The sequence below is a fragment of the Equus caballus genome, chromosome 30 (assembly GCF_041296265.1).
Source record: "Equus caballus isolate H_3958 breed thoroughbred chromosome 30, TB-T2T, whole genome shotgun sequence".
Classification (NCBI taxonomy): Eukaryota; Metazoa; Chordata; class Mammalia; order Perissodactyla; family Equidae; genus Equus; species Equus caballus.
This window is the reverse complement of record NC_091713.1, coordinates 36,576,172-36,644,604: the sequence shown is the minus strand read 5'-3', so window position 1 is coordinate 36,644,604 and position 68,433 is coordinate 36,576,172. Positions and strand designations below refer to the sequence as shown.

Genomic DNA, 68,433 nt, shown 5'->3' with positions numbered 1-68,433 from the left:
CCGTCACGCGTGCGGCCCGTTGTTGACGGGAACATCGCCATGCAGCATGTGACCGGATGTGGGAACCCTGTGTACCTTCCCCTCTGTTATGCCAGGAGCTAAAACTGCTGTAAAAAAATCATCCTTAAAAAAACAAAAGAAACAAACACAGAATAAACAGAATGGGTATTATCATCTGTTTGTACAGAGGAGCGAACGGAGACTCAGAGAGGTAAAGTGATTTCCAGAAGCCCCGGGTTCAGACCCAGTCTCGTGGCCAGGCCTTCCAGACTTTCTCAGCTACTGCTCAGGCGGCCGCAGGGCAAACACAGGGGCTGCCTTCTGCCTGGGGTCTGGGGATAGCCCTCCCCTTGGTCCCGCCTCCGACGGTCTGGAAACTTCCAGGAGAGGCAGCTGATCCTGTCCGTCAGTCTGGGAAGGCTTCCTGGAAGAAGAGGGTTCTCAGCGTGGCCTGAGTGCTGTTTGGCTGGTTTCCCGGCCTGGGCGGACGGACCGCTTTGATCTCTGACCTAGCCTCTCTTCCTCGCGGCAGGTCCTCGGGCCAGGTGACCTCTGGTGACGCCTGTGCCGCCACGTCCACCCGCGCCATCGCCAGTGCACAGGGAGAGCACCAGATCAACCAGATTGCCCTCAGCCCTTCGGGCACCATGCTGTACGCGGCCTCCGGCAACGCCGTCCGCATCTGGGAGCTCAGCAGGTCGGGGGGCTGCCTGGGTCAGGGCCGGGGGTCTCGGCATGGCTGAAGGAGGGCATGCGAGTCTCAGCTTGGGGTGACCCTCCCGGGGCTGGAGGGACCCCGGCTGCTTCTCTGCTCCCACATCCTCCGAAAGCCCTGGGATGCGGGCAGCTCACCGTCTAGGTTCTTGTTCTTGCTCAAGGGGAGGGCAGTACCCCACCAGGCATGTTCGTTCCAGGGCAGATCCCCTGCCCCAACCCTCTGACCCACCTGCCCCTGGCTGCACCTCTCCCGGCCACAGGTTCCAGCCCGTCGGCAAGCTGACTGGCCACATCGGCCCCGTGATGTGCCTGACCGTCACCCAGACCGCCAGCCAGCACGATCTGGTGGTGACCGGCTCCAAGGACCACTACGTTAAGGTACCGGGGGAGCCGCGGCCCGAGGCCCCCGGGGGGCACCATTCCTGGGGCTTCTCCCGCCCTCCCACCTCCTGCTCTGTCACCTTGGGGACACGCATGGAAATAATGAGACTTCTGGGCATTTCTGCTGAAGAAATCCCTCCACAGAGGCAAGAGGGTGTGTGCAGACAGTAAAGATGGCAGAGCGAGCTTGTAAGTGATGAAAATTAGAAAGAACCTAAATGTCTAGAGTAGAATAACGGTCAATAAATTAGGGAAGCCGCCGAACGGGATGCAGTGCGACTGTTAGTAGGCAAATTAGGAAAACAAAACACAAAGGGACAAACAACACTGATCCTGGTTCCTCCTGAGGGACAACAACAGCTGCACGTCCGCGGCCGGAAACGGGAACGCAGGGTGTAAAAGGGGAATAGAGGACATCGGGTTCTGATGAATGTTTTTATTTAACGTACAAAAATGTTATATTTATTTACTGGAAAGCGTAAAAGAGTTTTGAAGGGAGGGTTACACCACAAACCCACCTTTCTCTGTAACCACCCCATGCTGAGCTGTGGGGTCCCCTGGCATTAACTGAAGTCGGGCCCCCCACACCCGCAGCCCTGTCCCCACAGGGAGGTCGAGACGTGAGCCTTCAGCGTCCTCAGGCCCTGGGAGCAGCGCGCCCCTCCACCCAGGCGGTGCTGTATCCAGGGCAGTGGTCGGCCCCGGGCCCCCCCCCCCCCCAACCAGCCCTGTCTCCCCGGACCCTCCCTCCCGCAGATGTTCGAGCTGGGGGAGTGCGTGGCGGGCACCATCGGCCCCACCCACAACTTCGAGCCCCCGCACTATGACGGCATCGAATGCCTCGCCATCCAGGGAGACATCCTGTTCAGCGGCTCCCGGGATAACGGCATCAAGAAGTGGGACCTGGAACAGCAGGAGCTCATCCAGGTGTGCTGGGAGGGAGGGGAGGGTGGGTAGGGCGGCGTGGCTCCCCCAGCCCAAGTGGGGCCCGGGGGGACCGAAACCCACCTGTTCCGCACCCTGTTCCCCATCTCTGTCCACCCCCCGTCCCCTGCAGCCTCTCCCCATTCCACCTCACCCCCCAATGCACCTGCTCTCAGGAGAGCATCTGCTCGCAGCCCCTGGGTTTGATGCAAAGCTCTCCCCATGTTCCCTTTCCCGGAGCATTTGTGTTTTCCTCTGACCCCTCCGAGTGCTGCAGAGTTCCCCACCAGTGCCAGTTTGAGCCTAGAACCCCTCTCTGGGCCCGTGCCCTCCCCAGCTGGCTCCTGGCAGCCGTGATGCTGCCTGTCTGCCCGGGGACTCCAGAGGCAGAGGGGAGCCCGCTCCGTGTGTGCAGGGTCCTCTCCCTGCTGCTCCCTCCTCGGTCCTCACTGGCCCCGCTCCTCCCGCAGCAAATCCCCAACGCACACAAGGACTGGGTGTGCGCCCTGGCCTTCGTGCCGGGCCGCCCCATGCTGCTGAGCGCCTGCCGGGCAGGCGTCATCAAGGTCTGGAACGTGGACAATTTCACGCCCATCGGGGAGATCAAGGGCCATGACAGCCCCATCAACGCCATCTGCACCAACGCCAAGCACATCTTCACCGCCTCCAGGTGGGTGCCGCACGGAGGTCTGCTTCTGGGGCCCACCCTTCCCCGTGGCGTGGGCGGGGCAGGCCTCTGGGCCCCTGCATAGCGCCCGCCAGCCTGTGTAACCCTCACGGAGTGCCCGCCACGGGCAGGGGAGCAGGAAGGTGCTGGGCCCCAGGCCAGGACTCGCCCCGCCTCCTGCCCCTCACACAGCTGTCCCTTATCCAGGTTACTCAGACCACAGAGCAGCCCTGTCCCCCCCAGACCCCCTCCCTCCACCCCAGCTCTGGCCCCATCCAGGGGCTGTGCAGGCCGTCTGTCCCCCGGGAGCTACTCAGAGGGGTCTCTTCTTTTTCCTTCCTGTTCCGACCGTCTCCCTTCTCTCCCCTCTGCCCTTCCCGTCTCCTCCTGCCTCTCCTCTCTGCCCCTCCGCCTCTCTCCCCCCACAGTGACTGCCGGGTAAAGTTGTGGAATTACGTCCCTGGACTCACCCCCTGCCTTCCTCGCCGAGTCCTGGCCATAAAGGGCCGCGCCACCACCTTGCCCTGACCCTCCCCGCCCCACCCCTCTCTCATTCTCCTCTCTCTCCTTCTTCCTCTCTCTCCACTTCGATCTGAGCTGCTTCTTAACGGTAGGAGACGATTTTACTCCTCTCTGCTCTCCCTTCCTATCCTCCTGGCCCGGTGAGACTGCCCTGCCCGCCTCACCCTCCCCTCCCGAGCATGAGCAGTGGGACAGGCCCCCAGGAGAGGGGAGCCAGGGAGCAGAAAGCAGAGGGGACGAAACAAAGCATCAACAACCAAGAAAAGCCACCACGAGAATCCTGGCAGTCCTTTGGGACTGTGGGGCTCCCCCTCTGCCTGGCACGCCTCCCGCCTGTCTCCCCCTTCGTCCTGAACAAGCCTCGCCCCTCGGCCCCAGCTGCCTTTGGGCCATCATTTGGCCCATCCTTTCCTCTTGGGGGGTAGCCGGCTGACCTCAGGAGCTGACCAGCCCCTCTCTGTCCTCCACCCCAGCGACCTGACAGTGAAGTTCTGGAGTATACGGCGCTTACCCGGTGGCCCACCCTAGGCGTGAGGTCAGAGGATGGCCCCCGGACCCTCGGCCCCCCGCAGCCTGGACAGCACGGAAGGGGAGCCGTGGCCCGAGGAGGCCAGCTGCCCTGGGGACAGAGGGTGTGGGCGACGGGTGTGGCCCCTCTTCTGCTCTCCTGCCTCCCCCTTAACCTTCCCACGGGATACTCTCCTCAGTCCCTCCCCGGCCACGTGGAGAGAGAATTTGGGGAGGAAATTAAGCTGTGAAGCCAAAGGGCATTTCCCCCTCTTTTCTCTCCCTGCGGCCCCTTGGCCTCCCTCCCTGATGGCCACCTTTCTCCTGCTGAGCCGGCCCTGCCCTTCCTTGAGCCTTTGGCCTGGGGGCGGGGCCCTGTGGGGCCGGTGACGCAGCCCCAGACCTGCCTCTGAGCCCAAAAAGATAGTCCTCAGGTAACCACGGAGACCAGGTGGAGGCAGCTGGGCCCCCGCCGTGACCCTCGGCCCCTTGGCCCCCGACAGCCATTCCCAGGTGACCCCAGCAATCCCTGGGGGTCCCTTTCCAATGGGGCCACGGCAGAGCCGCTGGGAAGACTCCTTCGGAGAGGTGGTCAGAAATACTTCAGTTATTTAATTTATTTTTTATTTTTATTTTTTGCTGTTGCCTCCTGGAAACTGACTTGAAGTTTCTTCCCACGTGTTCTTTCCCTCAGCTCTTGCGGGGAGGGGAGCCCCAAAGGGGACCCGCCTTGCCAGCCCTCCAGGGCCGTTCCTGGTCTGCTCTGCGGGGTGGGGACGTGCCCCTTCCCCTTTGCAGCCAGGCCTCCCTACATCGTCCGGGGGACCGTTCTAGCGCACCCCTGACCTCCGGGCCACCGATGCTCAGTGCCTTCCTCCCCGGGGCCTGGCCCCCGTGCTGGGCAGCCTTACATCAGCCATGCCCACGGCGCCACTTGTGTCTTCACTCATGGGGTCTCGTGCCCGCTGCCCCCACGGCCCAGCCCAGGGGCCCCAGAGTCCCGGTGGGCTGGGTAGGAAGCAGCTCGGAGGACTGTGTCCACGAGGATGCAGCTTGGATGGGGGGCTGGCCCCCTCCCCAGCCAGCCTGCTGGATTTTCACCCCGAGTAGCTGGGTGTCCCTCTAATTTCTTTGTCTCGGGCTATTCTGGAGACACGTTCTCAAGCCTTAGAGGTGGCACGGGCCGGGGCCCCACCTGTTAGGAGGTCGGCCGTGAGGATGGAATTCACTGAGTGTCTCTTTTCCCGCAACCCCGCGGGCTATGGACTCAGCTCCAGGGATGTCCTTGTGCCGGCTCCCCCAGTTGGGACAACTCTGAATTACAGGCTGGGGCCTTAGCGGGGTCGCACCCCGTCCCTCCACCCCAACCCCAGCCGTCCACACTGATTTTCGGTTGCTTAACTGGTCTTGGGCTCCCTGGCCTCCGGCTGGCCCCGGGCGCCTCTCCCCATGTGTGCCTGGCACACACAGAGGGGCCGTCTTAGCTGTGAAAGGGGGGAGACGCCTGCAGAGGCCCAGGCTGGCCAGTCCCCCTGCCGGGAGCCGCCCCGATGCTATGTCCTGCTGTGGGAGCCCCGCTGGACCCTCGCCCTGGTGAGGGCTGGGCGAGCTGACGGGCAGGGAGGATGTGCCCTCGCAGGCTGGTCTCCTGGGGCCCGGCCAGTCTGTCTGCGAGATGGCAAGTCCCCTTTCTCCGGCCGTCCCAGGGTGCCGGCCGCTCCTTCCACCCCTCAGAAGAGAGCACAGGTCTCTCCCCTCCCCACCCCTCTCCCACCCCGAGAGAAAGCTTCAAGCTTGCAACCTGTAGGAAGAATCCGTCTGCATGACCGTTTACAAGTGTAGAAACACACAGACTGTGCTCCCCCGGCCCGCCGGCTGTCCCGGGGCTGCCAGGCCTGTTCCCGCACAAGCTGTGCCCCGCGGCCTGCGAGAGGGGCTCGGCATCAGCGCCCGTCCCCTGCTGCTTCGGACGGGCCAGCTACCTCCCAGTGGGGCCAGCTCTGCTGTCCTGGCCAGTGTCGTTGGCTCTAAACTTGAAGTGCCCCGGAAGCCCTGAGCCATTCCCAGCTGTGCTCCGGGGGCGTTGAAGACTGCCCACTCCTTCAGGGATGTCCCAGGCACATAGTTAGGGGGCAGGCCCCTGTCTCCTCGTTGCACAAGCGTCGTAAGTGTTTCAAGCACAAAATGGTTGTGATGTGAGCACAGTGGCAGGGCTTGTGGCAGGTGGCTTCTCCCAGCTCGGCTCTGTCCAGAGTTCGACGAGGATGTGCACATCTCGGGGGGGCCTGCTCTCGCTCGGACCAGGGCTTGGCCTGCGACTCAGCCCAGTTCTGGGACTCGTCATCCTATTTATTTTTCCGTGCCCATCCGAAGACGTGGGGCTGAGCCGCACTGCAGCCAGGCCCTATCGGGATGCCGTGGGCCCTGGGAACAGCGCCCTCTCTTGACCTCACACCCCACATCTTCAGATGCCTGAGCCCAGGCTGGAGCCTAACCAGCGAGACCCACCTGCCCTGTCTGCTGGGCCGAGCCCCGTGCATGCTTGGGAAGCTGACTGGCGAGCTCCCTGGATGGAGCCTGTCTTCCATCCCCACGGCCCAGGGGCCTCCTCGGCACAGCCCTGTGCCAGGCTCTGTTCCCAGTATTACCCAGTTCAGTGTTTGCTTCCGTCTGAGAGACTGACTCCTCCACGGCAGCCACAATTCCCCAAGGGACCACCTGGCGTGGCCTCTGGAGGCTGCCAGGAGGGAGGCGAGGCTACGAGGCAGAGGCGGGCACATCTAAGCCTTTGAGGTGGGCAGGGTGCCGCCTCCAGCCCCTCGGGGAGGGACGTCTGTGGGTCTGGGAGTGCTCTCCCTGCCCGCCCACCCCCGCCACAGCCTCCACGTAGGGACCTTTCACCCTGCTGTCCGCCTGGGGCGGTGTGGCTTGGGCAGAGGGCGGTTTAAAGCACAAAACTACCGCAAGGAGTTGCTGGAACTTTCTCACGCCACCCAGTGTGGTGGAGACACAGGCAGGCGGCCGCTGTGAAATCAGAGATGCACCGCTCTCCTCCGTCACAGAGCATCTCGGCTCACGGGGTGTCCTCTGATGCAGTCCGGGCAGGGTGCAGGCACTCCCCGCGGCTTGTTCCGCCACCGCCTATGCCCGCCATGTTCGCTGTCGTGTTTGTGTGGGCGGGCCTGCCCTGCGAGAGCGGAGAGTTCTTCCCACCCAGCGGCCCACACCTGTGGCTTCTGTCCCTTTGCCATCCCAAACAGGAAAGCGCTCGCCGCTCTCTTGGCTTGGCACAGCCTCCTGGTCCAGGCTCAGGAGCCAGGGCTTGGCCGATGCCCCCCACAGGCCTCCCTGGGCCTGGCCCTCCTCTCCTGGCTCCCAGATCCTTCACTGCCCTCCTATGTGCAAGGACAGACTCTACAGGGAAAATTGTTTCTTCCATGGCATCTTTGTTCTATCCCCCAGCCCCTGCCCATCTCCAGCACTCAAATGAGCCCCTGGCCCCCCACCACACCCCAGTCCAATCCTTTGAACCCATGTCCCGAGGGCCTTGCAGGGAAGCGGAACTGCTCCATGAAGAGCCGAGGGTCAGAGAGGACCCCTGAAGTGAATCAGGGCCCTGCCCTGCCCTGCCCACCAGCTCTCTTCTGGCGATCGCCTCCTGCCCAAGCTGCAGGGTCCTCTGGCCCGTGCTCTCCTCTGTGTGGCTAGCACAAGTGTATATATGTTTTGTACCTCTGCCGATGACTGTACATAGTGTATGAAAGTTATTTAAGCCCCATGCTGTACATTTCTGTTCCTAGACTGGATGTGTGTGTGTGTTCTAAGAAGTTGTCATAAATAAAACCTGAATGACCATTGTCTCAGGCTGACTTGTGGCTGGTGGCCCTTCCTGGGTGGGAGGTTGGTGGTGATGGGTGGGTAGGAGGTCAGCAGTGGTGGATGGGGTGAGAGTTTGGTGGGGGGGGGTGAGTGGGTGGGACATCGGTGGGGGGAAAGTTTGGGAGTTGGGAGTTGGAGGTCGATGGTAGTGGATGGGGTAGGAGGTCAGTGGTGGTGGATGAAGTGGGATGTCGGTGGTAGTGGATGGAGTGGGAGGTCCGTGGTGGGCGTGTGGGGTGAGAGGTTGGTGGTGGTGGATAGAGTGGGAGGTTGATGGTGGACGTGTTGGGTAGGAGGTCGGTGGTGGTGGGTGGGGTGGCCTCCGGGGCCCGGCTCAGCCTGATGAGTGTTTCCTGGGCTGGGAGTGTGGGGCTCATCAGCTAGGAAGCGGTGTTGAGAGCTTTGTCTCTCTCCAGGCCATCTCCTGCCTCCGGGATGGGCATGCTCACTGGAGGACGGGGCACTGGCGTTTATTGGGCACCTGCTTTCTCCAGGCCAGCTGTGGCGTTTTTCGCCGGATCTTCACTGTCCTGTGTGAGGGGTGGTGATCTCATCTTCTGAAATGACAGAGGTCTCTGAGAGGAAGTGGCAGAACAGACCTGTGCCTTACAGGCCACTTACAAAGAGGAGACAGAAATATAAAACGTTCACAGAAGAAAACAGCTCCACCATGTCTTGATTTTTGTTTCTAGATCCACTGCCCTAAAAATCCCGTGCGCTCTCCCTTGTCCTCCCAATATTTGTAGCATAAACACAGCTTCACGTCTATGAGACGCCGAACAGACCTACAGCATGCTGTCACCTGGAAGACACAATCATCGCTCTAACGCTGAGCCGCTCTTGTGCTTGTCACTCGATGGACTTTGTCTCCTGTCACCGTGTTCAGGAATTGGTGACTCTCGTGTCTTTTAATCGTGCTTCAGAATTCACTGCATTCCTGGCGCCCTCGCAGGACCAGGGCCCTCCACCGGCTCTGTGTGTCATGATCTGGTTTGTTGGGTTTAGCTCTCAAGAACACATTTTTTATGATAGCAGTTTTATTGAGGTATAATTCCCATACCATGAAATTCACCGTCTTTTCTTTAGGCTCATGATTTTATTTCGTTTATTTCTGTATTTGCTTTCCGGCCTCGTGGCAGCAGATGCTGAAGCGGCATCGAGTGAGCAACTGCGCGAGTGGGTGAAGGGAAGAAAGAACGGGCCGTTGGGGGGTTGGGTTGTGAAGCGTCACTAACCATCCAAACCTGGCTTTTCTTCTGCAACAGTCCTAGTTCCCTTTGATAATAACCACAACCCACTCCCCCAACCCTGGAGATTCTGGCCCCTCATCCCCTCGGGGACAGAGGCCTCAGGGGACAATCTGTGTCATCATCACCAGCCAAGCCCGTCTTGAAAACTTTACTTTCTGATTTTTGTGTTATGAAAACAGGGAGGTCTCTCTTTGCTTTGCTTTCCAAGTACGAAACCAAGTTGCCTCATCCAACACCGCAGTCCCGGCCGCTTATCTAGACCCGTGGCTGTGGACACACGATCCAGCCGGTCAGCTCCCTGAGTCTGCGGTTGGAGGAGAAAGGCTTCCCGAGGGAGGTTCCGCCCAAGAGGCTGGTGGTCCTCAAGCACAAGGGCCTTTTGAAGGGCCAGGGGACCCTGAGCCCCTGAGGGAGTTGCAGCCCTGGGCAGGCACAGGAACTCCCCCAGCCCTAAGAAGCAGGGGTGGCTTCTGAAGATGGTTGCTGTTGGCTGGCTGACCGGGCCCCACCCGTGTCATTCTTGCCACCCAACCCTTGCTCCCCACAGGCCCATCTTCTACAGGGCCCTGCCCTACGGGATGGAGCCCAGTGTTGACTATGGGAGGTGATAGATAGGCGTGGCTGGCCACAGGCCAAGGAGAGTGTGGGAGTGAAAGCGGAAGACAGAGCCCAGGAGCTGCCCCACTTGTCAGGAGGGGGCCCTGGAGCCCCTCCAGTCCCCTGCTTCCCCCTTGCCACTGTGTGCCCCTCCCTCGCCCTCCAGAGGGTTTGCCACAGAAGGTGGGTTTCCCAAAGTCAGCTCACCCTGTGTCTTGAAGATGCCAAGGGACTTAGGGGTGGTGAGGCAGGAACGCCAGGTCAAGTGACAGTGTCTTTTATCCTCTTAATATGAGATATTGGGGGGGGGGGGCGGTTTCCAGATTATAAGGGTAATATCTGCTTATTATGGAAAATTTGTAAAATGAATGACTGTGAAGACGAGAAATCTGTTTAGGACATAAGTTACGAGGCAGCTTCCCAGACCCGAGGAAATGGAACTTCTCAGAATTTGACAGGAGCCATTCGTTGTCAGGGCCTGGTGGCATCTTAAAAGATCGTTTTTTACAACCCTCTCAATTTACAGATGAGGAGAATTGAGGCCCAGAGAAGCCGACAGAGTCGGCCAAGGTCACACGGGGACAGAGATGGCCCTGGAATCCATTACCTCCCTGTCTGATCTCTTCCCCTCCTGCCCGTTCACCTGGCTTGACCAAGGAGAGGAGGTAACTGGCGGGGACATCAGGACAGTCTCTAAGTGGGTCCTGTACCAGTGCACTTGACCTGCTAACAGGTTTTTAATAAGATCTATCTTCCGTAATGCCCGTGGCAGAGCCAGATTGCGATTTGGACAAGGGCACGTGCGTGTAACAGTCAAGTCCTGTGACATCCCGTTCACCTCCGTCTATAACAGGGCAGCTGATAAGGCCCCTGGTGACAGCCGGGGCCACAGCTGTGGGACCCAGAGGCCAGGCCAAGGGGAGGGGGTGAGAAGGGCCTGTGGCCACAGCGCAGACATGTGAGCTTTCCTGCTGGCTCTGTTTGCAAGCACAACCGAGTGACTCCAGCTCTGTGCCCAGGCCGAGAGAATGTTGCGAGGAGCATGGCCCCCACTTGGAAGGATGAGTAGGGGCAGGGAGGGCGAGCACAGGGGGAGGGGGGCTCCCCATGTTCCTGGGGGCTTGGGTGCAGGTGAGGGGCTGGGCGCTGCAGGGCGAGGGCTGGAACCAACCCGGGGGTCGGCCTCGTCGTAGCCAGAGCCCCTTCCGAGTCAGAGCAAGTTTGGCGGCGGGGGAGCCTACTTTTTAGGACATTGGGTTATTGTCCCTGGGCTCAGAGCTTTGCCAAGGGCCCGGGTGATGGAAGGTCAGGGGTAACAGGTGACACCCTGGCTTGGAGTGGGAGGGTTGGTGGCAAATGACCCTGCAGAAACCCTGAGACCCTCCAGGGACTGTCAGATGGACCTGGGCAAGACGGATGCCAGCAGGAGCCACGGAGCTCGCAGGCGCTTGCCCAGCCCACCCTGCGGCGTGGGAGGAGGAATCCTCTGGCTCTTCAGAGGAACGGCGGCTGAGCTTCTGGTTTCCAGGGCCAAGTGTTGCCCCAAAGGGCAGACACAGTGGTGTCTTTATAGAGCAGCCCGTCCCCGGCGGGTGTATCCACACTCTGTGATCTCCCGGAATGTGTTATGAGTCACTAAGTCCTCTAAGAAATTCTCTCCTGCTTAAACTAGCCAGAGCGGACTCTGTGCCCTCCACCAGAACTCCTCCTGGTACAACTGGACTCCTGAGTGCCTCGTGGGTCCCAACAGCAACTTCCTCCCACCTGTAGTTCCAGCCGATGCTCAAAAGGACCTCTGCACTCCAGCCTCAGAGCACCATGCGGGGTGGGAGAAGGACCACGGGCAGAGCTGGGAGGGGCTGGCCGGGACCCAGATGTTCTCTGCAGAGAAGGCAGCCCCCCACAAATAGCTCTACCCGTACAGCCGAGAAGTGACTCAAAAGACAAGGAAACGCCCCCTCCGCAGAAGTCCATGCTTCCTCCTTTTATTGGAAAGATTCTGCAGGGACCAAGGCCACTTCCAGTGCAGGGCCCAGGAGCCTGTCCCCACTGTCACAGCTGTCACAGCCTCGTTTGTCCTGGCCGGGACCCAAGGATGCAGGCTCAGAACCAGCTCTTTCGTGACCTCCTGCTGCAGAAGCAGGAGGTGGGGGTGTCGACCAGCTGCTTCTCCTTGGCTTCCAGAACGTATAAGGTCTGCCTGGCGAGGCAGCTGACCATGGGGTCGCCGTCTTCCTGCATGTGCCTCAGGGCTGTGACACAAAATCGGGTGGCTTTGAACAGAGTAACGCTGTCGGGCTGGGCAGGAGGGCCGGGCCCTGCCAGGAGGGTAACCCGGCCATGGCGGGGTGGGGACTGGTAGTTTTTAAAATACGAGCAAGAATTCCTCCTGGAGTTCACGCTGCTCAGTCACAAGCAAGACGCCACCCCTGCCAGGGGCCCCGGGACGCCCCGTCTCCACTTTCGCCTCCCTGCTCTGCCCTCCTTGCCCAGAGAACAGCTGTGAGCGAAGTCCTCTGGCTCAGAGCTGCAATGGGACTCAGCGAGCCCGTGGGAACCCAGCGGGGCAGGGACGTGGGCTTGAGAGGGCAGGACAGAGGACAAGGAGGGGAGTGTGGGGGACGTGTCCAGGGGGCGGATGGAGAATGGGAGGACGACAACACGAGCAGTTCCGGGGGCTCCTGAAGGGAGGGCTTGGGAACCCCCATGTCCCCTCCAGTGAGGAAACTTTGGGTGTCCCTCCTATAAAGAGTCAAAGGAACTGTGCTGGCTGACAAAGGGGCTGGAGGCCACTGGGAGTGAGTGAACGTGGTGGGGCAGGAGGGCTCCAACCAACACCCCAAACCCAAATGCCCTGGACATGAGCCTGCCTCGTCACTCCTCAGGATTGTCATTTCTGTGAGCCCATCTGCCCACTTCTCATTCCTCAGCCTCCCAGCCAACATCAGTACCTCCACAATGCGCAGGGGGAGGGCGGCCCGGCGCCACTCACCTGAGTATGCCTCCTCAATTTCGTTGGTGTCTTCCGTGCCTAGGGTCTGGATGATCTGGCCTACGGGGCACCCAGAGCACCCCAGTGGGCCCACATGGGACCCCAGCCGCACCTGCTCTTGTGCCTCTGCCCCAAACACCCCGCACCCCGTTCCCTCCCTCTGTGGTTCCCTCCCACCACGGGCCTTGGCCACCAGCCTCACGTCTAGACCTTGCCCACGAAGTTGACATATTTCCCCCTGCTTCTCTGAAGGGTCATAAGCAAGTTGGGCTGGGGGAGGAGGGGGGACCCCTCGCTCCAGAGGTGTTTTCCCTGGGCTGACAGGAGGCAGTCCCCGCCAGTCTCAGAGCTCCCCGCCCTTCGGGAGCTTTGCGGGCTGGCCTCCCCGGGCTCAGCCCATTCTGCACTGGGAAGGCCATCCAACCCAACCAGGAGCTTCCTGCAGGGGAGTGGAGCCGGTGCAAAGAGTCTTCCTCCCGTTTTCCAACACAATTTCCATGGGCCCTGTGTGCCCTTGGGCCCCGGGTCCCCGGGCTGCTTGAAGGACCCAGGACAGTCACACGGGGGCTCCAACAAGAGGGAAAAGCCGTACCTGCAAACCACACTGCCGCCTGGCGGATGCGCGCCTGCGGGCTGTTGAAGAGGGCCTCGCACTGCTTCAGGAACCAGAGGGCCTTGTTTGCCTTCTGCTCCAGCTGGAAGAGGAGGAGCGGGTTCCGGCAGGGTGCCCCCGCCAGCTCTCCTGCCCTCAGACAGTCTGCACACTAAACAGGAGTGGACCACGCCGTGCAGAAAGCTGTCAGAACTCCCCACATCTCCACCCTCCCCCAGCTCCTGGAGCCCTGTTTCCTCTCTGAAGCCTTCCTGGATTGATTAAGCTGTGGGGGTCACTTTCCCTCTGGGAGGCATGAAGCTCTGAGTTACCCTAGTCTTTGGCTCACACGTTTTTCCCCTACCGCCAAGAGTAGAGGAGTGAATCCCATTGTTTAAATATTGTTTGTTACCCGATCAAAGAATGGGCAGAGATATGAAGAGACATTTTTTCCAAAGAAGATATACGGATGGCCAACAGGCACATGAAAAGACGTTCAACATCAGTCATCATCAGGGAAATGCAAATCAAAACTACTCTAAGATATCACCTTACGCCCATTGAAATGGTTATAATCACCAAGACAAAAAATAACAAATGTTGGAGAGGGTGTGGAGAGAAGGGAACCCTCATGCACTGCTGGTGGGAATGCAAACTGGTGCAGCCACTATGGAAAACAGTATGGAGATTCCTCAAAAAATTAAAAATCAAAATACCATAGACCCAGCCATCCCACTACTGGGCATTTACCCAAAAAACTTGAAATCAACAATTCAAAGAGACTCATGCACCCCTAAGTTCATTGCAGCATTATTCACAATAGCCAAGATGTGGAAGCAACCCAAGAGCCTATCAACTGATGAATGGATAAAGAAGATGTGGTGTACACAATGCAATACTACTCAGCCATAAAAAAGACAAAATCGTGCCATTTGCAACAACATGGATGGACCTTGAGGGTATGATATTAAGCAAAATAAACCAGACTGAGAAAGACCAACACCACATGACTTCACTCATACGTGGAATACAAACACATGGACAAAGAGAACAGATTAGTGGTGACCAGAGCGGAAGGGGGTTGGGGGATGGGCCAAAGGGGTAAAGGGCCACATATATATGGTGACTGACAAATAATAACGTACAACTGAGATTTCACAAGATTATAAACTATGACATCAATGAAAAAAATATATTTTTTGTTTATATCTTGGCTCAAAATCTCCCATCTCATGGTCATCTGCTTTAGGCTGCAAGAGAACCGATCACGTCTACTCCATTCTGTTTAAACGGGGCCTCGAAGTGAGTGCCACGTGTCATGCGTGTCCCCTGGGAGTGACCCTCTCCTGCAGACCCTCTTTGCGGGCTCAGTGGATGACGCGTCCTGCCTTCCACAGAGCCCGCCAACCCTCCCCCGTCTGCTGCCTTTCCTGCTAACCTCCCACTCTCCCTCCTCGCTCTGCATCTAAGTTCTCAAACTGAGAGGCTAGATCCTTGGTGTGTTTTTTCAAACTTTGCCGGCAGCAGAATCTTTCCTTCAAATAAAATCCTAATGGAAACCCAGCATCCCCAGTGAGCAGCCGTGGGTCCACTCTTGTGATGGCCGTGGGAGGCCAAGCCCGGTCCCCTGGTCGTCTCCCCCATCTTTTGAAGTTGCCCTGGGAAACCGTGGGTTCTCGGACCCTGGTCTCCTCTTCCCACCAGCCCACTGATCCTGCTCCATGTGGATCAGGCCACCAGTGTCTCCCATGGTCCAAGTCCAACAGGCACATCTTGTCTTGACCTTCCTACAGCCGTGCGACAGTCACCGTACGCTGTGGGCCGCTCACTGCTTCCTCCCTTGGCGACCGTGACCCCCATCTCTTCTTGTTCCTCTTCTGCTTCTTGGCCCGACTGTCTTTCTGAGTCTCCTCCGTGGGAGCTCACGTTCCCTGGGATCCCCGTGCTGACTCGCACGCTTCTCCTGCCATGTGGCTTTCCTTCCAGTCACCATCCCACTGGGCGCTCAGTGTTGGCGCATCTGTCTCTCTAGCACGACCCTGCTCTCCAGCTTCGGTGATGTCATCCAGCCTCCAATGGGATAGACCCACAAACTGGACGAACCCCACCCGGACAACACAGAGCCTCTATCATCTCCTCCACCCCTGTGTCCCCGACCTCAGTCCACGACGCCGGCATTTACCCCCATCAGAAACCTGAGACTCGACCTTAACTTCACACCCCACATCAAATGAGTCTCCGAGTCTGGCTAATCCCCCCGTGTCTTCGTCTTCATGACCTTATCATCTTTCTCCGGCCCCTCTCGAGCACAGGCCCCAGTCCTGTCCCTTGTCAACTTGTCCGCTTATCCGTGGCCAGATGACCTGTCCAAAATGCACAGCTATGTAACCTTGTTTCGCTTGTGCTTAGAACACTTCTGTGACTCCCCGTGGCCTACAGCCTCACGTCCTTACTGAGCTCCTTACTGAGCCCAAACCTCTGCCACACAGCGGCGACCCCTGCCTCCCGCTTCCTGCTTTGCCCTCCAATTCCCACACTGCACGCTGGCGGTCCGCAAGCCGAAACCAGCCTGCGGATTTTTTCGTTTGTTTCACACAACGTTTTAAACATTGTAAATTATTTGCCAGTATCAGTGTGGGAAGTTTCAGCAAAAATCAGGATTTCCCGCTTCTCTTAATAAAGTGGAAGATCCAGCAATGCTGAGCCCACTTTCTCTCAGAGAATCAATCGCGTGGTTCCCCGCCTTCTGCACCGGAGGCCGGACTGTCTCCAGGGGGAATGACGGAACTGGGCAGCGTTCTTGTCAAAGTGATGAGGTGGGTACACCAATTTCTAACATCCCGCTGCCTATTTGTATCCAAGAAAGACCTGTTTCTCGCCATCCATGCCCAGAACTTGACCTGCTCTTTTGTAGAAACACACACAGGGTTTTCTCCCAGTTCACACACGCACTGGGTTTTCTAGGAAGGCATCTGCGATATAAAGCAAAGACCGTATTTCCTTTTGTTTTGAGCTTCACCAAAAGCCGTCCATCACTTAGGCAGTCACATCCGCAACGACAACACTTCCTGGGATCTGCGTCCCCAGCACGGCAGTCCTGTACCGTTCTGCTCTTGTCGCGGGGCCCTTCACAGAGATTCCACGTAGAGGGCCAAGGAGCCAGCTACTTCATCGAGTCCCCTAGAGGGGCGGGCCCCGGCGCGGACGTCTATGACTTACGTCGTACAATGTTATGTTACGTTATGCATGTCACGTCATGATCTAATGTTATACTCAGGTTTACATATATTACTAAAAATCACCTAGTTCTCCTTTGGGCATTATATTTATTTCGCAACCTGGAGTGGTAGGCCATATCGGCCACGCATTTCGTCTAAGGGTGGTGAGGGGGTGTTCGTAAACGTGAGCTCTAACAGGATGCGCTGTGTCCGACAGCGCTGAGAAGCACGGCCTTAGACGGCCCCCGGGGGTCCCGTTCTCCCGGGGCCGCCCAGTCTGCTTCTCTGCTGAACGTGCCCTGCGTGGGCTCGTAGGCACTGAGTTTTCTGCCCTGGCCCTAATGGTTCCAAGCCACTCAGAGCTCCCACATGCCAGGCTCTTCCGCCCTTATTTCCCAGGATCAAATTATACGAGATGATGGGTGGAAAGTCCCTGGAACAGAGGAAGGGCTTTGCTCCATACCCCTGGGTATGGCGGCGCCTCAGCTGCCCTCCTGATGCCCTCTCTTTGCCTAAGTGATGCCCTGCCTTCCATTCCCCCTCCCCCAAGACGACACCTCCTCCAGGAAGCCTTCCTTCAATCCGCAGACTGGGCTGAGTGCCCCTCCTTTGTACTCCAAAGTATATTCCTCTCCGTTAGCCCTTCCCAAAGCATTCCGAAATTATCTCCTGGCTCCCACCTTAGACAGGAAGCCGTGGGAGGGCAGGAACCATGTCTGGGAGCTGGACACAAGCAGATGCTCAGTGAGCACCCCACTATTAAATGGCTGCCGCTGCTGCAAACCCCAGAAGCTGCGGGAGAGCCACCCGGACTGCTGGGTGCACCGCCCTCCCCAGCAGAGCGGGGCGCTGAGCAAGCTGCTGGCTTACCAGGGCTCTGAGGATGGTCCATGTGTCCCTCTTGGCAAATATGGCCTTGAGCTTCCACCAGCCCAGTATGGTGGCCACGCGGCGCAGGATGGGCCGGCAGATCTGGAAAGACAGGAAGGCTCGGCATGGGGAGGTATGGGAGCAGGGCCGGGAAGGGACCCAGAGGGGCACAAAGAGGGGAGACGGACGGCAGTGAGCCCAGCCTGGTGGGATGGAAGATGCCAGCATGCAGAGGGACCCGGGGGTCAGGAGACAGGCAGGGCTCTCCCAGGCATTGTGGCTACCCTGATGCCCCTGTTCCCCATTAACGAGTTTAAAACTACGGCTGTAATGACTCTCCCAGTGGCTGTGGTACAACCCAGGACCCAGAGCAAGGAAATTGCTCACCTCCTCGTCTCATCCATCCACCCCATGTCTTCACACCCCCAAAGAGAGTCCCTCTGAAAACAGATTTCCTTAAAGTCTGGCTCCTCCAAGTGGGATTCTCACTCCCCTGCCTCAGGGTTGGTTCTCCAGGAATATCACCGCTGAGGTCCCTGGGAGGGACCCCTCCCCGCGAAGATAATACCCCATTCAACCGCCCGTTAGCAGCATCCTCCAGGAGGCCTCCGCAGGGCAAAGGACCCAATCTGCGGACGCCCAGCGTCCTATTACAAACCGAGGCAGCCCTTTTTCAGTTGCAACATCCCTCAGCCACAGTTCAGTCCCTGGGCTCCCGGACCCAGAGCCGGCCCATGCATCCCAGAACGTGGGCCAGCTCCAGCCCCTCTCTGCTCTGCCCACTGCACTGCCCCCAGAGGGAGCCCCTCACCTGAGCCACATCGATGTTCACATCCTCCATGTGCAGCACAAGGGGGACCACCAAGTTGAGCACCTGGTGCTTCAAGGGGAAGACGAGGACTTTCCTCCTGACCTTGGCCAAGAGACTCCTATAGATCTCGAAGGCTGCCAAGCGCAGATGCTCTGACTTCTGGGTGAGAAGACACACACACACACACACGCACATGTGGGGAACACATGTTCTACCTCAGTCCACGCAGTCCCAGAGGGACAGGTGGTCCCCAAGCTCCGCCCCACCCACCGCACGCTCCCCATGCACACTCCCTCCCGCCACGTGATCTGCTCTGCGTCCACGGCCTCACGAGTGCCCCCGGCTGTGGCCGTTCTCTCTGGCTCCATTTTACCCCCTTTACAAGCCTTGGGAAGAGGCCGGGAGCAATCAGCCCCTGAGAATGGCATCCTAGTCGAGCTAGAAGGGCCCTTGAGAGAGTTCCGTCCACCTCCCTTCCTGTACCGATGTCCAGAGAAGGAAAATGTCCCCTTAGGGGGCTTTACCTCCTCAAAGAAGGGCGCCAGCGTGAAAGCGAGCTGCACCAGGAACGAGGAGGAGTCCTGCCAGGTGAGGTTCTCGACCAGACACCTGAGCACCAGGAGCGTCTCCATCACGATGTCGCTGTCCGCGGAGTGGCAGCAGTTCAGCACGTAGGGCTCGAGGATGCGGAGCTGTGGCACCTGTGGGGCCAGAGCTGCTCAGGCCAGGGGACTCCGGCTGCATCGGGGCCTCTCCTCTCACCTCGATCTGATCCCACGGATGAGAGCAGTGGCCACACACTCTCCCCCCACGTCCCCATCCCGGAACTGGGACTGGACCGCTAAGTGGGTGGCCGTCCGAGGGAGCTGCTCCAAAGGGCATCCGGGCAGGTGCCTTCTGTCCTCGTGGGTAAAGAGAGGACAGCGGAGATGACAGCTCCTTCCACTATCCCCATAAATTCCCCCCCTCTATGGCCTTTATCGTCCCTGCCGATGCCCCCCATCTCCAGGAGACCTGGCCGGTCTGGGATCCTGGAATCGGCTTGGCCAGTTCTGTGAAGTGGCCCCCTCTTCCCTTTCCTGGGAGGGAGAAAGCATTAATGGCTGCAGCCCCTTACCCCTGGCTTCGTGAGGATTTCTAATTCCAAGAGTGTGTCCCGCCCTGTCTATAACTGGACACCCGGGCCTCCAGATCTCTCTATTCCTTCCCCGGGGGGACGACACCTCTCGAGAGCATGCCCATGGCCCCCCGCCCCATTTCACCATGTTCCTGTGCTTTGCAAAGATCTCCACCGCTCGCAGCAACAGCTTCACTGTGGCCGGCTCCTCATACTGGAACCAGTCTGCCAGGATGTGAACAGTGACTTCATCCACTGTGGCTGCCACGTCCGGGCACTGGAGTAGCTGGAGAAAGGAGACGGAGAAAGGCTGAAACGGTGGGCGAGGAGAAAAACATCTTGATGACTTCGAATCTGCCTTCCTCCTCCTGAGGGAAGAGAGGTCCTTAAGGATTTGGAAGAACTGATAAAGAGGCCAAAGCTAAATGGAAGGGTCACACCCTATCCTTCCAGAAGTCAGTCATTCTGCAAGTTTTCCTGAGGCAACTTTGACACGAGGAGTTATGGGGGATAAAAGTAAGAAATGCACCCAGACATATAGATATAGATACAGAAACAGCTATAGATATAGACATGTACCTGTGTATGATTATTTGAGCATAGAGAAAATGTGGAAGCATACATATTTTGATGCTGGTTTATGAGATACCCGGGAGATGAAGGGGTGGAGAATAAGCCTGATTTAATAGGAGGGAGAAGGCAAAAGGGGAAAGAAAAAAAAAAAGGCTATCATAGGAAAAGAATAGCATGCACGACTTCATTTGTAAATTTATGTAAAATTATGCGTATATATGTCATATAAAAAGACAAGAGCTAATCAGACACATTTAAATGAGGGGAACTTGCTTTTGTGTGTACACACGTATGCACGCACAAATGGATGTGTATCTGTGTTTAGACGTGAGGCCCTAACAGGAAGGAAGTTTCCATGGACCGCCCCCAGGCAGTTTCTCCCTGCCTTTGATTGGCAGCCAGGCAGACCCATTTCATTGACTGACCACCCGAGCGAGCTCCTTAAATTTTCTGAGCCTCAGTTTCCTCCTCTACGAAACAGAGGTAACCAGACCTTTTTCTCAGAGTTGCCATAAGAATTCAAATAACTGAACCCCCTGTTCCTGGAGGACCCTAAAGAAAAGCACACAGCCTCGTCTGTTTTAAACGTTTATTTCTACTTGTGATCTGGAAATGGATGAGGACGGTGAAATCACAGAGATGCTGCACAGGGCTGGCGGGCAGCAGAGCGCTTCCACGGCCGCAGCCTCCTGTTTGTAGATCTTGACCCACTTCACGTTCTCATCAGGCCCCTAAAACCCTGCTGGTTCTCCAGTTTACAATCGACTGGGTCTCCCTTTAGTGGCTGGGGCTAAGGGTCACCCATCTTCCTACGTATGCAGTGTGGGTCCCAGCCTTCTCCAAGCACGCCGACCCCTCCCTCTGCCCTTTTAGACGGAAAATCCAATCCGAACGGCAGGTGAACGAACGCCTATGCACATGTCCACGTGTCTCCGTTGGGTATTGTGCATTTGCAGGGGCTCCTAGAGTGGTTCTCAATGTTCTCAGCATTTCTGGAATACTACAGCTTTAAACTCGGGAACTTCTCCAACAGACCAATGCCTGGACTCCATCCCAGACCCACTCAGTGGACTCTAGGCGGGGAGTGGGGAGACGGAGTGAGGCGTGGGCTGGCTTTAGCATTTGTAAAACAACCCCAGAGGATCCCAGCATGCAGCCAGCGTTCAGAACCACTGCCCTAAGAAGAGTGACATCCATCTCACGGTGTCCCCCGCCTGCCCAGGCTGGTGCCTGTCCTGTTTCTCAAAGCGAGGTCCAGGGACCACCCGTACTACGACAACCAGGAGAGTATTGATAGAAAATGAAGACATCTGGGCCTGGCCCCAGAGCCACTGAATCCAAGCATCTGGGTTCAGGGCCCAGGAATCTGCATTGAAGCCACTTCCCCCACAATATGAGATCCACCAGGGCTGGATGCCCACTGAGCTGGGGCATCCTCTCCACTCCAGGCTCTGCATTCTGCGTGTCCACATTCCCACATCCTTAGCACAGGTCCTGCCAGCACGACACACATCCTCGAATGCATGGACCAGCGCCCGCGTGCCAGCGTGCACATATTAGCTCATGGCAGTGGGCCCCTTCCAACCAGACAGCGGTGTCCTGTCACCTACACAAGGACACACCACGACACACCAGGATAACATCTGTCTACAGTTTAGCATTAGCACTGCGTTCTCTCCCGTCTCTGTTATGTTCAAAAGCAATCCAGCTTTGGTAAAAAAAATTTTTAAAAATCAAGTGCCTTGAATTTTGAAAGGAGCCCATTCAAAGCTGTGGTGAATCAGAAACCACAAAACTCTCCTAAACACGGCGGGTAGAAGTATAAACTGGGACAATTTTACTGGAAAGCAATTTGATATTAGTACCAAAAGTCATGGAAGACATTCATATTTTCTGAACTAATGCTTCCACTTATATTCAATATTTAAGAAAATAATCTGGAATATGGGCAAAGTCTGTGGCACAAAGATGTTCATTACAGTGTTATTTATCGTAGCGTAAAATTAGAAAAAAAAATGGTCCAAGAAATGATAGGACATCTTTGCCATGAAATATTACATTGCCACTAAAATTTATGTTTACAAAAAAGCATGTAATGACATAAGAAGATGCTTGAAGAGAGCAGGATACAGAAAATTAGTAGAGAATGATTTTAGCTACGATAAACACACACACACACACACACACACAGCTCCAGTCAGGCCAAAAGCTAAAAGTGGTTTCCTCTGGGTATCACAATTATTAATGGTTTTATAATTTTAAAAATTATTTTCTGTGTTTTCTACATCTTTTTTCTGGCAGGTGGCTAAGATATATCGAGTCAATCAGTGATGCTAAGCAAAGATTTCTTTTATTTATTTATTTATTTATTTTGAGGAAGATTAGCCCTGAGCTAACATTGCCGCCAATCCTCCTCTTTTTTGCTGAGGACGACTGGCCCTGAGCTAACGTCCGTGCCCATCTTCTTCTACCTTATATGTGGGATGCCTGCCACTGTATGGCCTGATGAACAGTGCGTAGGTCCACACCCGGGATCCGAACTGGAAAACCCCCGGCCGCCAAAGTGGAACACGCAAACTTAACCGCTGCGCCACAAAGCCGGCCCCCAAAGATTAATTTTACAAGGCTGCTGAAGGCTCAGGCGGATGAAAGAAAGAGCTGAGTTTTCCCATAAAGTCAGGGCAGAGTCGAACTGCCTTGAAATTCAAGGGGGAGTCACCTCAGGTAAATTCAAAGCCTGTGACTCCAGGAAACAGAATCAACTGTCATCAGCAACGTCCCCCAACCCTTCTGTGAGGCAGCAAGTGACAGTCCATCGGGCCGCCCCTCCCCAGCGGTCTTCCCTGGAGGCGTCCGTGGGGTACGGCTGCCTTCCAGAAGGACCGGCCGCACCTGCCCTGCTCCCACCAAGAGCCGCTCACCTCCGTCACGAACACCAGGGCTGTTAAGTGATTCGCGTGGTCCAGCTCCTGGAGAATCCTGACGGTGAGGCTGAAGATGGGGCGACTGTGCCAACAGCTCTTGAGGACCATGGCTCTGCCGAGGAGAGCACGGCTCAGGGGCAGGCCCGGGCGGCAGGAGAGGACCACCAGGAGGGGAGGGCCTCCGCCCGAGACGGGGCACCGACTCACCTGGCCAGCACAGCGACTCCTTTGTAGTGCATCTCAGGACTGGTAAGCGTCTCCCAGCCCCCGAGCTTCTGAACATAAGACACGTGGTCCCCATAGCCAGCACTTCGCATCAAGGTCTTCAGGGCCTCCACGGTGGAGCTGGGAAAAGGCAGAGAGCGGACAGGAAGTCATCCCCACCATCGGTGCTTCCCCCCATCACCTTCGACCTACGTGTCTACGCAAACCTCAGAGTCATGAACCGCTGGTGGTGGGACGGCCCGTAGAGACCAGGCTCACACCTGACAAATGCAGCCAAGACAGAAGCGGCAGCCCCAAGGGGATGCAGGAAGCCAGCAGAAGGGGAGGGGATGGGGTCCAGGTGAGTACTGGGGGGCATCGTTTATCTACTGTATTGGTTTCACTTTGGCACAGAATCTTGCACCAGCCTGGGAAGCCAGAATCGCAGAAAGAGTCTTTTCTAAGAAGTCCAGGGAGGCTTGTTGAAAGGATGTGCGGGCGACACACTCAGTGCCCCGGCAGGAGGTGGTCAGAACCTGCAGGCTGGGACCAGGTCCGGCAGGTGGCAGGGAACAACCAGACATGGGTACTGAGCCGACGGGCCCTGGACGCAATCCTCCCCCGGAGGCCAAAGGTACCTTACAGGGTCCACCCATTCGGTCACATGCTGCTGATCCTGGATGATCTCCGCGGCCCCTTCAAGCACGAGAAAGGAGATCTGGAGCAGCAAGGCCATAAACAGGGAAGAGAAGAGCACCTGCACCTCCATCCGCCGACTCGGTTCCAGCAGGAGCTCGTGGATGGCCCTGGTGGCCTGGGGATGGAGAGGACAGCGGGGGCATTACCATCGTCATCTTCAACTCTTGGGTCCTGTCACCAGGAGGTCTGCCCACAGCCAATCACCATGACGGGCTGGCCCAGACCAACCCGCGCTGCTAGGGCAAGCGAGGACTAAATTAGGGGTGAGCCAGGAGAATAAAGGGCAATTTCTAGAATGTTATGATTTGAAAGTGATCTTATAATCGTGGTGGCTGTTTTATTCTCTCACATCCTAGAGCGTTAAGGAGGGGCTGGGGGTGTTTGTCGGACCTGAGCTCACCCAGGGAGAACCAGAAGTTGGTTCTGTCTCCTCTCCAAGGCAGGGTCAACTGGGACACCCCCCCTCAACCCCACCGCAAGACCCCGCCATGAGATTGTTCAACCAAACGCTGATGTGTAAAAACAGAGGCCCCAAGACCTCAGGATGGCCCAGGACAGGTGCTGGGGTTCCCCCGCCCAGCCCCGGCCCCCTCCACGGGCCCCTGCATACAATCAACGGAGAGATCTCTGTCCTGTGGCTGGCCCCCTGGCCCCGTGACTTCTGGTATGGAGTCAGTCTGTGCAGCAGGTTTTCCATGATCACCTCATAGCCTTTGGGGAACGAGGCCAGGATTTCCCAGGGCTTGCGGGCCCCCCTGTGGAGGAAGAAGCCCCCCAACATGGTTACCCTCCGCGGGCTCCCCAAAGCTTCCAGGGGAAGGGGCTCTAGGCTCCTCTGCCCACAGTGAAGGCTCCCTCTCCTCTTGCCTTTCCTTGCCTCTCTCTTTCTCTCCTCTGATCCCTTGACGGTTCCATCACCTCCAGACCTCTGTGTTCTCTGTCACCTCACACATAAGTGAATCAGAAAATGCTCCCTTGGACTATGAACCTGATATGAGAAAGCATCTGGGGCCTGGGGCTGGCCTGGTGGCATAGTGGTGGAGTTCGCGTGCTCTGCTTCAGCGACCCAGGGTTTGCTGGTTTGGATCCTGGGCACAGACCTACACGCCACTCATCAAGCCATGCTGTGGCAGGTGTCCCACATATAAAGTAGAGGAAGATGGGCATGGATGTTAGCTCAGGGCCAGTCTTCCTCAGCAAAAAAGAGGAGGATTGGCGGTGAATGTTAGCTCAAAAAAAGAGACAAGAAATTCTCTAAGGTCAAAGGTTTTTGGCCAGACTTCAATGTTTCAGGTCAGTCAGAAGAGCCCCTGTGGTAGCCTCTCTGTGGTCCGGTCCAAGCTCTCGCTTCCTTCCAGCCCCCGACCTCTGCTTGGTCTCCCAGACGGCCCACCCCAGCCCTGATGCACAGGGCGAGCACATCGCTCTGCAGCCCGGGCCTGACGACTCCCTCCGAATGTCTTCCAGCCTCGCCCCAATGCACTGGCTGTTTCTCCTCTCTCCTTTCACTAACGACTTTCCCTTTGCCTGGAATGTCCACCCTCCTCATCTTGATCTGATAAAACCACACTCAGAAAAAAAACTATACATCTGAAAGTTATTTTCTACAAGTAACAGAATACAAATTTAGGAAAAGCTGCTTAGGGTCCTCAAAAATCACGGCCTTTTTGAAACAGAAGCGAGAACAATGGGGGAACGTAGGAGAGATAAAAGGTGTGGATGAAGAGATGGTCCCCGATGGCAACACGGCGCCCGGGTCCTCCAGGGACGAGCACAAAGAGAAGCATTTAAAAGAATCTGAAGAGGGAAAAAAATTGAACAAAAGAAGGGCGATTAGTGACGGCCAACTTCTCAACAGCAACGGTGGGCAGCAGAAGATAGCAGGATAAACTCTACGAAGGTCGAACAAACGTAAGTGTCAACCTACGAGTTTCCCAGCAAACCCATATTTTAGGAGAGATTTGCTTTATTTACAGATAAATAAAAAGAGAGGGTTTGATCAACAGATTCTCACCCAAGGATAAACTCCTAAAGAATGTACTTTAAGAAAAAAGAAAAATAACTTCACAAAGAAAGTTTGAGATGCAAGAAGGGATGGTGACGAAATAAGATGGTAAATATGCCCGTAAATCTAAACACAACGTTAGCCTCAGACTGCTCATAGCATTCCTCATAGCAGCAAACGCTGGAAACCGCAAATAGCATTTGATAGAGGATGGGAAAACCACACAATGGAATATTATAAAACAGTGAAAGTGGTTGATTTCCAGCGACAATTATGAGATGGATGAAATTTAGCAACATAATATGGAGAATTTGACAGATTAAATAGATGGAAAATAAATTCAGCTACGGAGGACTTACCAACACAATTAACAAGCCTGATTTAACAGATAATGTTGCAAGTAACAGAGAATACAAATTTATTTCAAATATCCCTTAAAAACACAGTAAAATTGATAAGCATAATCTTCCTAGGCCGCACATACTCACACATACACAAATCTCAATGCAATCTAGAAAGAAGACTTTTAGATCATGTTCTCCAGTTACCACTCAATGAAACTGGAAAAAGATGGGGGCTGGTCGGGTGGTGCAGTGGTTAGGTTCACACGTTCCGCTTCTCAGCGGTCCGGGGTTCGCCAGTTTGGATCCCAGGTGCAGACATGGTACTGCTTGTCAAGCCACACTGTGGTAGGCATCCCACATATAAAGTAGAGGAAGATGGGCACAGATGTTAGCTCAGGGCCAGTCTTCCTCAGCAACAAAGAGGAGGATTGGCAGTAGATGTTAACTCAGGGCTAATCTTCTTTAAAAAAAAATTAATAAATAATAAAAAAAATAAAAATTAGAAAAAGATACCAAAACTATCCAGCCACTTGGAAATTAAAAGGTCATAGAAGGAAAACTGTATAAATCTGTATAAATAAATCACTGGAAGCTGTAAAGGCATTTGGTAAAATTCAGTCTATTCCTGATTTTTCTTTTAAGATTTTTTTTCCCTTTTCTCCCCAAAGCCCCCCAATACATAGTTGTATATTCTTAGTTGTGGGCCCTTCTAGTTGTGTCATGTGGGATGCCACCTCAGCGTGGCTTGATGAGCAGTGCCAAGTCCACGCCCAGGATTCGAACCGGTGAAACCCTGGGCCGCCACAGCGGAGCGTATGAACTTAACCACTCAGCCATGGGGCCGGCCCCTTTATTCCCGATTTTTAAAGAAACTCAGTAAATAGAGAATGGAAAGAAAATTCCCTATCACGAGAAAGCGTATTTATTAGAAATTAACAACAAGCAATCTTAATTTCCCTATTAAGAAATTATGTGCCATCAGCGCTGTGCTGGCCAAGACAGAGCAAGCCCACTCCAGCCTCTCTCCTACACCAATTAACGCTAAAAACACTGGTAAAGTACAAAAAGCAACCACTTGAAGATTCTGAAAATTAGTAATAGCAGGTCAAATGGGGGAGGGAAGCCAAAATTTGAAAAATAACCCTTACTAGGTGAATTTCTCAGATTTTTTTCTCTTTTGTCTCCCAACTTTGACCTGATGGTGACCCAGTGCTGAATTAGGCAGCAAGCTCAGACAACAAAATCTCTGAGCAAAACCTTGTCACTCTGGCAGGAGGACCGGGAAAATGGAATCCTATTACCTGTGACCCTAGGAGAGCATGGGTGGAATCTGCACAGCTGCAGAGTGGAGCCCAAGGTGGCAGCAGCAATAACACAAGGCACTTAGGACCCAAAGAGTGTGTTTGGAGGATGGGAAACCTCTCTTTTTTCCCCCTCTTCCTTTTTTCTCACTTCACTACCCTGAAGGTGGACCCAATTGTGCAGCTGTATTGGCACCAGCAGCAAAATTGAGAGAAAGCCCAGCTTTCCAGACAGAGGACCTGGAAAATGGGTCCCTGGGAGCCAGAATGTAGGGAAAATCTCAAAGAAAAGAGAGCTAGAGAAAGGATTTCCCCAGTTCTGTATATATGAATCCAGACACAAGTCCTGGGGTCACTCCTGAGCTGCACATGCATAAGATAGACCCAAATAACCCCTGAGAGGCACACGTGCAGGACAGACCCAAAGCAGCACCGCAAAAACTTTAAGAACTTAACAGACCCTGACATTACATCCAACAGAAGGTGAGACAGACTTGCTGTCTGAAGCATACACCAGGTTGATTGTCTGCTTCAAAAAAAGATAAATATTTTCTGGGGGCCGGCCCGTTGGTGCAGTGGTTAAGTTCACAAGTTCCACTTCGGCAGGCCAGTGTTTGCTGGTTCAGATCTCGGGTGCAGACATGGCACCGCTTGGCAAGCCATGCGGTGGCAGGTGTCCCACATAGAAAGTAGAGGAAGATGGGCACGAATGTTAGCTCAGGGCCAGTCTTCTTCAGAAAAAAGAGGAGGATTGGTGGCAGATGTTAGCTCAGGGCTAATCTTCCTCAAAAAAAAAAAAAAAAGATAAATATTTTCTGGAAGAATTTAACAGGACCAAGAGCCTCACAATCCCATATTCAAAATGTCTATACTGCAATCCAAATTTACTTGCCATACAAAGAATGGAGAAAATGTGATCAGTTCTCAAGGAAAAAGATAATCAGCACATGCCAATCCTGAGATGACCCAGTTGTTGGAATTAGCAGTGGAATACTTCTATTTCCCAGATAAAGACTTTACATAGACATTTTAAACATGCTTCGTGAGATAAAGATGAACACTGGTTGGGATCAAGAGGAAAATGGAGATGGTAGAGGAGAGAGTTTGTGAACTTGCAGATATATCAATAAAAATTATACAATGTGAAAAACAAAGAAATTAGAAAAAATTAATAGAGCTTCATGGACTTGTGAGACACCATTAAAAAGTCTAACATTTATGTCATCGGAATCTTGTAAGGAGAGGAGAAAGACATTGGTGCAGAGAATGTATCTGAAGAAATAATGCCTAAAACTTTCCAAGTTTGCTGAGAGACATATATTCACAGATTCAAGAAGTTCATGAAGCTCAAAAAGGATTAGCTCGAGGAAACCATGACACAACATAATCAAACTTCTGAAAACCAAGATAGAAAATCTCGAAAGCAGTCAGGAAAAAACAACACACTGCATATAGGAAATAATGTTTGAATTACTGCAGATTCCTCATCAGAAACCATGCAGTCCAGAAGACAACGAAATGACATATTTCAAGTGATGAAAGGAAAGAACCACCAACCTAGAATTCTATATCCAGCATAAACATTCTTTAGAGTTAAAGGTGAAATAAAGACATTTTCAGATGAAAGAAAACCAAAAGAACTTGTCACCTGCTCTAAATGAAATGCCAAAGGAAATTTTTCAAACTGAAGAGAAATTTTATCAGGGGGAAACTTGGAAGTTCAATAATGAAGAAAGAGCAATAGGAATGGTAAATATTTGGGTAAATGTAACAGACTATTTCTCTCTTCTTAAGTTTAAAAATATGTATGACTATTGAGAGCAAATATTGTAACATTTCTTGGAGGTGTTTCTTCAATGTGTGTAGACATAACACATATGACAACTATAACATAAAATAGAGAAGGTAAAAGAAGCTACATGTTGAAAGCTTCTAAGTTTTCTTGAAGTTGTAAAATATCAATTCTAAATAGACTGTGAAAATTCAGGTATGTAAATCTCTAAGAATCCACTAAAAATTGATACGAAGAGTAAAAATCCAATGGATAATTTAAAAGTGGAACACACCCCCAAAATTTCAAATAATCCAAAAGAATGCAGGAAAGAGGGAACATAGGAACAAAAAACAGAGGGGACAAACAGAAAGCAAATCATAAAATGGTAAACTTAAATCCAACTACATCATTAATTACATTAAATGTAAATGGTCTAAACATGCCAACTAAAAGGTAGAGAATGTCACATTGGATAAAAACACAAAACACAACCATATGCTATAAACAAGAAACCCATTTTAAATATAACAGTACAGATTAGTTAAGCATAGAAGAATGGGAAAAGATATGTCATGAAAACACAAATCAAAGGAAAGAAAAACTACCATATTAATATCAGACCAAGTAAATTTTAAGACAAAGAATATTACTAGGTATGAAGAGGGACGTTAACTAAGGGAAAAAGAGTCAACTCACCAGGAAGATGTAGGCACCCTAAATGGGTACAGTATACATCTAACAAAATACACAAAGCTAGAAGTGGTGGAGCTGAAGAAATAAATAGACAAATCCATAATTGTGCGTGGAGACTTCAACACGCGTCTCTCAGTAATTGATAGATAAGTAGACAGAAAATCAGCAAGGGTATAAGAGCCTTGAACAACACTATCAATCATCTTGACCTAATTTAAAGAACACTTCACCCAACAACAGCAGAATATATTCTTTTCAGGCACATATGGGACATTCACCAACATATACCACGTTCTGGGCTATAAAATCAACCTTTATAAAACTTTTTAAAGTTAACAAACTTTAAAGAATAGAAATCATACAAAGTTTGTTATCTGGCCATAATAGACTTAAACTAGAAATCAGCAACAGAAAGATATCTGGAAAATCATCAAATACTTGGAAATTAAACTTGGAAATTAAGTAATTCATGGGTCAGAGAGAAAGTCTCAATGGAAATTAGAAAAGATTTTTGAACTGAATGAGAATGAAAATACAACATATCAAAATTTGTTGGATGCAGCTAAAGCTATGCTTGGAGGGAAATTCATAGCACACAAATGTTTATTTTAAAAAAGATGAAAATTCTCAAATAAGTTATTTACATTTCCACCTTAAGAAACTATAAGAAGATGAGCAAATTAAGCTCAAAGCAAGCACAACCAAGGAAATAATCAAGGTAGGAGCAGAAATAAATGAAAGGGAAACAGAAAACCAACAGAGGGGGAAAAAATCAATAAAAACTGATTCTTAGAAAAGATCCATATCATTAACAAACTGATAGCCAGACTGACCAAAAAAACAAACAGAGAAGACAGAAATTACCAATATCAGGAATGAAAGAGGGGAAATCACTACAGATATTAAAAGATAATAAAGGAATATTATGACCTATTGCTTGACCGTAAATATGATAACTTCAATGAAATGGACAAATTCCTTGAAATACACAAACTAACCACACTTATTGAAGAGGCAATAGACACAAACATGGTCAATTGATTTTTGATAAAGGTGCAAAGGCAAGTCAACGGAGAAAGCTTAGCCTGTTTAACAAACGGTGCTAGAACAATCAGACATCTATATGCAACAAGGTGCATATATGCAACCTAGACCCATTCCTCATACCTTATAAAATTAACTAAAAATGAATCATAAATATAAATATGAAGCATAAAAGTATAAAACTTCAAGAAAAAAACATAGGCGAAAATCTGTGACCTTAAACGCAATTCATGTGAGAAACAAAAGATAAATTGGACTTTATCAAATTAAAAACTTTTGCTCTGCAAAAGATACTGTTAAGAAAACGAAAAGATAATCCACAAAATGGGAGAAATATTTGAAAATCATCTATCTCACAAAAAACACTTGTATTCAGAAGATATAAAGAACTCTCAAAACTCAACAATAAGAAAATAAACAACCCAATTAAGAAACGAGTAAAACATTTGAACACTTGACCAAAGAAGATATACGGATGGCAAATACATACATGAAATGATGCTCAATATCATTAGTTGCTATTAAGTTAGGAAAATGCAAATTAAAACACAATGAGATGCCACTACACACTTGTTAGAATGGATTTTCCTTTTCTTTTAAAGACAATACGAAGTGTGGACAAGAATGAGAGCAACCGGAATTTTCATATGTTGCTGGTGAGAACACAAATGCTGCAGCTGCTGTGGAAATCTCTTAAATTATCATACAGCTCCCATACTGCCCAGCAATCCAATCCCTAGGAATTTATCCAAGAAAAATGAAAGCTAATGTTTACACAGAAACCTATAGACAAATGTTTATCGCAGCGTGATTCATAATTGCCAAAAGTTGGAAACGACCCAGGAGGTGAATGGATAAACAAACCATGGTCCAGCCACACAATGGGATAGTCTTCAGCAAGGAAAGCAATGAGCTGTTGACACAGAGGACAACCTGGATGAATCTCAAATGCGTGACGCTAAGTGAAAGAAGCTAGGCCCCAAAGTCTCTGTGCTGTGTGATTCCAATTATACGACATCCTGGGAAAGTCCATACAAAACTACAGAGGGGAAGAACAGGTCAGAGGCTGCCAGGGGTCGGGGTCAGAGGAGAAGTTGACTCCAGAAGGGCAGCACGAGGGAATCTGGGGGTGATGGAAATGCTTTGTGTCTGGATTGTGGTGGTGATGATTACGACGACGTGTTTGAGAAGACTTGTAGGACGCACAACAAAAGGGGGAATTTTCCTGTATGTAAAAAGTTTAAAAAAGGAAATTATAGCATAGTACCTCCATGCAATATAATATTAGACGGCCCTTAAAACAATGTTTACAAAAGGGTTTTCACTTGGGAAAATGCTATCGTAAAACATTAAATGAAAAAATATTAAAATTGGTATATACAGTAGGAGACGGATTATCCATTTCTAAAACCCATTCTTAAAAGGTGGACAAATTATAAATTACACCCAAGTGAGAACAGAGGCTGCCTTTGGGTGAGATTTAACTCTTTTTTACGTGCTTTCCAAATTGTCTGTGATAAGCCCATGTTACTTTTACAATCACCTTGCCCCAAATTCGTAAAGAACTTACTTATATTAAAAATCAGATATATTTAAGAACAAGCCAATGAAAAGACTGTCGGGGGCTCGTCAGTCGGGAATCGATGGAGCCGCCTACCTTTGTGAGTGGTCCTCCATCTTAAACAGTGTGAGGATGACTTCGTCAGTGTAGGTCTGGGCCAGCAGGTGAAGGATCTTCTTTATGGCCGCTTGGGCAGTGTCTTCAGTGATGCTGCTCATATTGTGGTAGATGAATTGGATGATCTCTGGCACCTGAAGTGGGGGAAGGGAAGAGCAAGGTTCTTCCTGGACCCTCAACACCAGCGCATCAGGAGTCGCAGAACCAGGTGCCGTGTAAAGTGTGGGGGCCGCGCACGATGAGTACTAGGGTCTGCAGATGGAAGAGGTCACCGTCCCCCACACCCTGCCCTGGGCCGGCCACACCCGCATGGCTGGGGGACGTCCTGTCCCCGTACTTTAAGAGGGACCAAATAGAGGGCAACCAGGAAGGATGAGCGGGGCCATGTCTCAAAACCAGATCATGAAGAAGGACGCAGGAATCTGGGGCTGCGTGACTTGGAGAAGGGAGGGCAGGAGCCGTAAAGACTATCACGGGGCTTCTCGGTGTTTGCTGGCCACGGGGACCAGAAGTGGTGTGGCCACACTGCCTGGACTTGAGTCTCACCTCCCTCCTTACCAGCTGTGTGGCCTTGGGCAAGTTTCTCATCCTCTCTCTGCTTTCTTTCCTCATATAGAAAATGAGAACGATTTTACTCAACTCAATGGTTCTGAGTTAACACATCTAAATTGGTTGGAATCTTGTCTGTCACATAAAATGTGCTCAATAAACTTCTGTTATTAAGGCTCATAGGCTTCCCATTTCTAAAAGGAAAATGGTTACTTCCTCGCAGACTTACTGTATGAATTAAATAAAATAAGTGAATAAGGCTAGCACCGTGCATGGCACCCAGTATTAGGAAAGTCTGAATATTAACTGAGTTCTGCATAATCCAGAAAGCAGCTTGGGTCAGGGACTGGAAACAGATCTCAGCTCACTATAAGGTAGAACTTTCTAGTAATGAAAGTGGCTCACAAATAAAAATGAGCTATGGTCTAAGGTAGTGGGCGTCCCAATGAGCTTCCAGCAGAGGTGGCTGCCCCAGGGTCAAGGGTGCTCCCGAAGGGGTGACAAGCATCGAGTGTGAGGTTGGCGTGGCTGACCTCGGGGTAACCTTCAAGCCTCAGAGCTTATTCGTGGTCTGCTCTGAGGTTCAGACGGCTCTCCAGGCCAGAAAGCGGAGAGGGTGAGGCCTGGGAACCGCTGACGGGCCCATGGTGGAGGCATCATGAGTGAGAGGGAGAAGTGCGTTAGTCCACTAAATATGAGTGAACCCACCAGTCCATGAGAGCCTTACAAACAAAAAGGGCAGGGAAAATATACGAGGCTGTCTTAATTTTACCAGTCCCCCCTCTGACAAAAGATCTCTGTATTTATATCTTGTTCATGTCAGTGCCTCATAACTTCATGTATATACATATGATATAGATAGATAGAGATGATAGATGGATAGATAGATAGATAGATGGATAGATAGATGGATAGATAGATAGATAGATAGATAGATGGGTGGGTGGATGGATGGACGGACGGACGGATGGATAGATGATAGATAGATGATATAGATAGATAGACAGCTGGGTAGGTTGGTAGGTAGGTAGATAAATAGATGACAGGTAGGTGGGTAGGTAGACAGATGATAGATACATAGGTAGGTAGATAGATGATAGGTAGGTAGGTAGATAGATGGATAGATGATAGGTAGATGGATAGATAGATGATAGATAGGTAGGTAGATGGATAGATAGATAGACAGATGATAGGTAGGTAGGTAGATAGATGATAGATAGATAGACGGATAGGTAGGTAGGCAGGTAGGTAGATAGATGGATAGATAGGTAGGTAGATAGATAGGCAGGTAGGCAGGTGGGTAGGTAGTAGATAGATAGATAGATAGATGATAGGTAGGCAGGCAGGTGGGTAGGTAAGCGAGTAGACGGATGGACACAGCTCTGTCTTGACCATGCATTCTCCCACCTAAACGAAGAAGCAGGCGCCCACAGGTTCAACATGTTGCCTGGAAGCAGGAGAGACGAGTGAGGTCTCTCCTGCTCCTAGGAGCCCATCCCAGGTTCCTGCCATAGTTTTGATCCATTCTTCTTCCCTTCCTGGTGGAGATGGGGGCCTGGTGCGCACCTCTTCCCACAGAGGGGCCTTTAGCACAATCACAAACGATTCCTCCTTTAGTCGTTTCTCTGGATTAGTTAAAAGATCGCGATTCCTCAAACCCCACCCCATAGGAAATAAAACAGAACGAGATCCAACACGGAACAGAAAGGAAGAATCTTGAACTTGACCTGAGGCATCAAGTCCCTCAGGGCCGCTACCTTGCCAATTTCCGGCATAGAGGACTTGAGGATCATCGTTAACATCTTGGAAGCGGCACAGACGTCATGCCTGCTGGCGCTGGTCAGGGCCTCCATGGACACCATCAGCACATCCGTCCTCTCCTCGGGGCTCAGGAATTTCCGGAAGAACTGAGGAGAGAAGAGCAGCCGTCTCTGCACGTCGGCATCCCGCTCTGGGACTGTGCAAAGCCTCTGGACTCCGAGGAGACGGTCAACCAGGGGCCAGTCCTGGCCAGCATCTGGCTCGTCCACGGTGTGAGGCCAGGCTCCAGAGTGTCACCAGCTCCCAAGTCCCCGGGGAGGAACAACAGCCCAGACAATGCGATACAGAGGACAGCCCGAACGTCATTTCTGTTGGAATTTGGGACACAATTAGGCAATTCCATTGGAAACGAGTTCTGTTGTCCACGGAGTTTATAGCATTCCAAAGCAAGTAGTGCCTGCTGCGGTCTGAACAAATGTGTCTCTTGTCTCTGAATCCACGCATCCCAGTGGAGCTCCCCGACTCAGACAGTGGTAAGTGCCAGCTCTGTGCCCGGCTCTGCTGCTGGGAGCTGCGAAGACCACAGACAAGGCGCCCAATGCCTTTGCCCTCAAGGAGCTTAACGTCAGGTCAGGGCAAGTACACGGGCAGCCACAGAGCAGTGGGAGAAATGCTAGTAACAGGCAGCATTGAAGGGGCATTGAAGCTAGACCTGGGAGACCAGAGAAGGCTTCCTAGAGAAAGTCCCTCCAAAGCCCATGGCTGGTAAAAACGGGGGAAAGAGTTCCAGGAAGAGGGAACAGACTGCGCAAAGGCAAGAAGTGGAGAGGAGCTCAGTCTACTACTGCGTCCTGAAGGGAGACCCGGGCCAGGTGGGAAAGGGGAATCAAGGCAAGATGAGGCAGGAAGGGGAGGACGTAGGAGGATTATTCAGGGCCCGGGGGGCTTCCGTATAAGAACAATGGGGAGTCGGTGCAAAGTCTGAGGGGGAAGAAGACGATGATATTTGTACTTTAGAAATAATTCTCTGACCAGAGTGCAGAAAATGGTGTGACAGGAGCATGGCTGGAAATGGGGCCATCAGCGGGAGGCTGTTGCAATGCCCCAGGCAAGAGATGATGGTGTCCTGAGTCACGACAGACAGTGGGGCTGGAGCGGAGCGGGTGCATTCAAGAGCGACTTAGGAGGTACAAGGGACAGACTTGGGGTTGAACTGGACGTGGAGAGGGAGGCAGAGGAAAGAGGGCAGGGTGATTTGGGATTTCTGGCTGGAGCGACTGGAGTTGCCTGAGCCTGGGGACACCACACCTAAGGCAAGCAATACGCCTTTGCTGAACAAACAAAATTAAAGTGGGGCCACAAGGCCCAATCTGTGGGTGGGGAACAGCGTTGGCTGTACCTCTATTTCAGAAACTCTCTCCGTGACCTCAAACCGGCATCAACTCAAGTGCAGCTGGGGCAACGCCCCTCACCGCTCCAGCCTGCGGGGCCACAAGACCTTGAACTTCGGGGGCATTTCCCCGTGTGGGGATTACTCTTCTGTGGCCCCGCCAGGCCCTCCACAATCTCTCCTCAGCCCTCTTTACCACCCCCTCCCCCCCGGCAAACGCTCCCACCTGGGCCTCCCGTCCACGGGGGAGAGCAGGGTCGTTACCATCGTGAGATCCTGTATGTTGGCAAACCACTCCCCACGGAAATGCTTCTGCAGATCCTTCAGGATGCTCTCTGTCTCCTGTTTCATGCCTCCAATCCAAAAACAACGGTTAAAGGGCAGGGCCTTAATAAGGCCAAAGACACACCCTTGCCCACAGGCCCTCCAAACCACAGAGACCAGCAGAGTTCCGTGGGTGGAATAACGTTTGCCCGACAGAATGGGGAGAGTTCCCTGGTGCCAGGCCGATGGGTGGAGGGAAACTGCAGCTAGGGAGTCTGTGTGGTCCCCTAGCAGCCACGTTCCTGCCTCAGGCCACCCGGGGACCGTTCCCATCCCCACCCCCATGCTAAGCCAATGCCCTAATGAGAAGTACATCCTGCTGAATCACAGAAGGCCAAGGTTTCTGAAGGTCCCTTTGGGGGACATTTTCAAATTCCCCTGGCACCCCTGTACGTGTGTATGGCCATCTGTAGCTTTGGTTTTCCCGGGGAAGAAAAAGTCTAAATCAGGGATTCTCAGATTTTCTCCCTGAGAAAGGACGTTCCTTTTCCCAGGCTTATACCTAGTACTAGCCACGGGGCAGCTGGGAAATACGAGGCCCGAGTTGATCTCCTGGGTGGCTGTAAGCCTAGCTGCCCTTTATCCCAAGCATCTCCTAGATCTCTTAAAAGAGGGCACTGCCCCAGCAGTGGGTTTGGAGTTCATCCAGACAAAGCATATTTACTCCAGCGCCCCCACAAGAGAGGACCACCCTCGGATGTCCCTGACCCAAGGTCGGCACTCAACGCCTACTGCTTCCTTGCTCCCTGGGTCCCCACAGCTGCAGCCACGTGGCCATCCAGGCTCATGCCACTTACTTCGATGAAGCACGAGGATTTTGAACAAGTAATGCAATGCCTCTGATGCCCCCACGCCGAGCTCGTAGCTGGGGTTCATGCACGAGAGGCCTAAGAGGCCCATGAGCTTGCCGCTCATGGAGAACTCCATCACGTGCTGCCAGGAGGAGGAAACTGCTTACTTCTCCAGCATCCTGGAAGGAGCTCTGCCCCACAGCGACCACCAGCCCCCTCCAACCTCCCTCCTTTCCCACATCACTCAGTCATTGGCCCGTACGCGGCCCCTCTCCTCCCCAGCCCCACACTCTGTCCTGCTAAGAGAAACCTTCCAGATCAGCACCCGGGAAGACGGGGCAGCCAGACCTCTGAGCACGTTAACCAGCAGAGAGCGGTGGACCCAACCCAGCTGTCTAGGCCAAAGCCCCCACCCAGGCCAAGATGCAACCGGCCAATTGGAGCTCCCCAGGCCAAGGGCAATATGCCATGGGAGCAGAGAAGGACCCCTGCAGAGCCACAGGCTCAGTCAGGCCCCCTCCCCCTCCAACGCCGTACAGAGAGGCGAGGCCCACTGATCAGCCTGTCCCCTCACCCAAGCACTCACCGACAGTTCCGGGAAATTGCAGACAAACCTCAGCATCCGGGAAATGGTGCCCAAGGCCCGGGTCTGTTCGTGAACTTTGTCTGACAGTGTTAACCAAGGCAAGATGATCTGGAAAGGGAGCAGAGAGACTCCACCAGCACCTCCGAGGGGGGTCCCGCCCCGCCTTCCTTCTTTGTCTTGAGTCCACCGCCCCACTGACCAAAAGATACCCGGGAGGTGGCAGGGGGCGCCGGCGTGCGCAGCCCGGGAACGCACAGAGCAAGGGGTGTGTGTGACGGTCTCTGGCCGTCCACCTGGTACCTTCTGAGTCTCTGCCTACAGGAATGTTTGAGGACACGGCTGCACTTTGGAAGAGGCAATGCAAAGCAGAGGGCCAGGAGGGGCAGGATGAGGTGGGGAGAAACGGTTCCCGCCACAGCCTGGAACGCAGTCCCCCCGCTAAACCAAGGCCGCACCAAAGTGGTCCCTAAAGGATGAGACTCAGAACCACCCATTTCTGGAGATTAATAATAATACTCCTAGTGACCACCTCGGTCAGTATTCCCTATGTAAGACCTCACTTTATCCTCCCAACAGCCCTAGGAGATAAGTACTGTTAGCACACAGGCCAATCCCCCACTGCGTGTCCGGCTTGGTGCAAACCTTTGGAAAAGTGTGTCCCACTTCACGGCTGCTGGGCAGGTGCCCATCGGGGCGGCCTGTCTGCCAGAGCATCAACCCCCATCGTGGACATTCATATGCAAAAAAATTAAAGTTAAAAAAACCCCACCACCCATACGTGCTACCCAATGTAAAAGTTAATTCGGAATTGATCACAGACTTAAATTTAAAATCTACAACGATAAGCTTCTAGGAGAAAATATTTGAGACCTAAGGTTGGGCAAACATTTCTTAGATAAGACAACAAAACTATAATCTTAAAAGAAAAAAATAACAATTTGGACTTCATCAAAATGAACACCTGTTACTCTTCAAACAAAGCTGTTAAGAGAATTAAAAAACAAGCCACAAAAAAGGAAGAAAACATCAGCAAATCACATATCTGACAAAAGACACATCCAGAATATATAAAGAACTCTCCAAACTCAAAAATAGGATAGCCCAATAAAAAAAGGCAAAAGATTTGAACAGACCCTTCATCAAAGCAGATATATAGATGGCAAATAAACCCATGAAAAGATGCTCAACATCGTGAGTCATTAGGACAAAAAGATACCACTATGCACCTACACAGTCACCCAAAATAAAACACACTGACATCAGTGTCACTGACATGCCCGCCCCATGGCATAGTGGTTAAATTTGGCGTGCTCTGCTTCAGCAGCCTGGGTTCAGGGTTTCAGGTCCCCGGTGTGGATCCACCCCACGCATCAACCATGCTGTGGCAGCATCCCACATACAAAGTAGAGGAAGACTGGCACAGATGTTAGCTCAGAGTGAATCTTCCTCACCATAAAAAAAAAAAAAAAATTGATGGTTTTTCATTGGGATGTCATTAAAAGCAATCTCTAAATTTAAAAAACACACACACACTGACAGCACCACGTGCTGGCAGGGACACAGAGCAACTGGAACTCCCATACACGGCGGGTGGGAATGCAAAATTACACAGCCACTTCTGAAAACACTCAGGAAGCTTCCTATGAGGTTGAACATATGGGTGCCATACAACGCAGCAATTCCACTCCTAGGCATTTACCCAAGGGAGGTAAAGAGCCAACGTTCATCCAACAGCCTGAATGCATGTGCTCATGGCAGCTGTATTGGTAACGGCCCCTAGCTGCAAACAACCCAAACGGTCCTCAGTTGGAGAACAGACACACCGCCTGCGACCCCTCCAGACAATGGTGAGACAGAAAGGAGCAGACTGCTGGAACATCACAGCACCCATGAATGGCAAATACACTAACGGAGAGGAGAGAGACCAAGTGGCCACAAACTACGTGATTCTACTCATGTGACATTGCAGAAAAGGCAAAACTAGAGAGACAGAAGACAGATCAGCCACTGCCAGGGGCTGGGGTGGGAAGGAGGGGCTGGCTACAGAGTCCTGGGGGAATGTGGGGGATGGCAGAACAGCTCTGTGCCTCCATCGTGGTTCTGGACACATGACCGTGTGCGTTTGCCAGAACCTGCGGAACTCTACGCATCTACAGAAAGGGTGAATTATACTGTGCATAAGTTGTACCTTAATAAAAATATCAAAAAACAAAGACAAAAAAAACAAAAGAAACCCTTAGGAAACCATGTAGACCTTAAATATTTTTGCAAAAATGACCCTCTTTCTGAGCCTGCTGTGCAAAATCAAATGTGAAATGATGTTGTCTTACGCTGTCATGTAATTTTGTAGGAAAAACTATGTCTAAAATATCCACACTGGATTTTCTGTTTTAAGAACTACCTCGAAGTAGCGAATATAATCTAAATTTTGTTGCCTATAAAAATATCTATTTTTATCATTTTAATTTCATTTATCAAGATAAATCGATTTCCCCCACTGTTTTCTATGAAGAAACTATTTCAAGTGGTGTTTTGGGTGAGCACCATTTATCTCTGGATAATGAGGACCCCCCCCACCCCCGAGGAGGACCAGAGCTCAGCATCTCCCCATGAACCCCAATTACAACAGTGCATCGGCTGGTCTGCTGATGACGAGGTTACCTACCAAGCCCAAAAATGCTTCTCCACAAACATACCAGAAAGGACACATTCCAAAAGAACTGTGTCACCAATCCCAAGATGGGGAGATTTCCTCTCTAGACATGGCTCTTGTCAACGTCTTTTTATATCTGCACAATCTTGTCTCCTTATTTGTAGTCAAACCTAATGTTTTCTCCAAAATTCTATCACCTTAATTCATGACCATCCTGTTCATGCAAGTTGGTTTCCAGTGACTCTTGGCTATTTCCCCAATTCAAATTCTCCCTCGGGGGATGACAATTTATCATAACTGAGAATACTCAAAAGGCTCTAAAGACAGTAAAGGAGCACTCTGCGATGCTGGGCGTCTCCTGTGGGACTACATTAGGAGGACAAAGGTGGGCCGGATGGGGGAGGCCTGGGGTCTTCTCTGTCACAGAGCAATAGCAGCCGCTGCAACAGGAAACTGAAGAAGATTAAAAGTCCGACACAGATACAAACGTCATTACTGGCAAAGCCCAAAGTCCAGATCCTGGAAAGAAATGAATCCCAAGGCTGATGGCTGCGGTTCTCAACACGGGACTCTCGGAATGGGGAAGACACAGGAACTGGTCTCCAGGAGATTGTTGGGCCTCCTGAGGTTTGAGAACCGATGGCCTCTGCGTGGCAGCAACACCCAGACTGTCCTCACGGTCCATTCCCTTCCTCCCAAGACACCAGGATTCACTCAGGGTTTCTGCAGCCGCCTACCTCCAGGAAATTCTGCAGGATGAGCATGTTGGGGCCCGTCCCGTCCATCACGAGAGCGTGTAACATGTCGTCCAAGGCCTGGATCGTCTGACAAGCGAGGAGACGTGGGACATCAGAGGACGGAGAGCCACAGCGCCAGCGCGGCTCCCTGGCCCCTCAGACCCCTCCTCGGGGGGCAGGAAAGTGGGGGCAGGGGGCGCCACACTCTGATCTTCCCAAGGGCTGACCTTTCTTGACCTCCCTGACGGCTGGACCAGGGCCAGCCCAGATGACAGGCCAGATTGTAAATCATGGTCATTGGGCAGCTCTCCCCGACGAACACAGCCCCGTGGGATGGTCGCCACTAGAGATTCTTTCTGTTAGATTAAGGAAACTTCTATTTTTAAAACCGAGCATTCTTGGCAAGATCTGGCAGTCTCTGGGTCAGTCATTCCACACGATCTATGAGATTTATCATTAGATTGTGTCCTCCTCCTAAGACTGAGGCTGCCACAGAGCTAGAGAAACGTGGCCTCAGCGAGGCAGAAGGACACGGGTAGACGGGAGCACGAGCCACTCCTGGGGAAGTGGAAGAGGGGCGGAGGGCCTGGGAGCTAAGGGGACAGGAGGGGCCTCGGGAGACAAGCCTCCCTGCGGAGGTCACCAGCCAGACGCCGCCGTGGCGTTACCTGCAGGTACAGACTCGCGCTCTCCTTCCTGTCTAGACTGGGCACGATGAGCGGCAGACAGAACGTGCTGGAGATGCCAGCACACACCAGGTCCAGCTTCTGGGACATGTAGAAGTGGGGATTCACCTGGCTGTGGGGAGACGGGAGGGAGGACAAGAGGGCTCTGGGGACATTTGTGAGAGGCGGTGTTGTGTTTCTGGGACCCCATGGAAGGAGCTGGTCTGCTGCTCTCTCTGAGGCCCAGGAAGCAGTGGGCGCCGGAGCCCCTAAACGCTTTCCAACGGCCTCCTCGCCAGGGAGTGAGGGCCCTGATTCTGGGGGAGCCTTCCTCCGACTGGATGTCCTGACAGGGCTTCCAACAGTGAAACGAGGGGACAGCTCCACTCCACCAGGATGCAGGTAGATGAGGTGGCGACATGGGGCCCTGCTACCCACAGCCCCCAAATCAAGTACCCCTACCTTGCCCTTCCTCCCAACCCATTCTCAGCATCGGAGACCCAGGGGCTCAGAGGAGGCAACAGCAAGGAAGGAACCTCAGGGCCACGATGCAGAGCATGGCCTGCTGACGCACGTTGCTGATCAAGACCTCCGCGGGCTCTTCAAGGATGAACGTCTAGACAGGCCAGAAAGAAACCAGCGCTCCCCTCAGACAGAGGCGCCAGCCCTCGGCTCCAGGACTGGTCATCCTCACCCCGGGGTGACCTGCTCCCAGCAGGGCCTGGGGTTTCCTCACCTCAATTTTCTTGGCCAGAACAGTTTTGGGGAAGTAATCGTCCATACTGCCGTCTGCCTGGGCACGAACGGCCGCGCTGAGGGTCACCACAGCCTGTAGGAACTGCAGCTTGTCGAATTCAGACTAGGAGGTAAGGCAGAAGGCGCGAGCCTGGCCTCAGCCCTCGGCTCCTCCTCAGGCCGCGCCTGGGACCCGCGCCTGGGACCCGCGCCCCAGACACAGCCCCTCACACCCAGCAGGACCTCAGACCAGCCACAAGGGATTGCTCGCTCGATCTCCTCGGCCCAGTGTCCCTATCCCCTAGACGGACACCCACCACTGTCCTGGCCCTCTGTAGCCCTCAGGGGACGGCAGACTGGGGTGTCTATAGAAGATCCTTTCCTATAGGTCCCGTCCGGCAGCCTGGCCACCTGAGACTGCCCGGGTCAGGAGGCCACACCAGGCTGAGCTTCCGGGGGCTGCCAAGCCAGGCATAGCGTCCGAAACCCAGGGCAACACGAGCCCTCATTTTTCTCTCCTTTCCTCCTCAGCTCTCAAAAAGTTCCAGAAAATTTCCTTACCGCGTGTTCTTGTTGGAGAAATTCCAGAATAAAGTGATAGGCTTCTCTTTCTGATTGGCGCAGTCCTGCAAGGGGATGTGGTCAGGAGGAGTCTGGCTGACCCGCTCAGGCGGAATAGGAGGGCAGAGCCACCCCACCCCGACCCTCTGTCGAGAAGGTGCAGGAAGCATCGGGGTGGGTGTGCCGGCTCCTAGAACAGGCTGCTCCAGGCCTCATGCAGACCTCAGGGGCCTGAGTGGAGAGGTAATCACGTGGGGCCGTGGTCAAGGATTTTCTGCACCCAGCACAGCCAAGGATGGAAGAGCAACTGGAAAGAGAGACCTTTAAGTCACCCGTATTGGCCATAAATTATTGGAGCTGTCCTAGAAGGGCTTTGAAACCCTGAATGGGGATGGACTGGAAACCCCCCGTCAGTCTGGGAACCTCCCTTGTCAACTGGGCTGGCATAGCCCTCCGGACAAGCCGCCCTGAGCAGGCACCCAGATGTAGACACGGAGGCTGGGGGTCGAGGCTAGAAATAGAGCCTGTCCACCGCAAAGGACATCGGAAGGGGATGAAGCGAGAGAATGGAGATGGAGGCAGCCTGGGACCTGAACAACGCGGGAGACCAGGCCCGAGTTCAGGCCGTTTCCCGTGAAGGGAGCGCCCCGGGTGTCGCTCTCTCTTAAAGGTCAAAACTCCTGAGTCCAAAGCTCAGCTCTTCCTCTTTATCAGCCCTGTGACCTTCAGCCAACGGAACGCTCTCAACGTGCGTTTCCCCGGCGTACAGTGGGAGAGATGCTAGTGTCTATCGTCGGTGTGAGGATCAAGTGAATTAATGCATGTAAGGAGAAATCTCGAGCAAATCGGGTTCCCCAAGTTTCTGTTCTGTCATCTTAACAGGGGACGATAGTCACAGCACCTGTCACTGTTACGAGGTTTCAATTCATGCATTCATGTAAACAACTGAGACTAATGCTGGCACATAGTAGGAGGGCCATGAGTTCATTCCTCGGCATGCGTGCACCGGGCACCTGCTACATGAAAGGCACCCTCCCAGGCAGAGCTTACAGGGTCGCACCTATACAGCGCGGGGGTGCTTCATGGGAACTGCTGTGAGGTATCCTTCTGAAGGAAGTCTTTTTGCATTTGCGCATATAAGTTTGTATATCTACACACAGGGCAGGTAGAGAAAATCTCATTGCCTGCATTGGCGTGGTCCTGAAGGACGTGAGGAGCAAGCCATACAGACATCCAGGGAACGCAGCCTAGAACAAAGGGCAGCTGACGCAAAGGCCCTGAGGAAGCCACGCCTGGCATGCTCATGGAACAGCAAGGGGGCCTGTGTGCCTGGAGTGGAGGAGCGAGGAGAGCGAGGGGAGACGAAACCAGAGCGGCAATGGGACAGGTCGCGAGGGCCTTATGAAGCCTGTTGTGAGGACTGTTGTAGGGCCTGTTGTGAGGCCTATTGTAGGGACTGTTGTAGGGCCTGTTGTGAGGCCTGTTGTAGGGACTGTTGTAGGGTCTGTTGTGAGGACTGTTGTAGGGTCTGTTGTGAGGCCTGTTGTAGGGACTGTTGTGAGGCCTGTTGTAGGGACTGTTGTAGGGTCTGTTGTGAGGCCTGTTGTAGGGACTGTTGTGAGGACTGTTGTAGGGTCTGTTGTGAGGCCTGTTGTGAGGCCTGTTGTAGGGTCTGTTGTGAGGCCTGTTGTAGGGACTGTTGTGAGGACTGTTGTAGGGTCTGTTGTGAGGCCTGTTGTGAGGCCTGTTGTAGGGTCTGTTGTGAGGCCTGTTGTAGGGACTGTTGTGAGGCCTGTTGTAGGGTCTGTTGTGAGGCCTGTTGTAGGGACTGTTGTAGGGACTGTTGTAGGGACTGTTGTAGGGACTGTTGTGAGGTCTGTTGTAGGGTCTGTTGTGAGGCCTGTTGTGAGGCCTGTTGTGAGGCCTGTTGTAGGGTCTATTGTGAGGCCTGTTGTAGGGACTGTTGTGAGGCCTGTTGTGAGGCCTGTTGTGAGGCCTGTTGTAGGGTCTGTTGTGAGGCCTGTTGTAGGGACTGTTGTAGGGTCTGTTGTGAGGCCTGTTGTAGGGTCTGTTGTGAGGTCTGTTGTGAGGCCTGTTGTAAGGTCTGTTGTGAGGCCTGTTGTAGGGCCTGTTGTGAGGCCTGTTGTGAGGCCTGTTGTAGGGTCTGTTGTGAGGCCTGTTGTAAGGTCTGTTGTGAGGCCTGTTGTAGGGTCTGTTGTGAGGCCTGTTGTAAGGTCTATTGTGAGGCCTGTTGTAGGGCCTGTTGTGAGGCCTGTTGTAGAGACTGTCATAAGGATTATTGTTGTGACTTTGGCTTTTGCTCTGAATGGATGGGAGCCCCAGGCTGGGTTCAAGCAGGTGGCCTGGTCTGACTTTCGTTTTACAAGGTCACCTGGCTGCTCAGTTAGGCGGAGACGGGGTGGAAGTGGAGGGTCCTGTGATCATAATCTGGGGGCTTATACTGGGGAGGGAGGAGCGAGTGGTCACATTCAGCAGCTGTTTTGAAGGCAGAGACAACAGGAATCGCCACGGACTAGATGTGAGTATGAGAGAAAGACCGAAGTCAAGCTCTTGGGCCTGAGAAACCAGAAGGATCCAGTTGCATTGACCGAGATGGGAGTCCAGGCAGGAGTGCCGTTTGGAACGGGTTAAAGTTGAGATGTCTACTAGCCATCAAAAGGCAGTTGGATTTAAGGTCTGGAATTCAGGGACAGGATCAGGAACACAGAGACCAATCCGGGAGTTGGAGCTGTAGAGAAGGCTTCTAAACATCGGCTCGGGCTCTCCTGAGCAGCTGTCTGGTGGCTGAGGTCCAACTCACAGCGCCAGACAACGTCCCGTTCCCCGCCCAGCTCCAGGCTCCTCATCGAGGCAGGTCTGAAGAGGGACAGGGACCCAGAGCCCAGAGCTGTGAAGGGGGCGGCCAGAAGTGGGCACACTCGTGCCTGTTAAGTGACATCTCGGGCAAGGGCTGAGCAACCACCATCACCCCCGAGCCACTGCAGCCAGTCAGGACACAGCCCGGTCCAGGGCCAAATGCTCACCTGCTAAGTTGGGCGTCCAAGAGACATGCATAGTCGATGGTGCGAAGGTTACTCTTTTTCTGTTTTGCTCGTCAGAAGGGGGATTCATCTTCGAATTCGGGGCAGCAGCCAGCAGCTGGTGACGAGAGCAGGAGCCAGGCCAGGCGCAAGATGCTCCTACCTAGGAACGCAGTGTCTCCACTCGGGGGCGAAGCTGCAGGAGGCAGACTCTGGCCATTTACGAGAGAAGGCATCGGCTGAGTACTGCTGGTGCTGGGTCCTACTTTCAATCTCCCTTCCCCCCATGGGAGGACACAGCACCCTCCAAAGGGCCCTGCTTCATCCTCCCTTCCCAGGAGTCTTCCACTCCGGGCTCTTTCCTGAAATTCCAGACTCAGAGGCGGCCTCCCAGATTGTGGTGTCCATCCTTCTGCCTCTGGGAGTCTTGCTGGGAAAATCCTAAAGCCTCCTTGTGCTTATGGGGGCTTCTGCCCCCACTCTGCCTGATGGTAGGAGAGCTAAGAGCCCCCAAGTGTCTGCCCTTCCTGGAAGCAGCCCAGGGAAGCCTGCTGTGGACCAGGAGAAACTACGGCCAGCCCCACCCGGTTATCTCACTGCCCTGCTCTTCGGGTCCCCAAACTGGTGCACCCCATTGCTCACTGCTCTTAGAAGAGCCTCTGCTGCACCCCACACTCCCAGTCTTCTTTTGTGTCCCCCTCCTGTTAGCTGGTCTCGTCTGTCCTATCGCTGGGGAGCTGGCTCCTCCGCAGGTGGTCCCCCCAGAAACTCCTTGGACCCGACTCAGCACAACTGTCTGACCTACAATCGCAGATAAACGACATTATCCGCCATCCAGCAAGGCTGAGGATGTGGACGCCTGAGACCAGGATGCCCACAACCCCTCCAGGGAGCCCTGCAGTCGTCTCCCCTCCCACGGTCCCTAGGGCAGGGCTGGACCCGCCCCCACCCTCGGTCCCCTGCCTTGCCCTCACGTCCTGCCCCTTCCTTTGCCCCACCTGCCTGTCCCCCTCTACCTGACACGCTGGGCGCCTCAGATCTGGGGCACACGCTTCTCCTGGGCATCGTGGCTCCAGGGGGCGCTGTGCCGGGCATCCTGGAGCGGCCCCTGCAGGGCGGGAGGAACGAGGTCCCAGCGGGGGATCCCACCCCCACCCCGTGGTCTCCGGGGGGAGAGAGGGGCTGTGGGCAATCTTGTCCGGAGATGGGGGACAGGCCTCGCGGGGAGTCCCTCCGCGTCACCACTCCTAAAGAAGCCCCCCAGTGGTCCAGCTTTGGAGAGGGGGCTGTTTCTCATGAGCGCCTCCACTCTGGGCAGCAGGAGCTCCTGGATGGTGGAGACTCAGCCACGCTCTTCACTGACCCCTGTCTAGCCTGGTCCAGCAGAGGCCAGACCTCCCGAGGCTGCCAGAGTCCCCTGTCCTTGGGGAAGTGACTCCCAGAGCCCAGCTCCTCACACCCAGGAGACCTATGGAACTTTGACAGAGGGTGTACCCGCTTCCATCCTGCCAGGGAGGCAGAGGACACGTCTACCACCCCACGCATCCCATCTGCTCCCCAGGGACCTGGCCAGACCAGCCGGAGGCGCCAGGCAACTCTGCCCCCTGGGCGGGCATCCCGAGGGCTGCGCAGAGCCCCCGCTCAGAAAACTCGGCACAAAAGAACCTTCATCATCAACTCGGCCACTCGCCAAGAGCAGACTTTATTGTAGGATTTGGCACTAAACCCACACAATTCCAGCCCCACAGCCGAGCACGCAGCCACTTTGCAACTGCACCAGGCATCGATTAGGGCCAATAAGTTAACACAGAGGACGCTCAGGTGTGTAGGGGGTGCTCCAATGTCTCCCGGCTCAGTCCAAGGAGTTCTGGGCTCCCAGGGGGACACGGGGAGGGGTGATGGCTGCACACGGGGGAAGGGGCTCGGAGACAGACTGGAAGGGAATAGCATTCAAGTAGGACATTGGAACATAATGGGGACAGGGTCGACCCCAAAAGTGGCGGAACTGCAGGATGTGGTCTGAGCAGATGCATGCACTCAGGCTCCCTCTCTTCCCCCAGATTCTCCGACCTGTCCTTCTCTCGGCACCTGGGGCAGTGGGTTACACAGCTTTCCATCCAGTTGGGAGAACCGTACCTCTTTTGGGTCAGGCCTCAACATTCTTGGAGCCTTAAACTGTAGTCATAGTTGGTGTCCAAGTGCAGGGAGCTCAGAACAGAGGGGAGGGGGTTTTCCACGGGCAAAATCAGAACTCAGCTCGCTCTAACCCTCCTCACCCCAACTGAGTGGTTTCCCCTGGAAGCAGGAGCCCTGCCTGCATATCTGACCCAGCCGCAGAGAAGGCCCTCGGACGGACGAGCACCAGGGACCACCCGACCGTCTTAGCACAGGCAGCTTCCAGGCCTGTGCAAGGCTCAGCAGCTGGGACAATTAAGAAACGTCCTTAAGGGGAGTATTCCCATGTGTGTGAACATAAGGACTTGCCCTCTTTCAAGGAAACCCAGTCTCAGAGCAGAAGCCCAGCTGGGTGCTTTTCCAAATATTTGTAAAGTTTTGGGTTTTAGAACTACAATGCAAAGCCATTAGAGGGAGTGGCGGACTGCAAGCCCTCACGATGCCCAGAGAAGGTGGTCAAAGGGTGGGCTGTTCCCCACCCACCAACACTACAGGCCAGCCCCCAGCCAGGCCCCCTGAGGCTACTGTCCGTGGAGCCTTGAACTCAAGGCTCAGAGGTCTGAGTAGATGCTCGGAGCCCACGGGGCACAGGGAACGTGGAGTAACTGGGCCCCTAGCTGGGATTCACGGGGTCAGGAAAACAGCAGGGTCCAGGAAGACAATGTTCCCCCAGGACATACGGCCCTTCGACCTGGCGATTGGTGTGTGCATCACAGAGCACATTATAAAGGGGAGAGGAGATTGTCCCCCAGCCCAGCGCCCCTGTGGTACCCAGAGAGCTGGGAAACGGAGGCGTGAGATGCGGCCTCCAGCTGCAGGGGGCAGGGGGGCCAGGGGCTGCTCCCCAGGGGAGTCCTGAGAACCAGGGGGTGGAGCACTTGAGGAATCCCCAGGTGGCCCTCTCTGCTTCGGGCATGCCCTGCCTCCTGTCTCAAGTAAGGAGACAAATGCAGTCAGCCAGACAGACAAGGCCTCCAGTCCAGTGGGCCAGTCTCTGGGGGATACAGCATCATCATATTACAGGGATCTTGAAGGCAAATCGCAAACATAAGTCCTCAAGCCAGGGTTTCTGGACAAAAACCGGTAAAAAAAAAAAAAAAAAAGAAAGTCTCAGCTCAAGGTCATCGACCTGCGATGGGGACGAGGGAGCTGAAGAAGGCACTCCTGGGGGAGCTCTTGGCCCAGCCCTGTATGGAATAGTCCTCCCGGCAGCTGGGCGTCTGGAGCACAGGTCCACCCAGCCATGTCTACACCTGGCTGACGATCTCTCCGTTCTCAGGCACGAAGACTTGCACGGGGCCCCCCTCAGGCGGTCTCCGGAGCACACAGCCCGTGGGCACCTGCCAGGGTCAGGAAGAAAGGAGAGGTCTGTGAGCAAACCAGGTAGAAAGGTCCAGACAGCATGACATGGTCCTTGTCCCTTCGGGATGTTGATCGGCAGCAGCACCAGCCCAGCCACTCGGCCCCTCCCTCCCCCAAAGGTGCTTTGTCCCCCGGGGACCAGCCTTCTTCCATTTTCCACTCCAGCTTTCTTTGGGGTGTGACAGGCACCCTGATCTCCTCCCCCATTCCCGGGCTCCCTTCTCATCACCCTCCCTGTCTGGCAGGTTGGGATGGGCTGGGTCTGGGCCAAGGACAGGCCCCAGCTCGCAGGAGGGAAAAGCGTGTCAGCTGGAGGGTGCGGCCTGGGACTGGGGCCAGGCTGCTGCAGGCCCAGGATGCCAGCTGCGGCCCCAAGAACCAGCGGAGGGCGGGAGGGACCTGCAGCTGGGGATCTCGAGTCTCAAAGCGCAGCCTGTCGGTAACTTCTGGAGCACGCCCCCTGCAGAGCCCTCCGCACCAGGGAGAAAGAATCAAGACTTATGTGTGTCCCCCCTATTTCCAGAAGGGAGGAACTAGGCCATGAAAACCAGGGCAGCCACCCCTCCCTCATGGCAGACTGCTCTCTCCTACAAGCTGTCCCTGGACCTGGTCCCGGGACATAACAATACCCCTTCTCCAGGACGGACCATGAGTTGCTCCAGTTACTGTACAGGTAGCAACTCCCTAAAGGTTCTATGAGATAGGTACCACCTTACTCCCCCCATTGACAGCGGGAGTAACAGAGGCTCCGTGGAGTGCATTACCTTGCCCCATCATATTTCCTATAAGTGGCAGGGCTGACATTTGAACCCAGGAGTGTAATTTCAGGGTCTGGCACTAACCATTATACCACCCTGCTTCTCAGCTGGGCGGTGGGGCCAGGAGTCAGAGAGGAAGTTGACGACAGGCAACCACAGGTTCTGGCTTCTGCAAACACATTCCCTCTGTCCTGGGCCCTCAAGTCAGGAAATGGCGGGGCGGAGGCTGGGGTGGGGGGGGGGTCCTTCAGTTTGGACTCTGATTATGAATTGAGGCTTGTCTGCTTTGTGGATCATCCGCGGAGCCGCAAGAAAAAAAGAGCCTCGTCTCTCTTGGACCACCGCCTCGGCCGTGTCCTGGACATGTGCTCCTGAGCTAGACACGCAGGCAAGACTAGGTGCACCCAGGGGAGTCTAGCACCTTCTAAAGGTGTTTTCGCCTGTCCTTCCTGGCTGGGGATCACCCGGCCCCCAGCCTGCTGGTGTGATGTCTCTCCACGCTTGGACCTGCTGGCGCCGCAGCCCTTCCCAGCTGGCAGGCCGGCTGGCCCTCCCGCGGCCGTACCTGTGGCCGGGGACCCGGGGCGCGCCCCAGGCCCTCTCTCCCGGGCGGCAGGCTGCGCATGCGGAAGGCCCCCTGGCGGTCCAGCGAGTGCGGGCGCGCGCTGCGGAGACGTGCGCGCTCGTGCCACCACCGCAGCTCCTCGGTCACCGCCGCCCTGCTGATCCCCCGGCCGGCCGGGCTGTCCTTGAGCGAGGGCGTCCGCACCAGGCGGCTGCGGGGGGGCACCAGCCACTGGTCATCGCCAGGGCCCCGCACCGCACCGCACAGCTGCCACTCGCCCGGTGGCAGGTGGCTCTGGGCCACCAGCACGTAGCGCGCGGCCGGGACACAGCCGGGGGGCAGCAGCAGCCTGGGCGAGGGGGTGGCCAGCTCCCTGCCGGCCCCCGGGCCCCAGGCCACGCGCAGGCGAGGCGGCTCGGGTGGGGAGAGCGGCCGCAGGAAGGAGATGTCGGGGCTGCTGCTGCCCGGCGAGGTGGGGTGCGAGATGCTGGACACGTCTGAGCCGCTGTCTTCTGAGCAGGAGTGGCAGGCGGGCTGGGGCAGCGGGGGCTTGGTCCGGGGGAAGCAGGAGTCCGGCACAGTCACCGTGTAGTGCGTGGGACGGCGGCGGGGGAAGGCGCTGCGACCCCGGCCCTCGGGACCTGCCCGGAAGGACTCCATCCTGCAGGGGAAGAAAGATGCGCTGAGTCTGGGGGCGCAACTCGGCGCTTAGCGGATGGAGATAAAGAGGTGAGGCAGCCCAGGCTTGCACACAGGCAGGGCCATAGGTCGCACCTCCCCAAAATGGACAGACAGAAGGGAGGGGAGGGCCACCATCTCTCATCCAAGGAGTGAGGCCTCAGGAGAAAGCAACCCTTAATCTCGGACCGCCAGCCTCAGAGGATGGTGAGACAGTCATTTCCGTAATGTATGCCGCCAGTCTGCTTTATTTCCCTATGGCAGACCCCACAAACTCATACAGGGCAGCTGCGGGCAGGCTGGCCCTCCACAGGGCTCCAGCTAGGGCCAGTGGGGGCTGTGTCTGTCCAGACGGGGCACCTTTCATTGACCCCCACAGAGGCGCTGTTTGTAAAATGGCCTGGCGGGACGTAAAATAAAAAATTAATCACTTGACTTGAGAGCAGTTGTCCCAAGCTGCACCAGTTTAGTGCTGCCAGACAAGTGACCCTAAATGACCGAGACCTAGCAGTGCTCTGAGGGTGCCCGGGCTCCTGTGTTGTTCACACTGCCTGTCCTAACCGGTCACTTTAACATCACCAAGCAGCAGCGGGCTCGGAAAGCAACGTACAGTGGATTTTCATTATTCGCGGGTTCTCTGTCTGCAGATTCTCCCGCAGCTAATGTTTCCTGGTAACCTCAACGTCAACCCTCGAGGCCCTTTCGCGATCACTGTGGCCGTGCGTGGAATGGTGGGGAAGCTGAGCTCCCCGACAGGCTTGTTCTCGCTGAGACGGGACAAGGCCACACACTGCCTCCCTGCCTCAAATCTCATTCTGTACACAGATGGCCTTCCGTGGCCTGTTTTGTGTCACGTTTTCCATATTTTTGTGCTTTTTTGGGTGGCTTTGCTGTTTAAAGTGGCCCCTTGGGTAGAACGGAGGTGCCGTGTGGTGTCCTGAGCGCAGGGAGGCTGGGACGTGCCTTACGGGGAAAATATGGGTGCGAGTTCCAGGGCTGTTGGCCGTGAGTTCAGAGTGAATGAGTCAACGATATACACTAAGTCAGGTGTCTTCAACAGAAGCTCACGCAAAACCAGGGTATGTACTGATCAGTTGACAAATGGCATGCCCAGAAGTCCCAGGCACCTAGTGCTATTTCCCCAGGAGCGCCGGCTTGGTATATGCCAATTCCGTGCTGGCGGTGACTTTATAGGACATCAAACAACTGCAAATAATGAGAATCGACTGCACCTTAATGAAAAAAGTGGATTGTCCACCGTCTGTAACCCATGATAAAACAACTGCAAAAGTATCTACAGATCCACGTTCTCTCGCTGTAAGAGCAATGGCAAGAGGCGAAAACTCGAATCTGCTTGTGCAAAAAGGCAAAAATGGAGTCTTTGGAGAAAAACAACTTGCTTCACGAATGACTTGCCTCTGGCTCTGTGGGTTGTGGGGCGGCCTCTATGGGGAGAGGCCCCGAGAAGGGAGGGATCGTCAGGAGAAGCCACGGCACTAGCCATGGGTCCCCCACAGGTGTCCCAGCTCTATCGTAGAAGCCACCGCCCTTCTAAGGGCAGCTCTCAACAGTGGGCCCCCCTCCCCCCGCATCTCGGGGTGCCCTGTTTCTTACCTCAGAGACTGTGAATGGCCCCTCCTCCCCTGCATCTCGGGGGTGGCTGGGGCACTGGTGCGGCCCTGCCGCTGGCTGGGAATGCTGCGGAGGGGGACCATGTGGTAGGTGGCGGGCTCCAGCAGCCATAGGCTGGAGGCACCGGGCCCGTCCTGTGGGGTGGTGGCTGGGCTGCTGTAAAGGATTGGAGACAGGTCAGCGGCAGGAATGCCTCCATTCGGGGGCTCAGGTTGTGCAGAGGAATGGGGCACCATGGAAGGGGACCCCAAAGCTCAACACTCCCACCACCACCAGCTAAGGAGAGTGCTGGCCTCCTGCACCGAGCCCAGCCCTTGGCCACCCCCAGCACGGCTCCCACCGGCTCCCACACTCCCCTCCTCCCCACCCTGACCTGGACTCGCTATTGGATTCAGAAGATTTCCTGTGCTTCTCGTAGGGGTGGTCCAGGCTGGTCTCCTTCCACGGGCTGTTCTGGATCGGGGCCCGCTCCAGGCCCCCAGTCTCAGGTCCTGCTGGCTGCAGCCCCTCGAGGCTCTGGGGTGGGAGAGGCCGGGAAGGCAGAGCCGGGGACTCTGGGGGAGGTTTTGGTGCTTGGGATTCCTCTGCAGGGGTACAAGAAAACTGGTGAGGGCAGCGCCTGGGGTCTGGCCCAGCAAGAGCCCCCACGGCCCAGGCGGCAATCGCGCCCACGGCGGCTTGGCTGGCTGCTCCAGGCCAAGATGCTCAAAAATGTTTTCTTCTCCTTTGAGACTTCCTGCCTCCCTCCCAGCTCTAGTTTGCACCTGCCTCCTGCAAGAAGCCTCCCCAGCTTGACTCTCCTTCGCTCCCACGACTGCGCCTTCTGACCTTTGCTCCTAGGCCGTGTCTGCAGCTGGCCTTCTGTTTACCCATTCTTCTTGTTCCTGCCACACCCCTGTGCGCCGCTTCCTTATTGCCTGGGTGCTGCCCTGGGTGGGACTGCACACCTTCTTGGCCCACCTTGATTCCACCATCCTTAAGGTTTGTAAACAGGGTTCTTAATCTGTGCACTTAGGTTTCCTGCTACCCTCTTTTCCAAAAGGACAATGACCATGGCCAGATGGCTTGGCTGTGACAGGTGCATAGTGACACAGAGCCCAGGGCAAAGGCAGGGACGCCGGGACCCAGAGGCAGTGCTGGAATTCACCTCTCCCTTCCCCGGCAATAGGATGGAGCATCGAGAATGGGACCGTCCGCACATGCCCACCCTCAGCCGAGCCCAGGCAGGGGCATAGGGCACTCAGAAGTGAGTGGCCCCCTGGCTCGACCAGCTCACGAAAGCTCCCTGCTCACTTTAAAGGCCTCACTAGTCAACTCTGCTGGAGCCCCCAGGTCTTGCAGTGGGAGCCCCGCCCTGCTGGCAGACCCTACACGGCGCTCTCACCTTCCTCCAGGAGCAGCCCTTCCGACAGGGAGCTGTCATCGGAGGCACTGAGCTCTGGGAAGGCAAAGGAGAGAGAAGAGATGGAGGTGAGAAAATTCACCGTGGGACTGGGGACCCAGCAGGACCTCGAGGCCCAGCCCTGAGCCCCTCCCTTCTCAATAGCATCCCTTATCAGGAAATACTGTGTGTGAAATACCTTATCTGGCGTGAGTCTATTACTTGGAAGTAGAAAAAAAAGCAGAAGTTAGGAGCGAGGAGATGGGAAATGCTGGCTCTGCCGTTTGCTTTGCAACCTTGAATAAGCCATTTCAATGCTCTGGGCCTCAGTTTCCCCATTTGTCAAAAAAAAGTCAGGGCCTCCTCGGACAGTGGAACGGAAAGGCAAAGAGCCGTTTTGGAAGCCCTTGGGGTGAGAAGAACTGCGATAACTTTTTCTATAGTCTTCTGCCATCATGGATACCACACAGCTCCGGGACCCCAAATCTGAGACGTCCGGGATCTCCGGCCCCAAGAGCAGTGCATCTGAGCTGGGGGCCGTGGGACCAAGTCAAGTTGGGGTCTGGCTGGCTAGGTAAGGAAGGTTCTCCAGTGAGTTACACGGCATGTCACCGGAGGACACGGATTGGGGCATGTCTGCCTGGCACAGCAGCTGCTGTGACCCAGGACATCAGAGGGAACTGACTTGCCATGGCCCCCTCGAGCAGACCGGAACCCGCGGATGTTGACACGATGCCTAACGTGACCTGGGAGGGACCCACAAAGCATTTTGAGCTGTCTGAGACAAAGACGAAGCAATATGAAGGATAGGTAATATTTCTACTGCACCCATGCTTTTCTAAGCACTTTCTGTGCATGAATTCGTGTGATCCTCATCTGTAGCCTGTAAGGTAAATACTGTTATCATTTCCACGGAACGGGAAGCCCAGGCTGAGCGGGGTGGAGTAACGCGCGGCTCGGGTCGATCCGCCACAAGGTGGTTGCGTCAGAATTCACACCCAGACGGTCTGACCAGAGTCTGGCTCTTCCCCACTGCCATTTATCAGCTCTCCGATTAGCTAGCGTCTAATGCACGGGTCATTACCCAGAAAATTCCAAGAGAAGTAAACATTTCCAGCCCTCTTAAAAATCCCTTCTGACACGGATTGAGAAACTGCAGGCCCGTGGGCCAAATCCGGTTAACGGGCTGTTTTTATACATAAAGCTTTATTGCAACCTGCAGCTGTTTATACAACAGCTGGCTGCTTTTGTGCTATGAAGGCAGAGGTCAGGGAGGTGTGACACAGACCGTACGGCCCCCAGCGCCTAAAATGCTTCCTCTTGGTCCTTTACAGGAGTGTGTCCACTTTTGCTCTACAATTTAAATGAAATGCAAACTTGACCAGAGCAGTTCTTAAGCCTCGTAGGGCACGCTAGTCAAGGAGCTGGGCCGCTCGACGAGCCGGCCGGCCACCCTGCACTGGGCTCCCCCCAGCCTTTGCTTTGGGGTTCATTGGAGGAGACGCCCTCTCGTTGGATTCTGGCTCCCTGCCTCTGATCTTTTACAAAGACCTGGAGAATTAAAGAGTCTTACTTTTCACAAATGTCAAGTTGAAGCAACTGTGGGACACTTACTCTCCTGGCCCAGGGATGCGAGTGGGGTGGGGTCATGCATTGTGGTTTGAGTCTGTGGTCTGGGAGAAAGACATCACCCCATCATCGGTAATCTTCACATAAACAAGCAGATCGGGGTTCCACAGGCCAGAGAGGCACAGCTCAAGAGGGGAGTCTGGAGACCCACTGCCTGTGCCTAGGCGGGGGTGGGCAGACCACATCAACGTGCTGGCTGAACACCAGTGGCTCCCGGGGGCTGCTTGCTCACCATCTCGGCCACACTGCCCCTACCCAGCCCGGCTCAGCCCCGCCCGGCTCAGCCCCGCCTGGCCCTCAGTCCAGCAGCGATGCAGAGCGCCCCCAGTGGAGGGGTCACCACAGAGACGAGCCCCACAAGCTCTGAGCATCCTCAAAGGCTGCCCTGTCCACACAACACCGTAGCCACTAGCTGCATGTGGCTATGTTAATTTAAATGAATAGCATTTCAAATGCACTTCCTTGTTCACACCACCAGGCCCATTTCAAATGCTCAACAGCCCCACGTGGCTAGTGGCTACCACATTAGACAGCGTGAATGTAGGGCATGGCCATCATGGCAGAAATTCTCCCAGACGGCGTGCTAAAGGCAGGCGGGGTCAGTCAGCGGCCGCCCTGGGCACACCTGTTCCACTGGGGGGCAGTGCTGGGGGCCTTTCTCCTCAGGCCGCCTCGGTGAGCTGGCTTCACACAGCCCTGCCACCTGCAGCGTACCAGATGATGGCTCCCACCTGGCAGAATGACGTTCCCAAACTGAATAACCCTTCTGTGGGGACCTACGGGACAGGGTGGGGTGTCTTGTTTTTCTTTTGTTGTTTGTTTTGCTTTTTTTTTTTTCTTTTTCATTCAAGACACCTTTCAGCTACTAAGTTTTAATCCCCTTCTACTTCCTTCTTTCAGGGCAGAGGAGTCATGGAACAGGAATTACTTGTCTAGAATGGCCTCCCCCCGAGCTCCCAAAGCAGGACACCGGCGCCCAGGCCCGCAGGCCCTCGTGCAGACGGGGCTGGGCAGTGGAGAGGGCAGGCTCTCTGTCCCGTCTGGAGAGCGAGAGTCAGCCAGCTTCCTTCCCCACAGCTCTGAAGGCAGAACATCTTTTCCATCAGAGCCTCAGAGACCAGGAGGGTCGTCCCGCAGCCAGGCCAGGCCGGAGCCACTCGACCCAGAAACGTCCGGCCACCTGAGCCCGGGTCGGCTCCATCTCCCATATTTACTGGGTCAACTGTCACATGGGGGCACCTCCTCCCTCGTCCTCTCCTGCTGGCTGCCGCAGGTGACTTGGGAGGTGTCTGGTTACACCCTTTCTACCCTAAATTAGAGAGTGTGTGGGCACAGGGACTCCTGAGACAGTCACCTGCCCAAGGCACGGGCCATGGGCCACGGGGACCGGGTGGGGCTCTGGGGCTTCTATACAAGCCTTCCCCTCAGGGAGTGAGGGGAGGGCCACTCAGCAAAAATCCCACTGAGGTGCAGGGGCTGGAACAGGAGCCCACAGGGGTGGGGGAAGCAGACAACTCTCCCAGCCCCGTCCTGCCCCAGGGCCCTCGCCCCCTTCCCTCCTCCAGCTTCCTCCCGAGAGGCCGGGGGGACCGGGAGCCATGGGCAGATGCCCTGGGATCGGAAGGGAGGGCAGCACGTTTGACCTGACCAGCTGAGCTTGGGTCAGGAAAGGGAAAGTCACCCCTAAGCGCTCAGAACTACTTGTTGGCAGGTGACTGGCCTGGAGGCACTGATGTCCACTGGCGGTTGGTCCTGGGCACAGACGGCTCACTGGGGCACCACAGCCACCGGCCTCTGGGATCAGACCAGAGGGCAGAAGGGGAGGGACTCCACTCTGGTTCTAGAAACTTAAGGGATTGTGGGGTGTGGCACTGGTGGTGCCAGATTTCAACCCAAACAGCCGTGGGTGGCTCTGGGCCCCTGAAACAATCCGGTGAGCGGTGGCACATAGCCAGTCGGCCACCCGGCCAGCGGACAGCACACAACTCGGAAACTCAGGCTCACGGAAGCTGCACGCTCGATGACCCCAAAAGCCACCTCCCTGTGGGCCTGGAGGTGGGACAGCAGACCTGGGACACTGCTGTGGGATAAACCTTTGGGATGGGCTCGAGGTCGGCCCGGGGAATGCCTTCTGAACCAGGAGCCTGCCTGTGGGCGGTGGATGCGGAGGAGGATGCAGAAGAAATGTTTTCTAAGGAGATAGGGGACAGGCTCTCAGGGGATAGAGAAGCCCTACTAAGGCCCCTCAGAGCTACAGAGGGTGCAGAGCGGGTGGTGGTGGACCCGGGAAGCGGGTTCCCCAGCTGGAGCAGATTTGGAACGTTAAACGCAGCGTCAGACACCAGGCCATGCTCCCCAAAGGCCACACAGTGTCCCCGTGCCCGCCCCCCCCGGCCCACAACTCCCAGGACGGGGGCTCCGGGGAGCTGCTCACCTCGGCCCAGGGGCAGCGTGGTGGCGGGCGGGGGCCCGCTGTGGCGCCGCCGCTCGCCCAGACAGCGCTCCAGCTCCCGCAGCTTCTTCTCCTCGTGCAGCAGCGCCAGCTTGCGCTGCCGACGGGCCTGCCTGCCGAGGTTCTCCTCCCGGCACAGCCGTCGGGCCGCCTCGGCGATCTGCAGCTGCAGGGCCAGCTCCCTCTCCAGGCTGCTCAGGGGGTCCTGAGGGAGGGAGCGCAATGAGGCGCGGGAGGGCGAGGGGGCCCGGACCCCGTGCCCTGGACCGCAGCCCGAGGCCTGGGAAGCAGACAGCATCCTCAGATGCGGGGCAGAGGGTGGAGCGGTGGGAGTGCCCAGGCGCAAACCTGTTGGCCTGCAAAGCTGGCCCGGGGACCCACCCACCAGCCTGACCACAGAGCCAGAGGGTGGGAACCAGAGTGGGACTTTCCCTCCTGACCCCAAAGGGCTGGGCAGGCGAACCCAGAGGAAACTGCCACCATTCACACGATGGGGAAGGGACGCTGGGGCCGTGCCACCCACGCCGCCTTCCTCCTGTGCTGACAAAGAGGAGGACAGCCCCGGGGGCCAGAGGGATCTGTCTGGACAGCCCAGTGCCTCTCTGGACTGGTGGGTGAGCTCTTAACTGACCCTCTGCCCACCGGGGACCAAACCCAGTGTGCTCCCGGAGTCCCAGCTCTCGGGTCCCTGTGGTGGCACAGCTTCCCCAGGGCCACATGGACTACACGTTCGTAGGTGCCCTGGTCACCTGGAGCCAAGCACCCTTCTGGGGTGGGATGGGGTGGAGTGGAGAAGGCACTGTCTCCAGGAGCTCCCCACTGCAGGCGGCGAGGTCCTGGCACAGGATCAGCCCTTGGGGACGGGGACGGCTTCCTGAAGCCCCTTACCTCTCTGTGCAGGGCCCGCTCGTCCAGTTTGTAGGCTGCTCCGATCCTGCGGCGGACCCTGGGAGCCTTCTCCCCTGGTTTGAGGGGGTACTCTACTGGCAGGGTGCCCGTCAGCTCCTGTGGGGGAGGCAAGGTCAAACCAGGCCCCACGCCACCGGCCCAGCCCTTGGCCACCAAGAGTAGCCTGTCCACCGGGGCCTGCATTGTCTGTGCCCCTCCAGAGGCTCCTACCTGCCTGCACCCCATCCTGTCACCAGGGTTGTCCCCCTGGCATCTTTAGGGTGCCCTCTGCACTCGCTCCCTTTTTCCTTCACACCTCCTTCTGCTCGCCTCCTCTGGGGAGCCAGCCTGACCCAGGTCCCAGTTCCCACATCCTCCGTCTCCTGCTCCCTCTGCAGCTTCTCTCATCCTCCCTTCCCTGTGCCTGCACCCCCACCCGACCAGCTCTCCCCTCCCCCAGCTGCCCAGCACCCAGGTCCAACTCCAGGTACCACACCCCCGTCTGGTTTCCAGAATCTTGTCAGGAACGGAGTTCCCTTCCCGCAGCCCCAACATCCCAAAGCATGGCTCCAGGGCCCCTCAGAGGAACCCCGAGTTCGCGTGTGCGGGTGGGGGCCGCCGAGCTCTCACCGCCTCCCTCAGGCAGAGCCTCCTCAGCTCCTCCAGGCAGGCCTCCAGCCGCTCCTCCAGGGCCCGCTGCTGCTTGCGCACCGCGTGGGTCAGCTCCTTCATCGGGGACACCGGGCTGTCGGGGCCTGGGGGGCACGGGGGCACGCACTTAGGGAAGCCAAGGCCGGGGGGGGGGGGTGAGCATCTCTCAGACACGTCTTGGCCACCCTCGGGGAGCACGCACAGCCTCACGCCTGCCCAGGTTACAGGCCATCCGCGCGGCCTGTGTCATCGCCGAAAATCACATCTCTTGGCTGCCCAGGGTGACAACATGGCAGCTCAGAGGGACAGGCAGGCCCGCCAGTGGCGCAGAGGGCCTTGCGGTCAGAACTCGGTCCGTGCCCTTTCTACCCTCCACCCGCTGCAGTTAACTTCTTCCCCGTCCACTTCTTCCTCCTCCTCCTCCTCCTCTCTGTGTCTTTCACACACACACACACCCATCTTCTCTTGTCCTCTGACAAGTCTAGGCCAGATTAGGCCCACAAACTCGGGCCAACCTGAGACAGGCCCTCTACACTAGCCAGATAAGGTTTTTCAACTTCTTTGTAACCCCTGGGGCCGGAGTTGTACATCGCGGGTACCCGCTACAGATCGGATGGACACTCCAGGCCAGAGCCTTCCAGTATCTACTCTCCGGCCTGCCCCACCCTTCCCCCACTCCATCCTGGGGCGTCTCGGCCTGGCCAGCCCTGGAGCCGGGGACTCACTCAGGGACTCAGGGCTGGGGGCCCAGACGGCGGCATTCCCCAACCACTCACCAGACTGCAGGATGATGCCACTGTCGGTGTCGCTGATCTCATCCTTAGTCTCCATAGTGGATTCCTGGGAGGAGGGGGCGCACAGCAGGGAGGGGTGACGCTGCTCCCAGCCTGAGCCAGGACGTGTAGGTGGCCTGGAGTTTCCCCAGCTTTTAAGAGAACAGTACGAGAAAGGAGCTCAGGAAGGAGATGTTCGAGGCAGGGGCAGAGAACGGAGGACCATGTCTCTGGGGAAGTCTGGCAGCGGCGGGGGGCAGCTGAGAGAGGGCTCTGTGGGCCTCGCCAGCAAACCTGTTCTCGGGGGCCCCTGGCCCTCTGCTGGCCTCCTTCCGAGGGAGGCCTCTAGGCCCAAGGGGGTCCACGGCAGTGTGGCCACAGGAACCACTGGGACCAGGGAGAAGAGCAAAGAGAGAGGCTGAAAAGGAAGGGTCAAGAGAAGGAGGGGACACCCAGGGAGGGAAGAGAAGCAGAAGGGGAGATGGCTGTCCCCACGAGGCAGAATGTCCTCAGCCCCAGAGCCCACGTGGGTCAGGCACTGCAAGAAGGGACTACGCTCTGGGCGCTCGGCCATGGCCCTGCTCTGGCCCCCAAGTCCCACCCTGCACGGGGCATCCATCTGAAGGTGGTGCAGCCCCTCTGTGCCAGCGAGATGCCCACAGCTCTGACACAACTCTCAGGCCGCCAACAATGCCTGGGAGACCCCCCTGGGGAGTCGGCCTGGATCCCTTGTGCTCCATGTCTAGGGGAGACCAGGGGTTGGAGGAGGCGTCAGGGTTGCTGGGAGCTGAAGCTGCCCCAGGACAGGAGGGAGATGGCCCGCACGCCTGCCTCCTTGTCCGCCCAGCAGGCACTGGTCCCTGGAACAGCACCTGCGCCTGCCCCCTCTCTCCTGGGAGCCCACGCCCGGCCAGGGCCCAGCTGGCCGGGGCCAGCAGCTGTTGGCGGGAGTGGAGCAGGGGGAGGACGGGCGGGGCCGGTGGGCCGTCTGGAAGGCCAGCCCAGCCACCTCCTCACTGAGTCAGCCCGTTGAGCAACAGTCCCAAAGTCCTCCAGTTCCTGTCTGGAGCTTATCCTCCCGGGGGCACCGGCAGGGGCTGGCGGCGGTGGGGGGGGGGGGGTGCGGCTGGGGGGGCATGTCCAGCCTCAGGTCAGCAGCAGGGAAGAGAGGCCAGCATGGCACAGCCGAGCACAGGGAGGCAGACAGGGCAAGGGGACGGCTGATGGCCAGGGCCCCGACAGCACAGCTGCCTAAGGAGACTGGAAGAGCAGGACCAACCAGGGGCTGAAACAGACCAACAGAAGCAGCACAGCCTCTCCAAGTGCCACCGGCACAACGACTAAAACATCGCCCTGAGAACAGCGGGTGCCTGCACGGTGGGACTCCAATCCCCAGGGAGGGCTAGAGAAAGGATGGTGGGTGAAACAGAGAACAGTTTCTGCGGGGCCTCTGCAAACCCACCAAAGAGATGGGTGGTATGTCTGGGAGCCCAGAACGGGTCCCCAGGGAGCGTTCCCTCTGCCGGCCAGTCCCTCCCCAGCCCTCCTCCCCCTCACTGACCCCCACCGGGGAGGGAAGGGCCGACAGAGGCTGGCAGCTCCCCCTCCCACCTGCCACCCACCTGCCAGCCCCTGAGCCTCCCTGGAAGCCAGGGGCAGGCCCAGCTAGCCAGGGGGGCTTCTGCTTGGACGAGGGAGGAGGGGCCACGGATGGGAAGGCATTAATTAGTCACACTGGCTAATTAATTATTAACCACGAAGGAGTTGCCTTGGGAAGTTGTGACAACTCGGCCCTGGCCTCTCAGGGGAGAGTGGGGAGTTAGAGGGTCCGAGGGTGGGGCTGGGAGACAGCCCCCCACCGCACGCCCCCTCTCCCCCAGTGCCCACCTGCTCACCGCCAGGGCCAAGGGCAAGGCTCAGGCCTTTGCAGTGCCCACTCCACCCCCGGGCCAACCTGCTGCTCCAGGTGGGACAAAGAGCACAGGCCCGGAAGTCGGGAGCCACAGCCCCTGGGTTCTGTCACCGCGGGTGTTATCCTGAGAAGTCATCTTGCCTCGCTGCCTCCTGACCTCACAGCCACAACCAAGGTGAGCTCCGTCGAAGGCCCCTCCCAGCTGACCTCTCTTGGACCTCGTCAGGCTGGGCAGGAAACCCGCACGGCCGTGGAGTGGACCCCGCTCTGCCCTGCGGAGGCTGCCCTCCACTGTGGGGACCAGCCCCAGGGCCGCAGGCTCAACTCCGCTCCCACCTCCACCCTGGAGGGATGGGTCTGAGCCTCAGTATTTAAGGCGCTGCTTTTAGCCAAAGGCAGTTCGACACAGGAACCCCTCCCTGCCCCGGACCCCAGCCCCAGGCCCCAGGACAGGCCTGAGCAGCAGTCCCCTGGACTGAAAACGTCCCAGAAAAAGGCAGAGGGGGAAAGAAAGAGGACAGAGGGAAAAAGGGGGTCACCAGTGCACGTTCCCTCAGGCCGAGCCACTGGGGACTCTCCTTATCACTAATGTCCCCCGAGGCTGGGTCTGGGGCCTCGCTCACCCCTGCTTCCCTTTCTCCTGTGGAAACAGGCCTGGGAACTACGGCGACGGGCTCCTCATCGGTGCCCCCACCATCCCTGGGCCCCAGACATGAGGAGAGGAGCAGTGATGACAGCCACTGCCTGGGCGCCCCCCACTCCCAGGCCAGCCTGCCCCTCAGCCCCAAAGACGGCTCCAGCCTGCCCTGCCCTCACCTGCTTCTGGGTTTCGGTCCAGGAGTCCCGGAAACAGCCCGTGTTCCCAGGTCAGGGGGCTGAGGGGCGCTGCATGTCGCCTCAGGGGCCCCCAGGCAGTGGGCCAGCCTCCCTGTGCTCTCTACACGCTGGTGGCCGGCTCTCCAGCTCTCCACACTCTGGTGGCCGTCGGTCGGTCGGTCCGTCCCTCCCTCTGGTCCCGCCTGCCCGCCCACCGTCCCTCCCAGGGAAGCAGGTTTCTTGTTAGGACTTGAGTCAGAGGGGAGGAGCAGGTGAGCAAGGCCTTCCCAGAGCCACTCCTGCCTGCCTGCCACGGCAGTGGCCTCGGGCAGCTCCGGGCCTCTGTGCTTCCGGGGGAGCAGGCAGAGAGGGGCTCCCCAGGGAGGACCCCAGAGGAAGGCAACAGGGTCCTGTCTTCAGGGCCTCAAGAGACCCTAGGGCCACGTGCTGGGCTACAAGGCACCCTGACCCTACAGACCTCAGACGGTCTGCCCTCCTGTACCTCAGCTTCCCTTTCCAGAAACCGAGGCCCCCAGAAGCAGGGTGACAGTCCACCATTCATGGGGAATACCAGCCAGAAACTTACAAACTGACAAAGACAGGTCACTGCTCTCCCCACACACTGAAATGGAGACCGCATCAGGTCAAAAACCTCAGGAAAGGCAGCGACCCTGGAACTCCATATGGGGAGGCTCTGGGGTCCCAAAGAAGGCCAGGCTGTTCTCTTCTTATTCCAGACATTCCCCCCACCCCAGATCATCAAGGCCATCAATTATTTATGCCCACACTCTACAGGGCCCATGGAGAAATGGCCTGAACCCCAGTCCTGTGCCCTATTCCAGAGGAGGGCCACTGTGACCCCAGGCTCCAAGCCGGCTCACCAAACACAACTGGATCAGAGACCAAAATGGAACTTACTCCCTACAAAAAATAAGCGCCCATGTCTCCACCGCATCGACCCTCAGGCAAACTGCAAACTGGCTGGAATTCAGCCTATTTCACCAGGGGGAGGCAAGGGGCGAAGCCACCTGTCGCCCATCCCCAGCAGACTGGAAAACAGAGAGAAATGCTGCAGACTGGGGACAGAACCTCTCAAGGCCTCATCCGCCCACCCCCTGCCCCCATCCTCGGATGCTCCCACCCCGCCCCCTCTCCCTGGGGTCCCAGCCCCCCAGCATATCTCTGGACTGCTTCCCTCCCCCAGCCAGAAAGGCCACGCCACCCCCAACCCATCCCCCCACCCCCACCCCCTCAGGGCAGGGATGATGGAGGAAGTTGCTCCTCCTCCATCCAAGCACCTCCTGTGGAGCGGAGAGCTGTGTCACCAACAGGGCTGCCGTCTGCCCCCTCCCCTGCCCCCAGCGACCCCCCAACCGCCCCTACACACATTCCCGGTTCACCTTCACATTGCTATACACGCCCTCTTTCCAAACAATGCCAGCCCAGAGTCCTGCAGCCTGACCACCCCCTTCTCTCCCCACTCTGGGGCTGAGGGGCCCCAACTGGGGACGCCCCCTCCTGTGGTGAGGCGCCCGCCCTCTGCAGGGTCTTCCAAAGACCCAGCAGCACCCCCCCCCCAGTCCTCCGCAAAACAGCCTTCCCCCTCCCCTGGGGGTTTTCACATTCTTCCAATGTCAACTCTGGGTGTAATTGGCACCCTTCCTCCACCTTGCCCATCCCCCAGCTCCAGGTGGGGGGTGATGGAAGCTTCTAGAATCAGTTCATAGCCTATTTTTTAATCATAGAATAAAATCAAGAGGATCACTAAGAGAACCAGTTATACTGAAATACAGCTTTAAAACAAAAACACAGTAATAGATATGCCTCTTTATTGACATTAAACAGGATCTGGCTATGGGTCGTCTCATAGACGGGAGGAGTGTAAACAGGATTTTGTGACAGCTACAACTGCGCGTGACACGAAACCATCTGTGGAGTCTGTTGGCGGCAAAGACACAAGTAGTGCCATGGTTTCCCGCCTTCATAACCGAAGACAATGCTAAAGTTCTCTTAAAGGTTGGTGAAAAGTAAAGATGTGGGGTTTTTTCCCATCTAAGATCATGAACCTCTGAATTCCATCCAAGATGCTCAGGTGCCTACGGACCCAGCTGGTAACCTTCACCCTCAGGGAATTCTCCCATCTCTTGAGTTGCGGGGAATCTGACCGTCTCACTCATTGATCGCGTGGAATTCTCAAAGCCCTCTTGCTCCCTCAAGTTCACACGCTGAGCTCCCCGGCCCAGCAGGATCTGAGGTTTGCAATGGGGCTGGCAAACCAGGTCCCCTAAGTGCCCCACATCTGCAGGACCTCGAGGTCTGCCCTGCCATTCAACTCAACACATCAACAGGCAGGTGACACTCCAGAGGCCAGCTCAGTGCACTTCTCGCAGCCAGTCCGGAAGGGGGGACAGTGGCCCCAGCCCCAAACCCCAGAGCATCAGCACCAAAATCACCAGTTGGTGACAAAGTGGGGTTTCCTTGCATAGCATCAGCGTGCTTGGAATCTGATCTTTGAAAGAAGGAGAAAAATCGGTTCTCTCTGGGGTTTTCAGATCCTAAGGAAAGGCCTGAATCAGAAAATTTCCATCCTCTGTGCCCATCCGCTCTCCAGTCATTTCAGTTCCTTCTTTAAAGTTCCTTCTGTTGCACGAGACTGGAAGTTCTTTCAAGCAAGGGCCTCGTCCTACCAAATCCACATCCCCACCAGCGCCGCCCAAGCGCAGTCCCTAAATGAATTAACGACTCGAGGGTCGGCCGCGGGAGCCCACAGTGGGGAAAAAAGAAGGGGACTACCCGGGCCGCTCCAGAAGGGGCGGGGGGTGGACGTGCTTCCCGGCTGTTTCCTTTCTCCACGCTGCTCCCTCCCCGCTGGGAAAGGTGCTCGCCTCCAGCAAGCGATGGTGGAGAGGGCCGGGACCGGGGACTCCACGCCGCCTGGAATGCGCCCTGAAACCAGACCTCTAGGCTTTCCCTGAAAAGCGCCTTTGTCCGGTCCAGCCCGCTCCCCTCCCCCCGCGCGCCCTCCGCATCCTGGCGGCCCGAGACTTTGCTCCTTTTGTTTGGCTGCCTTCCTGGCTTCCCGGAACCTGGCCGGGGAGCCACAGGCGTGGGGAAGGTCGAAGGAGAGAGGTTGAGGAGTCGCAGACGGGCACTTTGGGTAGCAACCCGCAATTCCCATCCCTTGGTAAATTACCCCATTCCGTGGAGGGCCGCCGCCGCTGAGGCCGAGGCCCGCGGGGTCAGGGGCCCCTTCCTCCCGCTCCCGCGCGCTGCGCCCCCCAAGTCCCCCTTACCTGTCCCATGGAGCTCGGGCGCCGCCCGCCTGCCCGCGCGCCCCCCGGTCCAGCCTCGAGGCTTCAGGACACTGGAGTCCAGCCCACCCTCCCTCTCCCCGAGCTGCCCCCCGGCCTTCCCTCCCCGGAGGTATTTCTTTTAACTTCGGCATTTGCAGCATCCCAAATGTTAAAGATCCCAAGACATCTGTCCCCTGGGGCATACCAAGGCCCGGAGGAGAGAGGGGAAAGACGCAGGAGGGGGTTCGAGAGTCCGGGGCAAGCGTCGGGGCGGGGCCACAGGTTGGGGTGCCGAGGGGCCAGCAGGGGTGGAGGTGAGGTGGGGACCCCGGCTCCAGGGCCCGGGCTGCCCCCCCTCCTCCCGCTTTCGGACGCGCGCGCGGCGGGCCCCCCCGCGCCGCCAGGTTCCGCAGCCCCGGCGGGAGGCGGCTCCATTCCCGGCCGCGCGCCGCCTCTCCTCCGCGCGCTCCGGCCCGGCCGGGGGCCGCTCCGTGCCCGGGGACCCCGGCGCGATCGCGGGAACCGAGGCGCGGGGGCGCCTCGCCGTCCCCTCCCTCGTGCGCACCGCGGCTGGCCGGGCGGGGGTCGCCCCTCCTCCGGCCCCGGCCCACTGCCCTCCTGGGCCCGGCCGCGGAGCTCGGCCGGGAGGGCAGGGAGACGGCCGGTGGTGAGCGCCTCCTGCCGCCTCCCGCGAGCCAGTGCGCCCGTCCGTCCGTCCGTCCGCCCGTCCGTCCACCCATCGCTCGCGCGCACGCCCCTCTTTCATCCGCTCGGCTGACAGTTACTGAGCACCCAGTGCCCAGCACGTGGACCGGGATCCCAGTTCCTTCCCCGAGGACCCTCCAGTCCAGACGAGTCATCAAGCAGCAGGGTCAAGGGAGCGACGGCCAGCACCGGGGCCGGGAGAGGGGCGGCCTGCCCGGCTCCTGGAGGCCCAGCCCTGGGAGCTCGGGAGGAGGAGGAACGCGGGGCGTCCGTGACGGGATGTACAGAAGCCGAGTGGCAGAGGAGCCGCAGGGAATTCGGGTGTGGGAGGAGGACGAGGGAAGGGAACGGAAGATGGAAGAGCCGGGAGGCGGAACTGGCAGGCAGGGGCCTCTCAGGAAGCAGGGCAGCTCTGGGTGGTTGTCCAGGTTGCGCACCACACTGAGAGGGAAGGCTCATGCGTTCTCCAGCCACCCAGCCCCGAGCCTCGGCCAGAGCTGCATCTCCCTCCAGGCGGTGGTTTTTTCTAATTTGTACAAAGGCACGAAATGAACTAAGTCGGCTGAAGAGCCGTGTGGACCAGGTAAGGATTTAAGGGTTTTGTCCTGAAATTGAGGAGAAGCTACTTAGATTAGTCAGATTCTCTAGAGAAACAGAACTAAGAACCAATAGTAGTTATCGTTATCT

The 68,433-nt window shown here is 55.7% G+C and overlaps 3 protein-coding genes across 5 annotated transcripts in view; 1 reads left to right on the top strand and 2 right to left on the bottom strand.

Moving 5' to 3' along the window:
• The window catches only part of LOC111772343 (kinesin-like protein KIF21B), an 18,512-nt gene extending 10,936 nt beyond the window's left edge, over window positions 1-7,576 (top strand). Inside the window, exons 11-15 of the mRNA XM_070255763.1 lie at window positions 533-697; window positions 978-1,095; window positions 1,855-2,025; window positions 2,493-2,692; window positions 3,685-7,576. Of these exons, the coding sequence (XP_070111864.1) occupies window positions 533-697; window positions 978-1,095; window positions 1,855-2,025; window positions 2,493-2,692; window positions 3,685-3,739 (709 nt within the window). The 3' untranslated portion in view covers window positions 3,740-7,576. The remainder of the gene's footprint in view (window positions 1-532; window positions 698-977; window positions 1,096-1,854; window positions 2,026-2,492; window positions 2,693-3,684) is intronic.
• A 3,837-nt stretch (window positions 7,577-11,413) lies between these two features.
• LOC111772344 (maestro heat-like repeat-containing protein family member 7) lies at window positions 11,414-47,157 on the bottom strand. 2 transcript variants are annotated; one of them, XM_070255860.1, is made up of 23 exons: window positions 47,093-47,157; window positions 46,080-46,288; window positions 43,036-43,100; window positions 42,476-42,598; window positions 42,276-42,355; window positions 41,743-41,872; window positions 41,075-41,161; window positions 37,685-37,792; window positions 37,105-37,240; window positions 36,248-36,336; window positions 34,590-34,739; window positions 32,263-32,417; window positions 24,055-24,199; window positions 23,384-23,559; window positions 22,749-22,886; window positions 22,539-22,653; window positions 19,190-19,330; window positions 18,452-18,628; window positions 17,928-18,086; window positions 17,117-17,218; window positions 13,029-13,131; window positions 12,437-12,496; window positions 11,414-11,696 (listed from the first exon to the last, which is right to left on the bottom strand). In XM_070255860.1, exons 2-23 carry the CDS (start codon window positions 46,165-46,167, stop codon window positions 11,548-11,550), a joined length of 2,676 nt encoding a protein of 891 aa, XP_070111961.1. In that variant the 5' UTR covers window positions 46,168-46,288; window positions 47,093-47,157; the 3' UTR covers window positions 11,414-11,547. The 2 variants fall into 2 exon arrangements, with proteins under 2 accessions (XP_070111961.1, XP_070111962.1); XM_070255861.1 differs by lacking the exons at window positions 41,743-41,872; window positions 42,276-42,355; window positions 42,476-42,598; ... (1 more) ...; window positions 46,080-46,288; window positions 47,093-47,157 and adding an exon at window positions 41,302-41,740.
• Window positions 47,158-47,746: 589 nt separating this feature from the next.
• On the bottom strand, window positions 47,747-68,014 carry INAVA (innate immunity activator). 2 transcript variants are annotated; one of them, XM_023632482.2, is made up of 10 exons: window positions 67,042-68,014; window positions 61,024-61,172; window positions 60,227-60,351; window positions 59,597-59,713; window positions 58,691-58,913; window positions 54,631-54,684; window positions 53,620-53,830; window positions 53,229-53,402; window positions 50,937-51,597; window positions 47,747-49,591 (listed from the first exon to the last, which is right to left on the bottom strand). In XM_023632482.2, exons 1-10 carry the CDS (start codon window positions 67,899-67,901, stop codon window positions 49,499-49,501), a joined length of 2,667 nt encoding a protein of 888 aa, XP_023488250.1. In that variant the 5' UTR covers window positions 67,902-68,014; the 3' UTR covers window positions 47,747-49,498. The 2 variants fall into 2 exon arrangements, with proteins under 2 accessions (XP_023488250.1, XP_023488251.1); XM_023632483.2 differs by lacking the exon at window positions 67,042-68,014 and adding an exon at window positions 63,749-64,141.
• Window positions 68,015-68,433: the final 419 nt, after the last annotated feature.

What these genes read in the sequence shown, in the direction of transcription:
- LOC111772344 (XM_070255860.1), bottom strand. Translation starts at nt 46,167, where the DNA reads ATGAATCCCCCTTCTGACGAGCAAAACAGAAAAAGAGTAACCTTCGCA. An exon ending in TCCTGCAGAATTTCCTGGAG is followed by an intron (nt 37,793 to 41,074) that starts GTAGGCGGCTGC and finishes CTCCCTTTCCAG; the next exon opens with ATCATCTTGCCTTGGTTAAC. An exon ending in GAATGGGTGGACCCTGTAAG is followed by an intron (nt 22,887 to 23,383) that starts GTACCTTTGGCC and finishes GCCTTTTCCCAG; the next exon opens with CTCCACCGTGGAGGCCCTGA.
- INAVA (XM_023632482.2), bottom strand. Translation starts at nt 67,901, where the DNA reads ATGACTCGTCTGGACTGGAGGGTCCTCGGGGAAGGAACTGGGATCCCG. An exon ending in GGCTCTGCCTGAGGGAGGCG is followed by an intron (nt 59,714 to 60,226) that starts GTGAGAGCTCGG and finishes CCTCCCCCACAG; the next exon opens with GAGCTGACGGGCACCCTGCC. An exon ending in CCCCGGGTCCCCGGCCACAG is followed by an intron (nt 49,592 to 50,936) that starts GTACGGCCGCGG and finishes TGACCCTGGCAG; the next exon opens with GTGCCCACGGGCTGTGTGCT.